The sequence below is a fragment of the Phoenix dactylifera genome, chromosome 2 (genome assembly GCF_009389715.1).
Source record: "Phoenix dactylifera cultivar Barhee BC4 chromosome 2, palm_55x_up_171113_PBpolish2nd_filt_p, whole genome shotgun sequence".
Lineage (NCBI taxonomy): Eukaryota > Viridiplantae > Streptophyta > Magnoliopsida > Arecales > Arecaceae > Phoenix > Phoenix dactylifera.
Window position 1 is genome coordinate 25291731 of NC_052393.1, and position 72089 is coordinate 25363819.

General features: G+C 38.0%; 3 protein-coding genes across 6 annotated transcripts; 1 reads left to right on the top strand and 2 right to left on the bottom strand.

Moving 5' to 3' along the window:
- Positions 1–442: 442 nt before the first annotated feature.
- LOC103712112 (membrane steroid-binding protein 1) lies at positions 443–6490 on the bottom strand. The gene is made up of 2 exons (XM_008798524.4): positions 6068–6490; positions 443–1244 (listed from the first exon to the last, which is right to left on the bottom strand). Exons 1-2 carry the CDS (start codon positions 6373–6375, stop codon positions 725–727), a joined length of 828 nt encoding a protein of 275 aa, XP_008796746.2. The 5' UTR covers positions 6376–6490; the 3' UTR covers positions 443–724.
- A 3548-nt stretch (positions 6491–10038) lies between these two features.
- Positions 10039–28526, bottom strand: LOC103712113 (F-box/LRR-repeat protein At3g48880-like). Of its 4 annotated transcripts, none has more exons than XM_008798527.4 (5): positions 28440–28526; positions 28280–28329; positions 28152–28190; positions 11755–12128; positions 10039–10995 (listed from the first exon to the last, which is right to left on the bottom strand). In XM_008798527.4, exons 4-5 carry the CDS (start codon positions 12108–12110, stop codon positions 10386–10388), a joined length of 966 nt encoding a protein of 321 aa, XP_008796749.1. In that variant the 5' UTR covers positions 12111–12128; positions 28152–28190; positions 28280–28329; positions 28440–28526; the 3' UTR covers positions 10039–10385. The 4 variants fall into 4 exon arrangements, with proteins under 4 accessions (XP_008796749.1, XP_008796747.1, XP_008796748.1 ...); XM_008798525.4 differs by having other exon boundaries at positions 28023–28190; XM_008798526.4 differs by having other exon boundaries at positions 28023–28190; positions 28411–28500.
- Positions 28527–45663: 17137 nt separating this feature from the next.
- Positions 45664–68883, top strand: LOC103712115 (NAD-dependent malic enzyme 59 kDa isoform, mitochondrial). The gene is made up of 19 exons (XM_008798529.3): positions 45664–45923; positions 47802–47898; positions 50772–50890; positions 50992–51159; positions 53907–54035; positions 54355–54415; positions 59000–59103; positions 59186–59269; positions 59383–59489; positions 59630–59735; positions 61480–61593; positions 61842–61907; positions 64508–64580; positions 64687–64773; positions 64863–64917; positions 65000–65071; positions 67352–67414; positions 68337–68451; positions 68580–68883. The coding sequence occupies exons 1-19, from the start codon at positions 45798–45800 to the stop codon at positions 68649–68651; spliced, it is 1818 nt and encodes a 605-aa protein (XP_008796751.2). The 5' UTR covers positions 45664–45797; the 3' UTR covers positions 68652–68883.
- The last annotated feature ends 3206 nt before the right edge of the window (positions 68884–72089 follow it).

Consider the following 72089-nt stretch of genomic DNA (forward strand, 5'->3'; position numbering starts at 1 on the left):
TTTTTTTTTTTCAAGACTACACTCAAGCTTTAAATAGATTGGAGCAAGATATTTTTTTTATTACGAACATAAAAGATATTTTTCCAAATTTTTCAAAAAATTATTTACTTTCAAAAAAATATTTTAATTAAAAAAATTCTCCCGACAAATCAAACAAGCCTAAAATGTTACTGGGGAAACAAGTCCAAAATGTTACTGGGGAAACTCCCTCAACTGATTGCGGATCAATCAAGTATGTGGCTTCTCAGTTCAAAATCCACTATGAAAAAAGCATAGAGATTCCCTGTTTTCATAGATCACGGACCTCTTTTAAAATGTCAACAAATATTTGGCAAACGTTATTATGGTAAAATTCACATCCTAGATTATAGCAGAAATCTATGGAGCAAGATTTCTCCACTAGCTCAACCATTTTCAACTACAACACAGTGAACTCATACGCTGACAACCATCAGGAAGATTACTCCATATAGCAATTCTCTCTGCAATAAAACTGTTAATAAACAGAAATTATAGGACACTACAGGATATCAGAAAAGGCAACAAGATAACTATTTTAAGTCTCACCGGGCTACACTTATCAACCTGTCATACAAACATAAAGGGAAAGAACGCCCCTCCCCTGCCTCTGAGAAGAGAACTTTATTCAAGTTCTTTGTATCATATATGTTTGTGTACAAGCAAAGCCCCTCTCAGCTCTTTTATATATCCAAGGTCTATTGAACTACTCTTTGGTTCCTTCACCTGCACCAACTTCCTTTGGATCTGCACCATGGCCAACAGCATCACCTTCACCATCATGTTCTGCTGGACCATCGACCTTCCATTCTGCCTTACGCTCTCCCTCGCTACCATGACCAGCTGGACCATCATCCTCCTTTGATTCTGCTATATGCTCTGATTTAGCACCAAGGTCTGCTTGACCAGTCTCCTTGGATTCTGCGGCATGGCCTACTTCACTCTCTGTACGGCCGCTGTCAGTGGTATCGGCAGCTCTCTCCGTTGTTTCAGAGGCACTGCCTACGGACGCATCTTCCACAGGCACAGTTTTCGTAATTGTCCCCACCTTCACATATTTGCTCATGAACTTGTATTCCCAGTCCTGCAACGCCTCAAGCTCAAAGGGGCCAAGACCAGAAATATCACCAGTCAAATCCTTTGGTTCAAAGGACATTTTTGCTAATGCCCTACTAGCATCTTTACCAGCAAATAAGGCGTATGGGCCACCAGGTCCATAAAACATCCTGTATAGAGAAACATAAAAATGTGAAGAAGATTTCAAATACTATGGATCTCCAAGTAATAAGGACAACATCATACAAAATTTGAATTCTAGTGCACAGGACAAGACGTTTGCATTTAGTAGCCCAGCAACATGCAAGAAATTTAATTGCTTACATTTAGAAGCCAGTCAAAAGATGGTAGAGAAGAAAGACCGAACAAAATTGACAAGGATCTATATAAAATTGTTAGAACATCCCAAAGTTTGAAAGTTGAATTTACCAAGCCAAGACTGGGTATCAAATGCCTATAAAAGCATATGTATATTATAGTGCATGCCTTGCCAAACCAGGTTTATCAGTTAGACCAAATAAGAATCCATATTATCCCATAGTTTTCTACTTTGCGTAGAGAAGGGTGGAGACCATAACACAAAGTTATTTTAGTACTTAATTGTCCTCAAGAGTCTCAAATTCTTCATACCAACTTCTTTTCCAATTTCATCTGCCTCTACATACGATTGAATGGTTGCAAGTGATCGTTCCTCTCTTCAGCATGTTCAGCAGCTTGTTGTCCATGGCGTGCAGCAGACACATTACGCCCTTATTTACATAAATTTGACTTGTTCATATCCAATCCTATTGTTGATCATTATGTGGTGCATATTAATGCTTCTATATCTACATTGATCACTGTTCTATGCACTTAGTTTGATCATAATTATTCTTGCATGTTGCAATCCAACTGCACTGCATACACCTAATTCTCCACTACTATTGTCAGATCAACAGCTACTAGCAAGTCTGTGCAAGCTGTCTAGTCCTCTCTTTCTAGAGAATCATACTTATCCATAACAGATGGTTTATAAGCACTGTTTTCTCTGCACTTGATCTCATCGATCCATGTTCTTCAATTTAGGATTCAAAAACCCTATGCAAAAATACCTAATATGTTTTTCTGCACTTGAACAAAAACATCTTTGCAAGGCATGTGTCACCCTTACGGACGAGCTATTTAGCACAAGTTCAAAACCAAGCAATCCAAGGCAAGCACTCATCAACCATATATCAAAAATAAGAATCAAGCATCAAACTACCATAGCAAATCTGATACGAAAATTAAGTAAGACTAATGGCGTAAATACACTGACTGAAATATGATTATCCATAGGTCTTGTAACAATTTTCTCAGCATATAATATAACAGCCGCAAAGAGCAAGCACAAAGTCAAAGGCCATAAATTACACATGAGAGAAACTAGAGGAGGACAACAAGAAATAATATCATAGTGTTAATAAAGCTAAACTATTTAACAGACTAGCTGGAGGGGTGTAGGGGAGAAAATGAAAACTAAATATTATGCCAAATGAAAGATAATATTTTGCAAAATAATCCAGGAACTAAACTAGTAAATGAAGAATCAAGAAAATATTTAAGCAAACCACATAAATCACTAAAACCTCAATTGACAACCCAAAAAAAAATTAAATTTATAAAATTGTGTAACATGACTGAGAAAAAAGAGTATGGAGTTGCATTCACACTTTCCTTTCTGTTGGAAAACTCATAATAACACATCATCACGATCAAGATTTTGTCATAAAACTCAAATCATTGAGATCAGAAAAAGATGAATGTTCTAGTGACTGAGAGCCACATGAAGAATTGTTAGATAACCATAACAAAGATCGAGGGATCAAGAGAGAGAGAGAGAGAAGTATGCAAGATACGTTGACCAGCTCCATATAGCTTAGCCATCTCCGGCTCTTAAACAAAAACTCAGAGAAACAAAATCAAATAAACTACAGGTATCTAACAGAATTGGAAAGCCAAAGAGAATGGCTGCACCATCAGCAGCCAATCAACTTGGACAAAGAAGAAAACATACATGGAAATGAAAACAGTTGTTTTCCATCATGTTTGAGCTATTATTTGCATAAATCCATATAGTTGATATGCACCCTTAAACTAAGAAGTGCAATCAACATTCTGGTTTCCATTTAAAAGTACTAGTTAGTGGTGTGTCCCAATGCACATAAACAATGCAGGGAGGATAAAAGATAAATAATACACTTACGGAGGTTTAACCAACTGTTAAGTAGGGCTCGTGCACTTCATGGCCCGATAACAAAAAAGAAAGAAATTACACGTCGCAAGCATTTTTGAGAGACATGATGTGGGCAATGTGGCACTGCTTCCAATGGAGCAGAGAGATATGTTATGATTCCAGATTTCCAACAACATTTCAAGGGTACCTTTGGAATAAAAAAATGGAGACACAAGAGCCTTTCAAATGGAAGCTTCCAACCCAGGAGTTTCAATTTAATCGTAGTATAGATGCAGCTAATTAAAACTACATAAACTTAAGGACTATTAGACAAGTTCCTTTAAAGCAGATTGTTGACCAAGCTAATTAAAACAGAATGAGTACTACATTGAAAATCTTGAAATATTTCCTAACAGAGACAAAGTAGGCATAGAAGGTTTGTTATGCCATAACTTTGACGGATCCTAAATTAAGAAATCTGGATTCTAATCAGCAGGATTAGGCTGCCTAAACCAGTTGGTGCAAACAGTCACAAGTTCAGCAATCAGGAATTAGCAGAGTTAGATATTTGAAATTCGAAAAACAATTGGCAATTTCATCAAAAATAAAAAAAAATCTGGCAATTTCATCAAAAATATGGAAAGAGTTCCAAGAACTAAAAACTAGAAATATTTAAAAAGTTCTATTTGTTTACTTAAAATAGATATAGGAAAAGCAAAATAAGAATTGGCAGCAAAAAACAATACAACAAACAAAAATACATGGTATCAATAGGTTTTAACGCATAGAAATTTCTTAAATTAGTTGTGAATATATCATGAATGAATCAAAGAATCCATGCAGAATTTAAAAATAATTGAAAATTTCTGGATTGTTAGTTGATGGAGAATAAATCATAGAATTAGTTGGCCATGAGAAAATTGAGAATAATTCAAGAATTTTTTTAATAATTCACAGAATAGCATTACTGCAAGTGCAAATTATAAAAGTCATGACTTGAGTAGTTTCATCAAGATAGAAGTAGTTTGCTCAAATCAAACAAGTAAACAAGAGATATATCAGAACATCAATATGCACTAACTTCTAGTACATCTGTTCAAAAAATATAATGAAATGGTATGTTGAAGTCAAGATTCCAAAATGCTGACATATTGGTCATCTTGGTGGGTCACCAAGACTGAGATGGACCAAGATCTCAGTTACTTTCAGTGGACATGGGAGGTGGAAAATTTTGGAAATCCGAGATTTTCTGAGATCCCAGCTGGTAATATCAGAATCGAGAAATTAAAATACCACCAATATGGTAAATCCAGAATCAGCAACTATTTTTAGGTCTCACTTTTGAGATTTATTAATCATAATGTCTATTTAAAGAAGCAACAAAATGTGATTAGAAAATATAGACCGACATATTGTTATCGCATCAATCAATATCTCAGATATATATATTTTATAATAGCCAAGATAAAAAAAGCCCCAGATTTTTTATCTCACATATCAAAGGTTGCTCAGTATCAACACAAACAAAGATCTCAGCCAGATGAGAGCCTTGGTTGAAGGAGATCTGAAGCATATTAAATGAGAATAGTCTTTAAAAATTACAAAAATGAAAGTACAGACACTGCAACACTAAATGATCCAGATACGATAATACTGCATTGCGCAATCCAGCCAATTGCGTGCTATATACATGTCCCAAAAATCAGTGTCCAACCATATGTTCATATTTAATATTATTTGGTCCCATATCATCGGGGAAAAAAACTATAAAGATCTAAAGGATGGAACCCTGTTAGCAAGCAACAATTACTAAAACCATTCACATAACGATTGGACAGCTAGATAGTCAACAAGTGGCAGCAGATATTGAGAGGAAGCATGGGATATAGTAAACAAATGGCTCAGATAAACATCAGCTATCGATCAGATCATCCAATTTTTCAGGACCACTATTGCTAATAAAACCAACAGTAACCAAAGATTCTGGCACTACAGATTATATAAGATAAGCACCACATCCATGAACCCATAACCTAACCCTCTTATCAGTTCCGAGGGGACGGAAACGGAAGCAATAATATAATCTTAAGGGATTCAAATTAAGGACCATCACATGGAAAAATCAAGCCCTCAAAATCATTAACTCCACAGCATAAATAACAGAACAACTAGCAAATCATGCTGTAATGTCACTAATCTTTCGGAATCCACAGGACAGAACAGAAGCATGAAATTCTATTAAATTGTAAGCAGCAACCATGAAGCATCTTACCAAATAGAACTTCTTACAAATTCATAAAAAATCTGAAAAAACATGCATAAAAGCATCATATAATGAGAAACAAAATGGGCAAACACATCGAAACAAATCACCCACGACTACTTAAAAGAAACTCCATGTAGCTCAAGGTAAACATATGGAAACTCATATCTCAACATGACGTGACCGACAGCTATTGCCTGCTATAATCTTCGCGATCCCATAAGACTGAATAGAAGGAGATATAACTTTGCCAATCGAAACCAAACCAAGATGAAGCCATATCTTCAAGAAAGCCAACACGAATTACAGGGCTAGAGGCAACTAGAATTAGAGAGAATTAGTACAAAACCCTAAAACCCCTAAAATCTAAAACCCAAAACGTTACTGAAAAAGATAAAAAAAATTTGTAAGTAAAAAAACACGCATCAGCACCAGATTCCAAACCCTAAAGCAAAAGAGAGCCGATCAAACCATCAAATCGGATAAAAAGAAAAGAACGAAGACGAAAAGAGGGATAAAGAGAGTTGGGGATCGACCTGCTCTGCGTGACGTCGTAGATCTGGCCCTTGATGGCCATGAGTAGGGGCTTCTTAGGATCGGAGCCATCGTAAGCCTTGAGCTCCTCCTCGGTGACCTCGCCAAGCTGGACGGGGGGCGGGAGCGGCTCCACCGCCTCGAACTCGACCTCGCGCTTCATCGGGGCGACAGGAGGCCGCAGGAAGCCGGAGACGACATGGTAGAAGGCGGCAGCCAGGGCCAGCACAGTGAAGAAGGTCGCCGGGGACAGCCCCGTGTAGGCCTCGATCGCATGCTTCAAAGTCTCCCACAGCTCCGCCACCGCCATTCTCCCTCTCTTTCTCTCGCACCCCTTTTTTGGGGGCTCTTCTCCTTTTTCTCCTCTTTCCTTCTCTTTTACGAGATAAGCAGCGAAAAGTATTCAGAGAAGGAGCAGGTGGCCTTTGTCCTTATATTCCACTATGGATTCGTGTGAGGCCTGAATCCGGACGGGTAGGTGGGCCAATAAAATCATACTAAATAGGCGAGCGAGGAAATAAAATACTTGGCACGTGAGAGGGAGAAAAAAAAAAAACCATGGGTTGAGATTTTAATTATGGATTTCATGCCATTAACCAAACCATTTACATACATCCAAAGACGAACAGAATTGTAAACTCAATCACCTTTTTTACTGCTCACATTGGAGAGAGATCTTTTGGACATGTTATGTAGCTGTGCCCTCCGTCTTTACGTAATTTTCTTTCTCTCGATTTTGCTGGTTGTACTCATATTGGCACTGTGTAAGCTATCGTTGTATCAAAAAAATTAATTATTTTTTTATTACTAGTACTCTAAGATAGGGGCACGACTGAATTGCACATGAAAATAAAATACAATTATTGAATTTTTTATTTTAAATATTATCTTGAATATTTTTATTGGTAAATAAAAATAATAGAAAATAAATAAGTAAAATAGATTTGTTCCTTGGCTATGGCAACGCTTGTTTAGGTTTCTTCTATTTTTCTAAATATTATAAAATAATTTTTTATCTTATTTTAATTTAAATATATATAATAAATATAATTGTTTAAATTTAAGAATGGAGACAAGAATCAAGTTGAGACGGTATTACTACTACATATGTTTCTTGTAGCATAGACTTTGAGATATGGTTTCATGCCAAAAAACAAATGTAAAATTAATTATAAAAAAGAAAAAATGAGTAGAATAAAAATAGATAATATAATATCAACTCATCCTCTTTTTTTTCTATAAACATTTAAAGAGAGTGAATAAGAAGATTAAAGTGGAGAAATGGGTGTTAAATAGGAAGGGGAAGGGGGCATTAGAGAATTAAGATGATGAGAGAGGATAAGGTGGGAGACACACACGAGAACTATAGAGAGAGAATAGAAATTTTCATTTCACAGCAGCCAAATTTATAAATACCATATAATAAAATTTTTAAAGCTTTATACATGGACAAACTTGACAAACTTAAGTATCGTACACTTTCTCTTTTGATATGTATAGATTTATATTAACTACTAAAAAATATGCTCTTTTTTATATTTTTATTTATTTATTAAGGAAAAGTAATATATGAATTGAAAAGAATGGCATTAGTATTTGGTAATTAAGGATTTCATCGGTTACTTGAGTAGTAATGCAACTCCTAGTGAGACATATTAATCTCCTTGGTCACATATCGTTTTGTGTGCCTAAAGGAACGTTGTTGACTTTACTCAAAAATCCAACATGTTATTTGACTTGGGTGTAAATTTGAGGGTACCAAAGAACTGAAAATTCTTCATTAGACTTGTATTTGGTTAGAGGTGAAAAGGAAGTGCCAACAACTCCTATACAAGATTTTGAAAAAGTAATCATTAATTTCATTTTAATATTTCTACTCTAAAATTTACAATGGAATTTTTTTTTTAGTCCAGCCTTTGTAAGTGATACACAAGCTGATCTCCTTCGAAGTTAAAAATTACAGTTGAGTTGTTTTTTTAAGTTTAATTTCTTATTTTTGCTCGATAAATTCATGAATGCACTTCTTTTTGCAAGAATATGACATGTCATGTGTCTTTTTTTATTTTTAAAATCAAATAATAATTACTACTAATTACTAAAAAAATATAATTTAGTAATAAAAATATGATGCTATCTAACACAAGATAAATATCTTTGGTTAATTATACTGGTATTTCAGTTTTAATATGTTATTGCCACTAAAACCAACACCAGAAAAGTTATAAAAATATAAATTTTATATGTTACCATATATAAAGCTAAAGGTTGGATGCTGGTACAAAGCTTAGGGCCTCACCTCCCCTCACTATCCCCAAACCAAAATATAAATAATAAACAAATAAATAAAGGTATTCATCTGCCATGGTGTTTTAGTCTATTTTTTCCTCCTCACCTAAAAAAAGAAAATGTATAATTTTTCTTTTTTCTTTTTCTTTTCACAATGAGCTTCATAAGAGATTAGGATTAAAAGATAGGTGCCATCAAAATCATCCTTTGAATATTTAAAAAAAAAATCTGAAAAAAAAGATTCAGAGCATGGAGAAAATTAGGATTAAAAGGATCCAGAAAATTAGAGCATCCTTTTCTAAAATCCCTATGACAATTCTCTAGTCAAGGAAGCTTGGGTTTCCTCCCTCTGGAATTAATTTGCAAAGCTGGCCCTGAGAATATTGAGCACCTTCTGCTTTTGCCCCTTTGCCAAAAACATCTGGAACCTCATCAAATCTGGCAACCAACTAAACTGGAGAAGACAGCAGTCAATCTAAGATTTCCTGTCATCTCCTAAATCCAACAGGCATCTATCATCCATTCTTCAGGCTTGGTTCTTTCCATTCATTGTCATCTACTGGTCTCTCTCACAAAAGCTGTTCATCTCTTGGAAGATTTATTCTTGAGAAATCATCTTCCTCTTTTCATAAATCTGTACTGCTACTAGATAACTGCAACTCCTTTTGACCTCTTCTTCCATTGCTTTGTGGAAGTAGTTGTATCCATACTGTACCTTTCTGCATTTCTTATGAAGCGGGTGGAGTTCATCTCCTCCCTTTCATAAAAAAGAAAGGGGGATAGGAATTTATTTTTTTTGAACTTACAGTGCAAAGATTTGGGAACAACAATGACCTACAGCCACAGTGGTGATTACATTGGAGTCTGCATCCTTTGTGCAGCCAAAACATTATTAGGAGTCCAAGAAATCGCCAACAAATTTTGCCACATTTAAAGAATTCTGGTGCACTGATTTAATGTTAGAAATCATGAAAATAATTTATATAGATAAAAAAAGGAAGATATTAGATCTGTGCACATGGTCATATGTTTCATAGCAATGAGAAACAGATGTTTGTTTCCCTTACATCTCTAATTTGTTCTTAGGCATTTTACCTGTCATCAGGCATTATATATCTTTGACAAATGGTGTGCTTATCTGATTTGTGTTGCATGGAAATCAACATTCTGGAACAAGAATTATTTCTTAAATTCCGTGAGGATCATTAAAGCATAAAAAGACTGACTCAAAAAATAGCAGGATTTATAAGACTGCTTTAAAAAATATGAAATATGTTCGATCAAATTATAAAATTTACTACCTTCCTCCATAAATCTAGTTCATATAAAACAATATATCATATAATAGCAAAATTTTCTCTCTACCAAAAATAAATAAATAACTAAATAAATAAATAAATAAAAGTCCATTTGAGAAACTATGTACAACCCCATCTTGCTTTCCTTATATAATGAATATAAGCCAAAATAAAGAATCTCATATACAAAAAGTATAATTATTCTATGAATTATAAGCTTTGAATCATAAGGTTCCAAAATATGAGACTCAAATAGTAATGGTCAGCATATTTTTCTCGAAAACCAAATAGTACGTGCCATAAAATCATTTTGGACTCCAACCCGTTAGCATTATGATTTACACCGCCACCCGCACAGCAGAAAAAATAAGTTCCAAGTGAGAAGTGTGTAACAGCTCTAATAGTGTCAAATCCTGCAAGATTTGCCACTCCACATTTTCCATTTCATATGTCAGTTAAAAATTTGGTCTTTGCAGAAACAGCGACGCTAATTTGGTATGGTATTTCAGAAATGACGTAAGCAAATAGCATGCAAGCTCTTCGCCCATACCCACTTGCTCAAGTATACCAAACACCATCAAAATCATGCCCCTACTTGAATATAAGAAAGCCCAAAACAACTCGAGATATGAGTTTTAAAGCTGTTATTATTGTATGGTTATTAGGAAAAGTTACATAGAAACTCTCCTAAGGAAGGTTGGCATCCCTAAAATATTTTCTACGTTATCACTGAAAATCAGTCTCGAAACCCTTTGCTGACGTCCTCATCAAACAACCTACCATAATCTCCCAAATCAAGAGAGCTCACCTCATCCTGGCGCCAAAACCAGGTTTCATACTGGTACCACCTCATAAGACCTTCATCCTTGATCATCCTCTGACACGTAGTGCATAAGCTGCTCTGACATTGGAAGAATTCACGTAGCCTTGAAGCTTTTTCAAGGATGGTGTGGTCTAGCTCCCTGAAAACCTGTTTACGTCCTGCAGCTGAAAGGCCCTCCAGAAGAAGGCAGTGCGATATATTGAGCACCTCTAGATTATCCATGAAGTTCAAAATAAGCAGCAGGGCTTCCCTCGTAACTATAGAGCACCGCACGCTCAACACTTTCAGCTTTGGAAGATGGGAAGCAATAGCTGATGCAAAGTGCACATCAAAAGTACCCATGATCTTAAGTTGCGAGAAGTTCTTGCAGCTTCTGCTTATTTCTTCCATGATATAGGGTGGATGAGCGATTGTCGGCATTGTCAGTGATTCCAGCTTTTCCCACCTCTGGATAGCTTGGCAGATTCCAGTTTTAGTGATGCGGTTCCAAGCTGGCATAACTAGCCGTTTGAGATGAGGAGATCTGTTTTGAAGACATAAGTATCAATTTTAGTGATGCACATTCAATATCAATTTTAGTGATGCACATTCAATATCAATTTTAGTGATGCACATTCAATCACAATCAAACCTATGATAACATCATAACAAATAAAGTAAGTTTGTTTCTGGCCGATGTTGATTGCAGTACATCTGACAAGAAAACCACTCAAGCATCTGACAAGAAAAATTTTTACAACTGGTGCAACCGATGCAAGTATTTTCGAACAGAGATTATGTGCTTATCTATAGTATGCGCACTTTCCATTTGATCATAAATTGGTCATAGTTAGGAGCACATAAAACCACTCAAGCATCTTGATGCATGTCCCAGACAAATACTGTTTCTCAATAAGTGTGTTTCCTGAAGTCAAGCTCTTCTTCACAGGTTCAAAAATTGGGGGCAACTTACACCGTTATACATAATCATCTTTCGGACACGATACAAAATTTTGCTAAGAATAATTTAATGAAACAGAGAAATAAAAACTAATTGTTTAAATATGATAATTACACAACATCAAAACTATGTTTCAATGCAGATAAGTCAAAAAGGAAAAGGCTAGCTTCAGATAAGGAAAATTTTGTGGTCATAGTAGCGACATACTCTGCTAGGATGTAATTTAAAAACAATATTTATGCAAAAGCTTATGACCTTATATTGATGTCTCTCTTTTACCAGAGATTATGAACCAAAAAAATGTTCCCTATGGTAAAAATACATCATTATTAGGACCATTACCTCTCAGAAATGTAACTCAGATGCTCATCCTTCATATACAGATTATAGTGGAATATCATGCAAGTCACGTTTCCTCGACTCAGTGCCATTGCAATCCACAGCACTTGTGTCAGCCTTCTGTCAGACCTTTCGTTCACCCAGATGTACGGTGATGCCCTGGTTTGAATAAAATTGGATTTCAAAAGCCCAAGATCAAGAGTATTCCATATCAATGGATCTGAGCAAGCCAAGCGCCATGACCGACAAACTTGAGAAACTGGAGCCAGCTCAATCATGTTTAATTCCTTGAATATCTTTACTAGGACATCAATTTCCATGTCTTCCCATCTCTTACCAATAGATTTAGTGTCTGCCATCCTTGACAACTCAAGATTCTGGGACCAAAGAAAGGAATTAGTATAATTCACAGATCATCAATTCTTGAAGTCAAAAAAAACCAATGCTCAGAGAGAACATAAATTAACAATTCACATCAACAACACAAATTAACAACATGCCGAAGTATAATTCAGCACAATGATTTACATGTAGTCAACATGTGTAAGGCTATTGCAGTGAATACAGTATTAAGTGCATAGGTCATAACTGCAAATTATAAAGAAGAAATGAATGATATGGTCATACCAAACTATAACCATGTTAATCAAAACCAGTTTTAAACAGATCTAGTTAAAATTAAATATACATTAGTTTACATGCTGAAAATATAAACCTAGATCTTAAAATTTTATTCTTATTTATATATGTATTAATGTATTAATGGATAAAAATTAGAATAGTTACTAAGGAGTTATGGTTAGTTTAAAACGCCAAAAGATAAGGAGTTGAGATTTTACTTGTTTGGAAATTTAAATTTATGGGTAAGAAGATTTTAGCGTCGTCTGGAAACTAATTTGGGTAGTTCGGGTCATTATATATAGGCTCGATAAAGCTCCAGGTTTTAACAAGTATAGGAACTACTTAGCAACAGTGGCATGGATATAACTCTCCTGACACCCCCTGCTTCTCCCCTCTATATCCATCCATGTGGTGTATCTATCTATCTAATTGATGTCTTCCATATTCTTTACCTTCTTTTTCCCCTTCTAATTCTTCTCTTTCTAATGCTTCTTATTCACACCATTGTTTTGTCTCCACCATCTAATTTTAAAGAGGTCAATAACCATTACCCAGTTATGTTCTCGATAATCCGAGGTTTTGGGAGGGGCAAATTGGGGACAAACCTAGCATTTGGCCCTTTTTATACACAATTTGCATCCGTCAGCCCAAGCCTTTACCATTGTACCAAGCAACGCCCCCTACTTTTAAAGAGGTCGATGAATGTTCCATATATTACTTTGTTCTTATGAATACAAATAGACGAGCTTTTTCTTCATGTCATATCATGTCTAAATGGAAACACGACACAGAGATATCTATTAGGGCTCCTATGATACCCTTTTTCTTTACTCAAGCACTGATCAGTATACCTTCTAGAATTTTCTTCCTATCAAAAACTATTTATTTTAACCAAAACCAATTTGGTATTAGATGAAGTTCCTAATCAATTAGGAAGAGCTTATGCTAGTGGTGCAAATCATCTACATAAAAATTCATATCAAAACAAATAAGGCTTCAAGTATCTGTACCAATGGGCACTAGCATAGTTAATACCATTGCCATTCTGAAACAAAAACAAAAAAATAAAAAATAAAAAAATCTTTTTTTAACATTAAAATAATGAAAAAGACTTCATAGTGTAGCACCAATTCATGTCGGGTGCTAATACAGACCTGGCATGTTATGTGCTTACCGGCACAACCAGCACTTGCAATCTTGAAAACAAGTATATTTCGGTATTTACTTTAACTAGCCTTTGACTTTGATTTGTTTTAGATTAAAACTATTTTGTTCCACGTTCACCGAACTGGTATCGTGATCTATGCTAGTCAGCTACTGATGCAGTATGATACGAGTCCATATCATGCTGTGCCAGAACATACCAAGACAAGGAGAGGGGGAGAGAGGATAGGGAGGAAGAGAGAGAGGGAGGGGAAGAGGAAGAGAGGGAGTGAAGGAGGGCGGGGAGAGAGAGAGAGAGAGAGGAAAGCTGGAGGCAGAAGCACCATGCCACCATCGCCGCCAGTTGAGGCAAAGGGGGGTCGGTGCAAGAAGAGGGAGAGAGAGAGGAAGTTAGAGGGGTAAACAGGGGATCCGGGAGCTCCCCATGCTTGGCTTAGCCACCGATTAAGCAATGAGATACCGAGGTCTCGATGGAGGGAGGGGGAGAGAGAGAGGGAGGATAGAAGAGAAGGTTACCTATCAGTGAAGGGTGGAGAGGGCAAAATAACCACGACGCTCAAGCAAATAGGAGGGCGAGATGAAAACCCTCGATGAGCGAAGCAACAAAGTGATGAAGACTTGTCCCTGTTTCGATTTTATGTGCTAAACCGTGCCAGTAACTGATTGGTATGGTTCGTCAACATTCAACAATCCACAATTTCATTGGTTTTCCTACTAATAAATACATAAAAAAAATTTGCTTATTGGCAAGGTTAACAAAAGCCAATTTTGATGACCTAGGGTTCAGTGAAGGATTAATTAACATGTAAATTAGTTACAAGGTTTTTGTGTGTTCATGTACTTTGATAGATGTGTTTTGGATGGTGGCAGGAGGGGTGGAGTGGTTTTGTGATTAGAAGCCCGAACTCTAGAGTGGTGTTGGCCGAAGGGAGCCTGATCTTAGACATCTCAGTTCCAAGGGTGAAGCTGAGGGCAACATAGGCTGGTTTTAGTCATGCTCGACGTGTGCTGCGGGCCAATGCTATTTTGCCCGAAGATGACTCGGCCACTGTGATTGGTTGGATCCGAGGATATCCTGGCGACATGATGGAAGCCCCTCTTTTGGTAATATAGAAAAACTAAGTATAATTGGTGGGTTGGGTGGTTGGTGATTCAAGAACTACCTCAAGGCATCACCTAAAATCAGGAGAAAATGATAGGTAGAGCTAGGGCTAACTCGGGTTAGCACTTAAACTCTTTCAAGACAAAGTTTGAGCAAAATGCTCCAAGTTTTTTCAGTGATCTAAAAACATGAATACAAAATACAAAAGGCAAATATTTAAAAGCCCCTAAAGACCTCAACAACTTCCTAAATTAAAGAACAATTCAAATTTCAAAAACAATTCAAATTTCAAATTCAAATTTCCTAAATTAAAGACGAGTGATCCTCCTTAAATCAAGGAGTATACCAAAACCAAACTTCCTAAAAATAAAAGACTCCATAAGCAAGTAAACTTTCTAAACCAATTTCTACACCAACAATCAAAGAATTTCCTTCTAAAGCCCCACTCCTAAAAAATAGGAATGTGCCTCCTTAGTCTTTCCTTCTTCCAGGCACTTTTCTTCTTTTCAGCCACCAAGAATTGCGCCTAGCTCCCATCCATGCGTGCCATGCATGCCACCTTGCTTGTCAACCGTGCCTTGCATGCACTCTTCCCTTCCAACCGAGCCATGCATACAACCAATTGCCCCTTGCCTTGCCTTCCTAGCCTTGGCTCGCCTTGCCCTCCTTGTGGCATTTCTTATAGCCTTCCTCGTGTCTCCATCAGTCCTCCCCCCTTCAAGACCGACCTTGTCCTCAAGGTCTAGCTTGAAAAATTGCTCCTTGAGAACTTGGACACTCTCCCATGTAGCATCCTCAGCTGCAAGTCCTCTCCATTGAACCCAAGCTTCGGTTCTAACTTGGTAACCTTTCCTCACTTGCCCATACTCCAATATCTTCTTTGGTGGAACATCAACCATTCCTTCCTCATCCACCATCGGCAAGTCATTGACAACCTTGCTTGGATCTACAACTTTCCTCCTAAGCCATAAAATATGAAAAACCGGGTGAATGTGAACCCCGGTTGGCAAATCTAACTTGTAAGCAAGTTGTCCACACTTCTCCAAGATTTGATAAGGACCAAAATACTTAGCCCTCAATTTGCTAAGACCCGCCTTTGACAAAGCCTTGTGCTTCCTTAGTAGGTACTTGAGATAGACCCACTCACCCGGTTCAAAGAACTCCATGCTCCTCCCTTTGTCAAAGTGCTTCTTCATTTGCTCTTGAGCCCTCACCAAGTTCTTCCTGACCTCCTTCAAGACTTCATCTCTTTCTCTACGCTCCATGTCCACCAAGTCATTAGGTGAGCTCCCCACTTTATAGGCCACAAGTGTAGGGGGCAGCCTTCCATAGAGAGCCTCAAACGGTGACATATTGATTGAACGGTTATTTGAGGTATTAAACAAAAATTCTGTCCAAGAGAGATGCTCCTCCCACTTCATAGGATATTGGGACACATAACACCTAAGATATTGCTCAAGAGTCCGGTTAGTTACGTCGCTTTGCCCATCGATTTGGGGGTCTTAAGTGGAGCTTCTTCTACTCCATGCCATGCATCTCGAAGAACTCTCTTTGACCGAATGCACACTTAGACAACCTAATGAAGAATGAGTTGTCTAGTAGCACCCGGATCACCTCCTCCAAGTGTCTCAAATGATCACTCCAACTTCTTGAATATACAAGAATGTCATCGAAAAAGACCACAACATACCTCCTCAAGTAGGGCTTGAAGATTTGGTTCATGCATGTTTGAAAGGTTGATGGGGCGTTGCAAAGCCCAAATGGCATGACCAAGTACTCGAAGTGGCCATTGTGAGTACGAAAGGCGGTCTTATGAATGTCCCCCTTGTGCACCCTTATTTGGTGATAGCCGGCTCTAAGATCTAGCTTGGAGAAGAACATAGATCTTTCAAGCTTATCCAACATGTCATCAATCGTTGGGATATGAAACCGATCTTTGATGGTAGCCTCATTTAAGGCCCTATAATCCGTGCAAAAGCACCATGTGCCATCCTTCTTCTTCACAAGTAGGACCGGACTAGAAAATGGGCTAGTGCTTGGCTGAATCAACCCATTGGCCAACATCTCATTTACTTGCTTCTCAATCTCCGCCTTTTGAAAGTATGCATACCGGTATGGGGCTACATTCACCGGTTTGGCTTCCTCCTTTAATGGAATTCAATGATCAAACTCCCTCAAAGATGGCAAAATCTTAGGTTCCTCCATCACCTTAAAATATCTCATCAACACCTCTCTCAAATCCCTCGGTATATCAGCCTCCAACTCCACACCCGTAGCTCCACTCTCAACTCCCTCACCCTCACTCAAAGCCCTTGGTTAAGAGGCAATGGTAATAGCAAAGCATTGCCCCCCATGCCTCATGATCTTCTCTATCTCATTTAGCCCGATAGCTTTCCCTCCACCTCTACCATTCATTCTCAAAATAACCCATTTTCTGCTCAACATAAACCCCATAATCATTTTTTTGTAATCTGACACCACCTTTCCTAGCTCTTCTAACCATTGCACACCCAACACTACATCCAACCCCACAATCGGCAAGAAGTACAAATCCACCACAACCTCAATCCCTTGCATCCTCAAACTCACTCCCTTATACATCTCTTAACATACCAACCTATCTCCACTTGACACCTTGACCTCAAAAGGGTCAATACTAGTCAAGGATAACTTCAAACATTCGGCCACCTTAGAGTTAATGAAGTTCAAAGAAGAACCAGTATCAATAAGAACTGTTACCTCCATCTTACCAATGTGAGCTTGTGTCCTCATGGTTCTTAGACCCGCAACCCCGGCCAAGGCATGTATGGAGATATGAGGCTCACCATGCTCGGCCTCATCATGCTCCTCCTCCTCACAAGCTTCACTGTGGCCCTCCTCCTCTAGGACCGGCTCAATGAGATAAACATGCTTCACCTTGCACTTATGCCTCGGTGTGAACCTCTCATTGCAATTGAAGCAAAGTCCCTTCTTTCTTCTTTTTTGCATCTCCTTCCATATCAACTTCTTTATTTCCTCGATTGGTGGCTTGCCTCCACCAGTTGTACCCCCACTAGGACCTTCCAGAGAGAAGCCCTTGCTAAAATTCTTATTAGCCCCAAATTTTGAAGCAATAGGGGCTGTTTTCTTCACCTCAAACCGGCTGCTCCTCCTCAAGTCTTGAAGTTGATCATCCTTCTTTCTTGCAATCTCCAAGGTTTGCATTAGTGTCTTGGGCTTCTTAAGCTTTACCTCAACAGCCAATTCTCTCTTCAAACCGCCCACAAAAGACCCAATAAAAGCCTTCTCCGACCAGCCATGCGCCCTAGTAGATAGTAGATAGGTGCTCGAATTTCTTTGGATAGTCCCTCAAGAAACTCGATTGCTTGACCTTCGAAAGAGCCTCATGGTAATCAACATAACCGGTTGGACCGAACCTCCTCATGAGCTCTTTGACAAACTTTTTCCATTTCAACTCTTTCCTTTGAGCTCTATAGGTCTTCCTCATCCATTGCCACCATTGATTAGCCTCTCCTTCTAGGAAGTAAGCAGCATAGGATACCCTTGCCTGACCTTTCATGGGATGGTGCTTAAAGTATTGCTCGGCCCTACTCACCCATGTGCTTGGGTCATCTCCATTGAACTTATAAAAGTCCATCTTAAGCTTACCTGTCCCTCCCCTTGGCCTTCTTTCCCATCCTTCTTTTCTCTCTCTTCGATCTTCTTCCTCCTCTTCACTCCCTTTGGTTGAATCATCCTCTTGGCCTGAAGATGCTTCACTAGAAGAACTCGAATCCTCTATCCTCTCGAGGCGCAACTCCCTCTAGAACCAACAGAACCTCTAAGGCTTTGGTCCACTTCGGCCCTTCTTATATTCCCCCTTGGTTCTCCACGTCTTGACCCTCTTCCTCCTTGTTGATTCACGGTCATAACAAGTTGATGCAACACCTCTTCTAACTGGCCAAGTCTCTGGCAGCAGTGTTTTAAGCCTCTAAGGTTGCTTCCAAGGCCTTACTCCGCTCCCTATGAGTTGGTTGTCTTTCAGCCATGATCTCTCCTCCTCGGCTTTCATGGCTTCCTCTTCCACGGGTTGGATGCAATCTCAATGAAAGCACCAATGATGGAAGCCCCTCTTTTGGAATATAGAAAAACTAAGTATAATTGGTGTGTTGAGTGGTTGGTGATTCAAGGACTACCTCAAGGCATCACCTAAAATCAAGAGAAAATGATAGGTAGAGCTAGGACTACCTCGGATTAGTACCTAGACTCTTTCAAGATAAAGTTTGAGCAAAGTGCTCCAAGTTTTTTCATTGATCCACAAACATGAATACAAAATACAAGAGGCAAATATTTAAAGGCCTCTCTAAAGATCTCAACAACTTCCTAAATTAAAGAACAATTCAAATTTCAAAAACAAATCAAATTTCAAATTCAAATTGCCTAAATTAAAGATGAGTGACCCTTCTTAAATCAAGGAGTATACCAAAACCAAACTTCCTAAAATAAAAAACTCCATAAGTAAGTAAACTTTCTAAACCAATTTTCACGCCAACAATCAAGGAATTTCCTTCTAAAGCCCCACTCCTAAAAATAGGAATGCACCTCCTCAGTCTCTCCTTCTTCCAAGCACTTTCCTTCTTTTCAGCCACCAAGAATTGTGCCTAGCTCCCATCCATGCCACCTTGCTTATCAACCGTGCCTTGCATGCACTCTTCCTTTCCAACCGAGCCATGCATGCAACCAATTGATCCTTGCCTTGCCTTCCTAGCTTTGGCTCGCCTTGCCCTTCTTGTGGCATTCCTTATGGCCTTCCTCATGTTTCCATCACAACGCTAGGGGATGCCACCCCTGCTTGAAGACATCTAGGGCATGGCTAGCGATAATATTATCTTCAGGGCAAAGCATGTCTATAGGGAGGCCAATGGATCTACCGATTAAGTGGCTTTCTTTGTGGCAAATCACTCTAGATAGGTTCTTTGGACTAGTGAAGGAGAGCTGACTTTTTTGGATGCATTCATGCTAGATCTGTATGAGTCAAGGAGAAAGAGGAATTGTTGTCTGTGTCTTCTCATTTGTTTGCATGCTATACTAGAATTCTTAGGTGTAATTCTTATGTACCATTTTGAACTTTGAGTGCATGCTTGCCATCTCTGGATTATTGAAGTTGTTTTTCCTATGATGATATCTTTATATGGGTGTTTGCTTGCTCACAAATTTAATTAAGCTTAGTTCCCATCCTGACATTCCTAGGATTGCTTATGTATTTTCATCTACCAGGAGTTGTATGTACTTGCCTAGAATCATAAGAGTGTTGTTTGTCGTGATAATAATTTTAGGGGTTCAGCTTACATTCCCAACAACCTCTCACTCTAACTGCATGCTCAACTCTTTGAATTGGTAATAGTCCTTGACATCTTCCAACTAAGGATTGCTGTCATTCCCCAGGACCAAGTTAGCGAGCCTTCAAGTCAGCAAATGCCACTGAAATTGGAACATGTCTCGGATTACGCCAAACACAAACCAGATTTCGATTGAAAAAACCAGCAAGATGCATCTCTGTGACAGCAAGGCATGCTGCCATATTCCTTCAAATGCATGATCAAATGGATAAGCTTGCTCATATGGTAGCAATGTTGCAGATTGCTATGAGAAAACCATAAAAATAAAAATAAAAAATAGCCTAAAAGGGTCATGAGATGAGCAACCATGGAGTTACACCTTCAGGAAAAGTCAGGAAGACAGGCTATACAGGATTATTGATGAGACTTGAAACCAGGAAATTCAGATAGAATAGGTGATTCTGAGGGGTTTTCAAGTCTATGTCACTTAGACACTTCAATTTTTTTGACAAAGCTAGAGTGCTGACACTTCTCAGATCTTCAATGCAACACAATTGGCATAAGTGGCACTCCAAAAATGGAGTGTAAACTTCTGGAGTGTCCTAAAAAAAAATAATTATACTGCAATTACTGACCTTTGAATTTTAATTATGTTACTACTACAATTACCCAAAAAAAATATGTTACCACTACAGAAAATTTATTAAGGTGTACAGGCTTACTACTACAGAAAATTATGAGGTATGTTCTCGATTTAATTTCACTGCAAGCATGCCACATTCCATAAGTTTAGGGTTGAAGAATACAAAATGATGCAGGGAAAACAGCAGCACCATCTTTAAGGACAATATTCAAATAACTTTGCATCCTCGAAAGAATGAATCCTCTTAATATGAAGATGAAGGAAACTCTTGTACAAAGTAAACTGAAGAAAAAGTCAAAGATTTGAGTAATGGTGATTTTTAAATAAACTCAAGGTAATTGAGCTGGTGTAGCACTTGTATGAAAAGAAGCTAAAAAAGTTTAGCATAGCAAATTCCTGAGGGAGTTAAACATCTGCTTAAAGAATTCGTCACCTTACTCAAGAAGACCATCCATGACAGATATTGATAATTATTTCAAAGTGAATGTAAATTTACCTCATTTGACTCGATTATGAAAATAATTAATAGAGCATAAGCAATTGGAGTCAGAGTTGAATAAAGAACTTATTTTGGCCAAAATTTCTGGTTACAGCCTATTTTGTTAGCAGCAATAAATTTTTCTGTTTGACTCACTTTTCTCTTGATATCTTCTTCTTTCACCAAATCTATTCAACTTTTTTTACTTAACCAACTTCCTTTCTTTCCTATTTGTTTTAACTTCTTGTCAACTTTCAAAGGCATGCATGGTTAGCTACAGCAACAAAGGTGACACCATAGTTATAAAAAGGATCATATTAGGCAAGACTACTTTCAAACACATAAGATGGCCCTGTTTCCTCATTTTCTTTTTCATACATAGAATATACATTGTTCCCCTTGACTTCAATTATGTACCTATTAATTTTACATAAGTCTCAGATCTAACTTTTGCTTTTCAAACAGTAATAAAACTTAACAATGCTTTTCTCCAAAGCCTGTCCAGTCACCAAAGCATGTAATGTTAATGTATAAGCTATGATTTTGGAATAACAATCATATATTGTTTTAAATTAAGTACATTGAAACTCAAAAGAGAAACCTCCATTCCCCAAGAAAAAAAAGGGAATGTATTTATCTCAGCTTAGATTATAAGATATCCCTCACATTCAACCAACCCTATTTAGGTCCCTCAACACACCTAACCACTGGACGTAGGAATGTCAACAAACCAGTTCGCAGGCCTATTTGTCTATCATTTTAGGCTGGATCATTAGGTCAAATCTATTCAAAAGTTCAGATACGTGTGGCCTAGACCTATCCCATTGACACTCGTACTGTAAGATAATGTATCAACAGCCCTTCTCCACCAGCAGCCTGACAACTCACCTAAATGCTCACCAACCACAGACAGCCCTTCTGAACAAGAGCATTTGATTGTTAGAGGAAGGAGGATGAAAATTCAAAGTCAGATATCATGAGAAATATGGTCATAGCTGTGCAGTCTCGTCCAATATGAAATATTCACAAAAGAGGCAGTTGTGGATGAGCATCTTAACATCGGAGGTTAATCAAATTGATTGAGCGGGATTTCACCCCTTTTTTGTAATATACCGTGTGAGACCTACCAATAAGAAACAATATTTTATTGATCCTAAAACAGCAATCTGTTAGTGGTTAATTATAATAAGAACGGCTATGAAGTTAATTTTATTGCAAGGTACAGGGACACAATGGGGCCAGCATGGTGTTTATGAGGAACCTCATGAGAAGCGCTGCTCTCTTTTGACTTGAGTGAGAAAAGGAGGGAGAGACAGGGAGAGAGAGAGGGAGGGAGAAAGAGAGAAAGAGGAGAAGGAGAGAAGAGGAGTGGATGAGAAGATGCAATAGATCAGCAAGGGAGGGCCATCAAAACAAGTGAGACCCTCCTTCCCTTTTTTGCCAAAGGTTGGGAAAAAGAAAAAATTAGGGAATCCATGTCATTTTTATTTTACATAAATTTCAGATATGTTTGAGAGTGGACAACACCCTACAACATAGTGATTATTTTACAAAAAAAAAAATTATAAGTTATTAACATTTTTGGATTAGAATATTGATATAAATAAAATAAATGAACTTGAGTTTGAAAAAGAGTAATGTGCTTGAATTTGTAATGTGCTCATGCTACAATTTTTTTGGCTTGGATTAGATGATCTGGAGGTGCATTTTGGAGCACCAAGCCTAAGCTTGAATTTCTGATCGATATTCAGTTATCCCATGAAAATGGCATCAAACCAACCACTGAAAATATATATAGCACCAACAGGGGTGCGTATGAAAGCCCCAAAAGAAATCTATTATTCAAAATAATTATTATTATTTAATTAATTTTTTCATCAAAATATAAAAATATGGAGATTCTGAAAAATCGAAAAAGATAAGCATATATGTACTAAAATCTAAATCTAATTTATAAACGTTGTTGTTATGCATTTCAGTTGATAACTGATTTTTTTGTGACTTTTAAAGGAGCTCCCAGACAGCAAGCAAAGAGCAGAGCGACAATGCCAGGAGGTAGGTACCTAAATTAAGCTTGTTCCTTTCTAAGGCAGCGCGGCAATGTTGACGCACCACCCTTGGGGCCTTTGTGCCTTTAACCAAAAGTAACAAGTGAAGAGATTCTCTACACTTGTTAGGTTAGGTGGACTCCCGGCTGATTCAACACGAGCAATTAAAGCTACCGACTCTAGAACAGCGGAAACAGGGCCTCAAGTGAGGAAAGCCTGATTTGGAATCCTTTTTCACAGCCTTTTTGCCCAAATGAGAGAAGCGGTTCAGTGTCAAATGAAAGCTAAGCGGGAAGGCTACTTCACTTCAGACAATCAGGCAGAAGCAGCGTGGAGAGTGGGGAGTGAAAACACCAATGCAGCAGAGAACGACCGCATTACAACATGAATTAAGACAAACGACCGAGAAAGAAAGGCGACGCCTTTTCCAAGTGCCCGTGTGAAAGCAAAACCCCTCTCAGTGCGGGTCCTTCGTCTTTCGAGCTCCTGCTTCTTTTGATTGAACCTACCCGGACCTAACACACTCCGTCTTAGTCTTCTTCATGCTTCTCCTCATCGGGAAGGGAAAACCACGGAAAACACGACTTATTTGAATAACCCAGTGACCTACCAAATGTAGAAGTAACTATTTTTAAGGGAGAAAACATTTAAAATAAAAAAATTTATTAAATGAAAAAAATATGGAGCATGCATTGATGACTAATAAGATAAATTTTAAAATGGCTATCTTGTTTTTTTATCAATTGGCATATTTATTGCGACTTCTGAGTTTTTTTTACTGAATTTTATTAAAAATCTTATAAAATCTGATTAAATGTCAAAACATGGAACATCAAAAGTAAATAAGATATAGCATATTGAAATCTGATTATTTATTGTTGAATATGCAAGGAGTGTCGGCTTTTAAATGGTACAACAAATTACATAGCTAAAAACTGATGGTGGTAGGGAAGGCACAGCAACATTCGCCTGTCCAAACTAAAACGAAATTTAAAAACTTGAGGAAAAAAGTTTGGGGAAAAAATTTACCCTAATCATCATTAGTTCATCATCTTTCTTCCAGTCATATCAGAAAAGGGGTTCACATAGAAAGAAGTTATTATACAGCTGAATGCATATAGATGATTGATACATACGAAACATTCCATGTGAAATCTTTAAGTCACATTTAATGTTTCCCACATATCAATCATCTATTTGCATTCAACCACACTTAATAATTTCTTTTTGGGTAAACCTTTTTTCTGATATAATTGGAAGGAGAGGTGGTCAAATTTATGATGATGAGGGCATATTTTGTCTACGAACTCTTTTAAATAAGCCTTTCAATTTCATTCAAGTCTAAACAAGAGAATGCCACTCCGCCTCCTCTACCACCACTCATTTTTAGCATGGACAAATCTAAAATTTTCTATTTTCTTTTTAGAAATTTGAAAGTAACTCATTATTGATAATATTATGACTTTTTGTCATGTTTCGTTTGTCATGCTTCACTTCTAGTTGTTGCTAGTTTCTACACCTTATTGAAAGCAGAAGTGTTGGTAACCATATGGGTACTCTAACATCACATACCCCATTGAAAATCACCAAAACATGGAAAAACATTAAAAAATCAATTACTTTTCATATCGCGCACTAAAAAGTCCAAAAAATTGGAAAAACAAAAAAGAAAAAAAAAATACATCTCAGTACAAAGCCAAGAAGCAGTCCTATACCCTATGTCGGTACAAGATGGACCAGTACCATACCACTCTGATAGATAACCAATACCACTCCCAGCAATGGCATTTAAAACCTTGAATTGTTTCATGTAATTATGCCTTTATAAATTAAATTCGTAAGATAACGACTAAGAATACAATTATATAAAAGGGAATTTGACAATTACACACAAATATATAAATTATAGCTAGGTTCCTTAAGAATCCATTAATTAATGAAGAAATAAAAGAAAAGCATGCTCTTATCTCCATGCACCATTCATTTGGATGAAAAAAACTCTTATGATTCTTAATTGTTTTATCCAAAGAATGTGGAACCATCCTGAACCGCCCGGTTCAGCCATACTGAGCCATGCTAGCAACGAACCGGAATGGTTTCGGCATTCAAAATAGTAAACTGGCAAGTGGGGAGAGAGGGAGAAGGAAAGAGAGAAAAAGAGATAGAAAGAGGGGGGAGGAAGGAAGAGGGAGAGGGAGGGAGGGCCTCTGGAGGGCGCCGGAGCGGCCCCAAAGGGCCGGCTCCCTCTTCCTTCCTCCCCCTCTCTCCCTCTTTTCCTCTCTCCCATTCCCCCTTTTCCACTCTCTTGGCTTCTCTGCTATGTTGATATAGGCCGGCATAGAACAGCACGGCGGCGTGCCGAACTGTGCTGCCGGCCAATCGGTACGAACTCCGGTATCGGCATGGCAAACTTTGGTTTTACTATAGTTGGTTACATCGAGTACTAATCAAAAAATGGACTTTGTTTTACTCCCATCCCATTTGTTCCATTCCCACAGAGTAATGACAAAAAAAGGTAAAAGATTGGCCAAGACTCCAGACTCTTCATGCTTTTCTTGCAAACCCATTATAAACCTTATGCCTATTTATCCAACTCCAAGACAATCTAAGTGGACCCCTTCAATGCATGGACTCCCTACCCCAAGAACCATGTTGTCCTATTGGTTGAATGATGCATCCACCAATAAAAGTTTCTAACAGTCTTTAATCATGCAACATGTTGCCATATGAACTCCAATTGATCTCACTAGGCCCTTAATTCAAGGTAAACCAATCCATTCCACATCTTCCTCACTTTCCATTCCATCTATCTACCTTTAAGTTGAAGAATATTTTATTGAAGTGTTTATCCCATCGAAGATATCTAGTCCATATTTGAGCTTTCCCAAGAAAATTACAAAAAAGTTTAGTTTTCCTTTTAAATATGGAGGTGTAGTTTTTTTCCTTTTCCTGCTTCCGTTAAAAATGTTCCCCATACAAGAAATTAATGCTGGCATTATTGTTGGATATGACGAAATGTTTTTGTGGGGCAGCCCAACTTGAGGCTTTTTCTCTATGTATCGAAGATTTTGGTTGCTTCATAGCCACCACAAACTCTATTATTTGATTTTAAGATATAATTTGACATTATAATTCTAAATGCAACAGGTTGGAAACTAATTTGTTACTTTACACTTCTATGAAAGAAAAAGCAAAAGACTAGTAATTACTGATCGTAAACATAATTCGTCTAACCTACAATCTTTATTCACATGATACCAAGCTAGCCCATCTATGCACTCCACTATAAAGCTAGAAATTCCATCAAAAATCGTATTGGCTTTAAGGTTTCTCAATCAGGAGTATCTAAAGGTACAATCAACTTCAACTGAAATAGCTCTTTGGTGGTCAATCTTATAGGGCAACTATTTCAGGCAACGAAGCATGTGGGCCCCATTCAATATAGTTGAATAGATATACTGAGATCTCGCTATCTTTTATTACAGGAATTTTGCCTATTTAGAGGAGGCCATTAGCTATAATCTTCTTCTACAAATTTATTGGTAACCATATCGAAGTCAAATGGAGACTAGTAAAGTTCTATAAAGTAGCCAGACTTTCTTTGCTTATCAATCATATTGCATAAACTTAATTTGAAGCTCATTAATACTACCTCTAAAAGGAAAAAAATAATTCTTTTACTTTTATCTTGTCCATCTCTATAATGTTCAATTTTCTCATCCTTCCACAAAAAAGATGACTCATGTTAGGAAAACCACAAGTATAGTGGCAATCAAAGTTATTAAAACTAGAAAATCATTGCTTTTGTTAAGGGGATCGTCAAGGTATATGGAGTTCTATTACACATTTACGTAAATGTTTTGCTTGATTTTTTTCGACAAAATTCAGGTGCAACTACGGGTTATTGTTTTGATCAAAATAAATAATCTTTTCTTTGTTCAAGCTTCAAAAATATGATGAAAATTATGAATTTTGCAAATACTATATGTTCAATAAAAGTCATCTCTACATATTTTTTGAGCATTACTTGTCAATCCATCTTAATTACCTATGTGCTGTAGCTTAATATTTAATACTTCATCGATCACGGACTGCAAAAGCCTGATGACAACAATTTATGACTTGTTAACATTACCTTTGATTAAGACTATGCTAGCAATCATGCAAGGGGATAAGACTATACAGGTCATGCAACTCCTAAAGAATTAAAATCAGTAAACCTAAATTCTGGTCCAAATTATATAAGGAGGTTTAGTAACATATGTCAGACACCACCTAAAGGATCATAATCAGTATACCGATTTCTGCAGGTAAATTCTTTATTGTAAAATACGTAGCTTTAAGTGCTAGATATCATGATATTCATCATAACTACATTGCCAAATACATCTCACAATTCTAAGATATCCATGATGTGTGTAACAAGAGTACTAACACACCACCATATATGAATAGTTAAGAACAGAAATGAGAACTGATTCATGGGAAGTTGAGAACATGTTTTGCCGCAAATTTTTGAATGTGGCCTGACACAAGTCTGCTTTACATGCTGATTTATAACTTTTGGTTTGGGGGGGGGGGGGGGGGGGGGGGGTTGTACAACGGGAGAAACATGCATTTATTCTCATGAAATATTCCTTTCATTTGGAATATTCCTTCATTTTGATCATCATGTGACAGCAATAACACCTTTTATTGCAGTATAGATATCGAAACCTTGTCTAATCTACTTGAATTATGCATTCCTACTAATTCTCAAACGTATTACAGCAAAGAAGGCAAATAAAAGGAAAAAAACAATCTCAATCATCAAAAGCACGCATAATTAAGAATGTAAATCTAGAAAGTCACAAATGGAACGATTAGCTAATGCCATAATGCAAGCAAGATTACTCACACATCAAGAAAGGGGTAAAAATCTCCCAGATTATTCACTAAGAAACTTTGCGTCGGATTATTGCAAGATAATTGGGGAAAAATTCCCAATTTCTGCAAAAGATCGACATTTCGGAGGAAAACTATGTACCTTCTCTCCGCCCTTTCCACCTCCAAGAACTCAAATTGCCTGAAACCTCAAACAGAAAAATCTTTTATCATACCCAAAAAAAACGTATTTAAAAAATAAAAACACAATTTTTTCCCAAAAAATGTCACCTTTTCTTCTCCCCTCCTCTCAAATCCTCTTCCCCAACCATCCAATCATTCTAAACCATCACCAAGAACATTAATCAACAATACCATACCACTAAAAACCAAAATTCATCAAAAAAAATAGATTTGTATACACTGAAATTGGAATAAAAACGCAAGAAACCTCTACTCGGTCTTCTTCGGTCTCCTTCGCCGTCCCCTTTCGATGGTTTCCGTTCGGCCGCTCCGACCGGAGAGAGGAAATCCCTCGGATTTTTTTTTATTTTACTTTAAAAAACGTGACTCAGCTGAGTCGTCTCTTTCGCAATTACCGTAATGCCCTTTACTCCACGCCGGTTACGACTTAGGACGCGTCGGTCCGTTCATTTCTATTACCGAAATAACCTTCAGCCGTTAGGCTTCAACCGCGTTAGACGAAAGTGGCAGTCGGCGGTTTGGGGGTATGTTGGTAAATTACGATCTCCGCCGAACGTGACAGTGGATGCTGTCGAGGGTTTTTTGCCGGGCGTTTCGGCTATCCTCCACGTGGCGTGCGAGCCGTACGGACGGATGGGAGTTTGTGGAGGCCGGTCGGGTCATTTTAGGTAGAAAGACTTGGGCCGTCAGATGGACGAAGGGTAGTTCTATATACACCCCCCCTATTGCTCAGGACACCCCCCAAAAACCAAAAAAAAAAACCCAAACTAACCTTTAGTGTAATTACCATATTGCCCTTGAAATTTTCTCATACACCCCCCTTCCTCCTCCTCCGTTTCGTTTTGAAAAGAAAAAAAAAAAAACACCCCTCAAACCCCCCTTAAACCCCTCCTCCCCCATCCCCCTTCTCCCTCTCGTCGCCGGCATTCTCCCGATCTCCGACCACCTCGCCGGCTTCTCCCGGAACCACCTCGCCGGCTTCTCCCGAAATTTTTTTTTTTCACGGTTCGTGCTCCGTTCGGCACTGGATCGCCGAACAAAAGGCTTCTGTTCGGCTGAACAGTGCCGAACAGAAGCCTTCTGTTCGGCAACCCTCAACCGAACAGATCTGTTCGGCTGCACAGTGCCGAACAGAAGGCTTCTGTCCGGCACTGTTCAGCCGAACAGAAGCCTTTTGTTCGGCGATCCAGTGCCGAACGGAGCACGAACCGTGAAAAAAAAAAATTTCGGGAGAAGCCGGCGAGGTGGTTCCGGGAGAAGCCGGCGAGGTGGTCGGAGATCGGGAGAATGCCGGCGACGAGAGGGAGAAGGGGGAACGGGGGGTTTTGGGCGTTGGCGAGGTGTTTTGGAGGGGAAGAGCGGGGTGGGGGGGTTGGGGGGTGTAGAGAGCAATTTAGGTGAGGGGGTGGGGAGGGTGGGGGGTAATTTAGGAATTTTTAATTTTTTAGGGGTGTCCTTAGCAAATGGGGGGGTGTAGAGAGTATTTAATTTTTTTTTAATTTTTGGGGGGTGTCCTGAGCAATAGGGGGGGTGTATATAGAACCACCCATGGACGAATCACTACGGACTTCTCCATCAAAGATTTCCGTTTGCATTCAAATTTTTCATCTCAGCCGATATTATCTTTTTTTTTTTTTTTCTTTTTGCTTAGCAAGAAGGAAAAGAGGGGGAGGGAGGGACAAGCCCACCTCCGCATAGCAGCCTTCACTGGGTCCCCGCCCCACCAAGAGAGTGTTCGATGGGGGCAGAAACGACCGTGTGTTGGGCACCCCGGCCGGTTTTACCCATACCCTCCCCACCCATGGACCCGGCTCGGCTACCCTTCTGGGCTCCGGCTCAAATACCACGTGTGACTACGTCACATCTGGCACCACTCAAGCTACCAGCAGAGCGATACGCCATTCCAGTCCACGTGTCCGAGCAAGAAGCATGATATTATCTCCACCGATATAAACTACTTTATTCCGAAATATCGGCCAATTAGATGTAATTTTAGATTAGTTGGAACTAACTCTGTTGCTGTAATCAGTAATGTTTGATCAGATCTATTAGATCATCTATATTAGGTTAAACTATGAGTTTTAAAATTATAGAATTAATTTAAATTTCAAATGTCCATTTTTTTCGAAATGCTTGTTTACTTCATTCTAAAGTATTTTTACTTGTCATCTCTAATCCATTCAATGAAATTTTTCTAATTAAGAAATCTCTTGCTTGCTCCTAAAATCAATCTATCATCTTCCTAATCTGTTTCAACAACATGTACTTAATAAGAAAATATTTAGGTAAGAGTTCTCTTTCTCACTATTTTATTTTTAATTAAAAGGGCTCCGTATAAAAAAGAGATAGCGCATAAACCTCAAACGCCAGTGAAAGTAGAATCTCATTCCAATTCATGTGGTACAACTATCAAAAAATTTACTAGATTTGCAAGCTAGCTTGGTCTCTCTCTTTCTTACTTTCAACATGAAATTCTGACCTTTCTAATATCTAGCAAAAAGATATATCTAATTAGAAAAGAGTAATATTCTGCCATTGTGGTAAAAGAGGATTTTGCACAACTTGCAATATTTATTGCCGAACACAAGGTTGGCTAATTATGGAGCTATCAAATCCATGGTTGTGGGCTCGATGAGCTTTTCATATGCACATAACAAAGGCCCTAGAGTGTTTTCTTTCTTATCTCTATATCAATCTTATTTTCTTTTGATGTATATTCTCTATCGACAATCTCTTTTAAAAGAAATTTCTTCTAAAAGAGATTGAGAGAAGAAGTCTAGGTTAGGACCTACATGAATTTTATAAGTTTTAGTGGAAGACTGCAAGTCTAGATCAATTAATTAACTAGACTAGAAAAGATAATGAAGATAAGATTAAGAAATTAAATATGAGTTTCAATTAGTAGCTTTCGTATCTTGCTGCCAAGATGGCTCTCATTGAGGGGTTTATTGACTATCATATTTGAAGGCTACTACAAACAAGGATTCCACCAGCTAATGTAATCATCATCTCCATTGCTACCACCAAGATCTGGTCTGACCACGAGGCTCTAATCTATTGCCGCCAAAATCCAACTTGATCATGAGATGTCTTATAACTAGTGTTAATGAGGTCGGCAAAGATTCAAGTCGGACCTGTAAGATCGGTCTAAGATCTCCACCGGTCAAGCTCTGAGCTAAAAGTGAAGTGGTCAGCTATCCCGGTCATGCTCCCTAACCTAAAATAAGAATGAATTTAAAGTTCACTTGCCGGGTTTGTCGGATGGAGGACCCTCCTAAACCTAAGTCTGGTAGGAATTTTGGAAAAACAACAAAAACTTGAAAAAGAGAAATGATAGCATGAGTGTAGAAAATGTTAGAAGAATATACGTGAGGTCCTTCGGGTGCTGGTGCTACTTATATAGGCAAGGGGGGTCAGCATCTATTACTGAGTAAGGCGGTCATGCTCCCTAATCACTTAGTATATACCCATGCATTATAAGCCCATAGTTGTGCCCGCACGTTGCGCTGACACAATGCACAAACGGGGGGTAATTGCATGCGATCGTTGGCCAAGCTGTAACAACGGGCTATTGGAGAGCATTTAAATGGCATCATTATGATTTTTAATGAGGGCCATATGACAAACTTCTATTAGTCAACACGTCTACGTCAATAGAGATCGGTTCCAAAGTATATCATCCAGAATCCAATAGAGTTGCACAAAATCCACTACATAGAAGAGAGATGCATGAAGTGCACTTTGAAAAAAAGAAGAAGCTTTATTCAGTGTTCAATAATCAAAACTGAAAACGTTAGGGATGGGTTCCTAACATCCATAGAAATCATCAATCTAAATGGATATAGTTTTTTCTTCTAAAAAAAGATAATAACATAAATAAATTTTAGGTTCCATAAGACTTTCAAATAAGATAATGAGTGTTTCTAGAATAGAAAAGTAATCAAAAATCAAAATATAATCATCAATTCATCAAACCACACAACGACTTTTTTGTGATCAAGTAGAACTTTGTCAATAACATGTTAACACCATAAGGTTTTAATAAAATAGTCATCATTTCCTTGTCTGGGCTCCGATTAAGATGGTTCAAAATATGTTGGAAAGCTAACTCGATGCTAGACATTCTAGAAGTAGTTTCAACTAGCATCGACTACAATAATATTATTTTTGATCCATCATTAACTCGTCTATAGATTTAAGTTCCCTGGACAAATACATGAAGCCCAAGCTCTTGTAGAACAAGATTTAAAAGCACAAAGCAACAAAATTTTATGAGTGTTTACGAATCACACTTTCCATATTTGTTTATCACACAAGAGTTTTGGCACGGTCAACATCCCCTACAATTTTTAACCCTAGTCAACGCCAAGCTACTTGAGTCATAGGGGTGGCAATCAGGTCGGATCGGATCATAAATGGGTCGGGTCACATGCAGGTCGGGTCAGAAAATCATAAAGCTGAACCCGACCTATTAATTAAACAGGTCAGAAATTACAATCTAAATCTGACATGTTTATTAAACAGGTAACCCGACCCGACCCGTTTTACCTATTTAATAAATATGTAACCTGTTTGCCCAACCCGACCCGACCTATTTAACCTGTTTGTCCAACCCGACCCGTTTAACCTGCCCAACCCAACCTGTTTAACCTGTCCAACCCGACCTGTTTAGACCTGTTTAGATTCGTTTAACCTGTTTAGACATGTTTAACCCGTTTAACCTGTTTAATTTATCTAACAGTTAAACGGGTTAAACGGTTTAAACGAGCCAGACATCTAAAATCCGTATCCGATCCAATTAATAAACAGGTTAAACATGTCGACCTGTTTACGACCCGAACCTATTTAGGCCAAACCCAAACCTGTTTATGGCGGGTCGAACACGGGTCGGGTCGGTGGGTCGGATCATATTTTGCCACCCCTAACTGGAGATAATAAAATGACCAAATTACCCTTCGGTTCAGGTTAGGCAACCACGCCACCCTCGTCTTTTTTTCGCTGTTCTCCCAACCTCGCCAACCTCGCTGGCCGGCAACCCATCCCTGGTCGACCCCCCTGCGTCGGTGCTCCCCCGTCGCCAGCTCTCCTTCCTGGGCGATGGCTCGTCGAGGAGCTTTCAACAATGATCTCTCTTCTTCTCTCTCTCTTCTTTAAAGGTTTGATGTCCTCCCACTTTGATCTTTGTTGGTTTTTTTTTGGTCCTTTTCGATGATCAGGTGGAGATGAGCCCTTGAGATGAGCCCGCCGTGGTTGGTGTTGTTGGTAGGTCAGTCCCTTCCCAGAATCTTATTCTCGGTATAAAACCGACGAATGTGGTCGAGTACTTTTTATGTGTCAACTCATTTTATGAGCTGCACCCCTTACATGGATCTTTTATTAGGCTGGAATATATTGTTCTTTCACCAACATCTACTATGAGACCCTACAGAGTTTCTTCTCAAAAGTATGGTTTTTCTGAAAATTTCTTTGATATTTCCTCTCAAAAAAAAAATAAAAATGATGGGAATATTGGATCCCTTTGCTCACGGAAGTCGCCGAACCGGGTAGATCACGGAAGAAGAAAGGAAAAAGATAAACTCGAATGGAAATAAAACAACAGGAGAAAAACACATCATATACGTGGTTCACCCATTCGGGCTACGTCCACGGGAGAACAGCGAGAAAAATGTTTCATTAAGCAAAGATAAAGATACAAGTATTTTTGGGTAAACCAAAGAACCCCTTTCTCATGAAAAGAAAGCCCTAGTTCTTCTTCTGGTTTTTCGCACACCTTAGGTCTTCTAAAAGAGGCCGATTTATAGGTTCTTTGCCCTCGATAAAAAACCCTTCCATAAAACTTACCCCAAAATCAAGTTTCAGTCAAAACCCGCCATCTAGAGTCGACTCGCACAGCCCTCGAGTCGACTCGCGCAATTCCTCGAGTCGACTCGCGCAGTTCATGAGTCGACTCGAGCTGGCACCGAAAACAACATGCTTCTGTCTTCACTAAGAGAGTCGGCTCTCTCAGTCTGGAGTCGACTCGTATCTTCCATGAGTCGACTCCCAGATCTTAGGGGTCGACTCTTCCATCTGGAACTAAGTTTCTTCACTGAAACATGAGCCAAACTCAACCAAATCAGGGCCAAGAGTTTCTCAGAAGTTTGTTATCACCTCCATACACAACAATCTCCACCTTGATAACAAACTCACATCCATCGCCGTTCTCCAGACCAAATCATCACCTCGTCATGTCGCCTAGAGAAGCTAGAAACCATTCCAACTTCTCTACTTGCATAGGCTTTGTCAAAATGTCTGCGAGATTGTCCTTGGTTCCAATCTTTATCACTCTTACCTTGTCATCCTCGATGACTTCACGTACATAGTGATATTGGACCCCAATGTGTTTGGTCCTCTTGTGATACACAGGATTCTTCGCCAAACAAATAGCACTCATGCTATCGCAAAACAACTCCATGGGCTGAGACTTCAGTCCAATCTCACTCATCAATCCCTGCAACCATACTGCTTCTTTACAAGCCTCCGTCAACGCCATATACTCCGCCTCAGTCGTAGATAAAGCAACTGTCGACTGTAGCTTCGACATCCAACTCACTGGGCCACCAGCATAACAAAATAGATATCCTGTCGTCGATCTCCTCTTATCAAGATCACCCGCAAAATTTGCATCAACATACCCATTCATCACTCTCGGTCCTCGGCCAAAAGTAATAGAGTAGTCGGTAATATTTCTCAGATAACGAAGCACCCACTTTGCTGCTTCCCAGTGTGTCTTTCCAGGATTTGCCATGTACCGACTGAGCACACCAACTGCATAGGCAATGTCCGGCCTAGTGCATATCATGGCAAACATTAGGCTTCCAACTAGACTGGCATAAGGAAACCGCTCCATTTGCTTCCGCTCTTCTTCTGATGTTGGACACTCTTCAGAAGACAACCTCACCTGTACCGCCAATGGAGACTTCACCGGCTTCGATTTGTCCATGCCAAATCTACGGAGCACTTTCTCCACAAAACCCTTCTGTGTGAGTGACAGAGTACCCTTTTTTCGGTCACGCCGAATTTCTATCCCGAGTATCTGACGTGCTGCCCCGAGATCTTTCATTTCGAAAGCCATGCTCAAGTGCCCTTTGAGCTCATCAATCTTTGCCTTGTCTTTTCCGACTACAAGCATGTCATCAACATACAATGCTAAGATTAGATACGACCCATCACCGAAAAACTTCAAGTACACACAGTGATCATACTTGCTTCGGTGATACTCCAAATTCAACATGAAAGTGTCAAATTTTCTATACCACTGTCTCGACGCCTGCTTTAAACCATACAACGACTTCTTCAGCTTGCATACAAGGTCCTCTTTTCCTTTCTTCATAAAACCAGGAGGTTGCTGCATGTATACCTCCTCTTCAAGGTCCCCATGTAAAAATGCAGTTTTTACATCTAACTGCTCAAGCTCCAAATCATGTGTAGCTACAAGACTGAGAATAAAACGAATGGAGACCAACTTGACAACTGGTGCAAAAATTTCAAAGAAATCTGTACCTTCCTTCTGTGAGAAGCCTTTTGCAACTAATCTTGCACGATACCTCTCCACTTTACCATCGGTACTCTTCTTTATTTTGTACACCCACTTGCAGCCCACCGCTTTCCGGCCTTGAGGTAATGTTACCAAGTCCCAAGTTTGATTCTTCCGAAGAGCATCCATCTCCTCTTGCATTGCCTTCCTCCAGTGTGAAGCATCCTCACACACCACGGCCTCACGGTACAAACTTGGTTCTCCATCCTCTGATAATAGTGCCTGCATCGTTGTTGGATCAATATAATCTTTTAAATGAACTGGCAGTACCTTCTCCCGTCTCGGTCGACCCATCGCTTGTGGTGTCAACCGTGGCGCCCCTTGTACATGCTCTTGGCTGCCACTGACATCAGCGTCATCATGATCATGGTGATCCTCCTCACTATCTCCTTCAGTGATTTGATCCACTGGGACATCCACTGGCATATCCAATTCCAGTTCTCTACCAGGAAGCTCCACCTGCTCGAGGACTTTCTCCTGCTCACTACCAGTCTGACCTTCTCTGACAAGCATTCTTGACTCATCAAAATGCACATCCCTGCTGACGACAATTCTCTTGGCAACCGGGTCCCAGAGCCGATACCCCTTTACACCTTCACTGTATCCCACAAAGATGCATCTTCTGGATTTTGGTTCTAATTTGTTCCTCTAACAACTTGGGATTAGCGCATACGCATCACATCCAAAAATTTTGAGATCTGAATAGTTACAAGAAGAACCAGACCATACCTCCTCTGGAGTTTTACCACTCAGTGTAACTGAAGGAGAACAGTTGATAAGGTAACAAGCCATGGCCACTGACTCGGCCCACAGCTCATCTTCCAACCCTGCATTGCTCCTTATACATCGAGCTCGCTCCACCAATGTACGGTTCATCCGCTCAGCCACACCATTCTGCTCCGGTGTGTAGACATTAGTGAAATGTCTCTTGATTCCTTTCTCCTTGCAAAAATACTCAAACTCATTTGAATTGTATTCAGTCCCATTGTCGGATCTCAGATACTTGATGCGCCTTCCAGTGAGATTCTCCACTTCTGCCCTGAAATACTTGAATGCCACAAACACATCCCCTTTTGTCTTTAGAAACTTTACCCAGACTTTTCTAGAGAAATCGTCGATGAAGGTCACAAAGTACCTTGCTCTGCCATAAGATGCGACAGGTGAACACCACACATCTGAATGAATGTAGTCAAGCACTCCTTTGGTAGTATGAGTTCCAGCTTTGAAGCTTCTCTTTGCATGTCTTCCATAAACACAGTGCTTACAGAACTCCCTCTCGCTAAAATCTAACTTGGGAATTAATCCCTTTTTCACCAGAATTTCCATGCCTTTCATGCTCATGTGTCCCAGTTGACGATGCCACAGTCTTAATGGAAAATCATCTCCATTCTCCACCACTATGTCTACATCATCAACGATAGTGTTGCCGAGTAACTTGTATAAGTTCCCGACCCGAACACCTTTCATCACCACCAAAGCTCCCTTTGAAATCCGGATGACTCCACCTTGACCGGTCCATTTATATCCTTCCTCATCCAAAGCAGACAAGGACAATAGACTCTTTTTCAATTCCGGCACATGACGTACTTCATGGAGTTCTCTAACCTCTCCATCAAACATTCTTACCCTGATAGAACCAACTCCAACCAACTTGCAGGTTGAGTTGTTCCCCATCAAAACAGAACCCCCATCTAATGGCTTGTATGCAGTAAACCATGATCGATGAGGACACATATGATGGTGGCTCCACTATCCATGATCCAATTCTGATAGAAATTCTGGTTAGAGCGTACCACATACGCTTCGTCCTCAATAAAACCCGAGGTGGATTCCTCAGCCTGATTTGCTTCCTTGGCTTCAACATGATTCCTGTCTCTGTTGCCTCCATCTGAACTTGATCCTCTATCATAACTAGAGCTTGCTAACCGGGGACATGATTTCTTCAGATGGCCCTTCTCACCGCACTCCCAGCATTTGCCCCTATATCGGCCCTTTGACTTGGAATGCCCTTTGCTCTTGCCTCTGAAAGATCCCTTCGATCCATCGCGATCTGTAGATCTGCCACGAGCCATGAGAGCTTCACTCCCAGACCCTCTCGAAACTCCAAGAGACGCCTTTCTCCTGATCTCATCGGCAAGCAAGGCACTTGTGACCGTATCCATGGTCAGAGTATCGCTGGTACAACTCAAAGTCGTAACCAGATTGTCATATGACTCCGGCAATGTGCAAAGCAGTGTGACTGCAGAGTCCTCATCATCCATCTTCACCCCTATGCTCTTCAGTTGACAGGCAATATCATTAAAAGTGTTTAGATGCTCAGAGATATTAGTACCTTCCTTCATCTTCAATGAATATAGCCTCTTCAGAAAAATCCGATTTGTGATGGATTTGGTCTGATAAAGTGTCTCAAGCTTCATCCATAACCCCGAAGCCATCTTCTCGCCAATGATGTTAAACAACACCTCATCCGCCAAGCACATGCGGATCGTTGCCAACGCCTTCGCATCCATCTTCTCCCCATCAGACTTCGTCATCACCGCAGGCTTATTCTCCTCACCCAACAGTGCATCCTCGTATCCCTGTTGAACCAAAAGATCACGGATCTTGACCTTCCATAACTCAAAATTCTTCTTCCCATCGAACTTCTCCCCCTCAAATCGTGTCATCGACATTAGAGGCACAGATCTACTCCAACCTAATCGGCTCTGATACCACTTGATGGGAATATTGGATCCCTTTGCTCACGGAAGTCGCCGAACCGGGTAGATCACGGAAGAAGAAAGGAAAAAGATAAACTCGAATGGAAATAAAACAACAGGAGAAAAACACATCATATACGTGGTTCACCCATTCGGGCTACGTCCACGGGAGAACAGCAAAAAAAATGTTTCATTAAGCAAAGATAAAGATACAAGTATTTTTGGGTAAACCAAAGAACCCCCTTTCTCATGAAGAAAGCCCTAGTTCTTCTTCTGGTTTTTCGCACACCTTAGGTCTTCTAAAAGAGGCCTATTTATAGGTTCTTTGCCCTCGATAAAAAACCCTTCCATGAAACTTACCCCAAAATCAAGTTTCAGTCAAAACCCGCCATCTAGAGTCGACTCGCACAGCCCTCGAGTCGACTCGCGCAGTTCACGAGTCGACTCGAGCTGGCACCGAAAATAGCATGCTTCTGTCTTCACTGAGAGAGTCGGCTCTCTCAGTCTGGAGTCGACTCGTATCTTCCATGAGTCGACTCCCAGATCTTAGGGGTCGAGTCTTCCATCTGGAACTAAGTTTCTTCACTGAAACATGAGCCAAACTCAACCAAATCAGGGCCAAGAGTTTCTCAGAAGTTTGTTATCACCTCCATACACAACAAAAAATCTTTGCATATACTCCATGCTTTGTCTTTTTATTTTACCTTGGGTGATCTCTAGGACATCTCAACAGGAGAACTGTCTAAAGCAGAGAAGGAAATTAGAGAGGTAAGATGTTTGGAAACTCAAAACATAAGAAACAAGCAGCTAACCCTTGATATGCAGGGTTTCTGTTTGAATCCTCTTCGAAATCCAACCGTAGCTAAAATAATTATTATGTTCTATTAAGGCACTAAAATCTAGAATTCTAGATCCTCATAGATCATCATATAGAATGATAGCTAGACTAATATACAACACATTTCTGATGGCTTTATAACTTGAGCAACTCAAGCTATAAGTAAATTAAAACCTTCTTCCTTGACATACAGTAGGTAAGCACCTAATTATCTGATTTGATAGTGATCCTATATTTACATTTGAATAATATGTGATTTTGTTCTCTTGTGAGTTTAATCCCATGTCACTTATATGTGGCTGTTTCCTTCACATTGTGCATGAAGTAATCAGCAAGGAGCAGCTTGCAAGGGACTGTGACAGGTTGCGATTTTTTTCGATGGATGTGATCTTATACTTGGATGTGGGCTTTGATCCCTTGAAAGTTATGTGAACAATTGGATCTTTTGGCTATGGTACTGTAGCTGGATGCAGGGCTTTGATCTTTCGAAACTCATGTGAACAATTGGTTGTTAAGATAATCTTTTTATCTAAACAGTCAGAGTCATTTGTCCTGTGCAATTTACTAGAGTGTAGTTCGTGGTGTGAACACCTTGTTATGTTGAATGTGCTTGTGAGTGGTTTGGAATTAGTTTGTATTTGTAACTATAATGTCAATGGTTGCGAACAATTTATTACAATGCGAGTGGCTGCGATCGACTCACATTGCACGAGTTTCCGAATAGGTTGGACGTTGCATGAGTTTATTAGAATGTAACCAAAATACATTGCATGAATGGAGGGGCTATTCCTTCTCTTGTTTCGATTGTTCTACTAGCTCCTCTTTGGACAGGCCTCAGAAAGGAACCAGGTAAGCAAGCAACACCTCTTGCCATATGTCACCACTTCCTATTAACAATACCAGATTCAATTGGTTCTATAACAATATTGAAATGGCCGTAACACTCTCTCACCCCGGTATCACTTGATGTGGTCCACTCAGCTAAGGCCTATCTCCAAAAGGTCTCAAGGTGACCTACATCCACATAGCATCAATTGATCGGTTGTCCATGCAAACCAAGCTTTGAAACTGGTTATATTTGAACAATTGGTGATTTAGTTGTACCTGGAAAGGGCTTTGAAACTAGTTGTATTTGAGTTGCTTTGAAGCTATGTTATGCATTGAATTCGAACAGGGTTTGGAACTGGTTGTATTTTAATTACTTCGAAACTCTGTTATAGGCTATGCTTGAACAGGGCTTTGAAATAAGTTGTATTTAAATTGCTTTGAAACTGTGTTACAGATTCTATCCAAAAAGGCTTCTGAAGCTTGCTTGAAATTGGAATGAAGTACACTTTGGACTTACTTTCATATAAGTTGAATGCTGTTTGGTGAATCACCTCCAAACATATGACTTGTTTTGTTATATGTTCCACAAAATAGGTGCTTGGAAGGCATTTTGCTGAATTATTATGCACTCAATAAATGCACCTCTGGATTCAAGTAGCTTGGAAGGCATTTTCTTCAAGCTAGTTAACCACTTGCCACATTTCTAGAAGAAATGCAGTTTTAATTACTCCAGATGAACAATATATGACCAGATTGGAGAACTTAGAGAATGCTCCATTGTCCTTTTTTATCTTTTCATAAAGAATTTACAGCAAATACCCAAATCTCTAGAACAGAAATTTGTACATATGCTCATGGCATGCAGCTTATAATTCGACCTATTTCTTCAGAGCAACTACTGCATTTTTGGCATTCTCTGGCACAGGCAAATTTACTAAAGGAATGTGGATGAGGAGGAGATTCGATTTAACTTCCACAAGCAAACCTCCCTTTCTTGTTCGCAGAGGACAGCAAGTGTAAAGCCAAAGCTTCCAGACTTTAGGCCAGCATCCACTTGACTCTAAAGCATTTGAACTGGGTCATCACAATTTTTATCTCTACTCAGCTACTTGGACTTAATTCAAAAGAGAATGAGAAGAAAATACTTGCTAATACTCAAATCATGATGAATCCAATTGATTCTACCAGAAGATTAATTAACTAAAAGAAGGTAATAAAGAAATCTAGGATTAAAAAAGCAAATAAGAATTTTAAAATCTAAACGAGGGCTGGAATTGAGATATTTAAGGATAACTAGGAGCTTTCTCATCTCACTACTCTTATCATCATCAAGGACTTTATCAAATGTTGCCTTCGAAGTGTACCACAATTAGGAATTCCATCAGTTGACCTTGTCATTGTCTTCAATATCTGCCAGGATTGGACAAAATCCACCATGTAGAAGAGACATAATAAGTGCATGTAGAAAAAAGAAGCTTTATTCAATGGTCAATAATCAAAGCTGAATAAATGGGAGTATTTACAGAGATGGGTTCGAAATACCCATAGAAATCCGAGTTCTATACAGATGTAGTTTTTCTAAAAAGAAAATAAAAGATAATAATAACACAATAATTTCTAGGTCTTGTAGGACTTGTAATTAATTTAATGTGTTTTTAGAATAGGAAAGCAAGAAAAGTTGATCAAAAATCGCAAAAAAAAACCTTTAAATTTGTCAAACCATGGAATGCCATTTTTGCACTTAGGTTCAACTTCATTAGCATAATAGGTCTTCAATAAAATATTCGCAACTTCCTCGTTCAAGCTCCAATTGTGATGATCCAAGATGTGAGAAAACTAACCCGATGCTAGATATTTATAGAAGTGGTATCAACTTGAAATTCAATTCGTATGGACTAAATGATATCATTTCTGACCTATTATTGGTTCATTTATAAACTTAAACTCATTAGACACTTGTGAGTCAAGTGTCATCTTATGTTTTTCTTCATTGAGTCCTAGAGAGAACAGTCTCTTCTCCTTCTTAACACAGTTTTTTTAGAATATGGCGCTTAAATTTTAATCAGTAATATTTCCTCAAAGGGTAGGCAGGTGCACCAAATTATATGATACTGAAGCTAAATAAGGGATTTAATTAAAAAATGTATGTATTCGCATACTTTTAATAGCTTATAAAAGTTATGAATAGAAATGATTTAAGTGGTTAGCCTTCTTGCTGTTTGATATGCAACTCGGATCTATATACAAGCAAAACTTTTCCAAATTTAATCAAAATTTAAGAAGGATGGCCCTATCAGTATTAATCCCTTGATGACCAAAAGTAATGAGGAAGGGTGCAAATTTTTCACTAGCTACTGAAAAGAATGTAAAATCTAGATTTCAGAAGGGGCAATTACCTCCCTCGCTTTGCAAGTGGTAACTTATATGGATATATAGGCAAAGCTTTTTTCAAAAGTTAACAGAAATAATTTAAAATTTAATGAGGATGAGTTATTGGGATTAATCCCCTTGATGACCAAAAAGGAGAAGAGGTAAATCTTTTGCTGACTATTGGAAATATGGTCAAATCTGAAATTTTGTGGGTGCAATTGCCCCCCTCACCCTTATTCGATTCTACTACTATTAGCGGTTAAGATTACTTTAGTGAAATATATTGACAGATTCTTATCAAAAAAAAAAAAAAATACACTTGTAGATTTGAAGATGCTGATATCAAGAAATAAAGTTATTGTTAACTTATATTAGGACATAAAAGCTGTAGAAATTTATACTACATATTATGATGGAAAATAAGCCTCATGATATGGTGCAATTGGAATAGTCCAACTCAAAACCAACGTGACGAACCAAGTCCATCTTGATCGAGCCGAGAAGCAGGACGAGCAGACCAAATGACCTCTGAGGTGACTTGTCATCTAATGAAAAACACCACAACTCGGATAGATATTTTTTAACTTGGCGCCTGCCATTAGCTGATTTGAACCCTCTCACCTTAGCAGCCGGTTTTCCTACTTTGGGCGAAAGGGCTTTTCCTCCATCAAATCGGAAATGAAGATTATCATAATAGCACTCAGTGGTTATGCCAAATCTTTAGGCTATTACAATGCAATTCCAAGCAGTTACTACACAAATTCAGTTTGTTGAGTCGCAATTCATAGAAGATTTGAGATTCTACGGCTATAAATAAACTCGGAGACCCTCTACGAAAGGTTAGAATAATAATCAATCATCCAATTCTTTACAACAACTAAATCCCAATAAAAATGATACTCTACTTTTCTTCTTCCTTATCTCTCACAAAAAAGTTTTATCTAACTCAGCACTAGAAAGCTTAATCGCAGCCAATCTGGTAAGCTCTCCAATCTTATTCGTTGCCTTGCAGATTCACACAAGTACAACCCAAATCATCGATACAGGGAATTGGCGGCAATATTACCCAACTCCTCTAGAGCAAGTTCACTTATACACATAAACAATTCATTTAAAATAGTAAAGGTACTATCATTGATAAATAGTGTTGTGGGTGTGGTACCGAATTTAGTCCCATATCGACTAGGCAGAGAAAAGGTCTGTGCCTTATAAGGAGGGAAAACCTCTTTCCTCACGAGGCGCCTTTTGTGGGGCAAAACCATGCGGGTATCCCCCGTCAGCGCTGGACGCGCGGGCCGGAAAAAATTCCCCCCGTAGCGCTGAACGTGCAGGCCGGAGTCCCAGAGCGGACAATACCTCGTGGGGGACGCGGGCCGTTCTCTGTCGTCAGTTGGTTGGGACTGTGCTGTTGTCGGGTCGGAAGGCCTGCAACAGATGGCGCGCCAGGTAGGGGCCCGCTCGTACATAGAAACTCTTCCTGGGCCTGGGGGGCTGCGTCGGCTCAGGCCGGCCTAAGATCTTTCCGCTGGAGGGGGCTATGTTGTGGGTGTAGTGCCGAATTTAGTTTCATACCGACTAGGCAGCGAAAAGGTCTGTGCCTTATAAGGAGGGAAAATCTCTTTCCTCACGAGGCGATTTTTGTGGGGCAAAACCGTGCAGGTATCCCCCGTCAGCGCTAGATGCACGGGCCGAAAAAAATTTCTCCCGTAGCGCTGGATGCGCGGGCTGGAAAAAATTTTCCCCGTAGCACTGGACGCGCGGGCCGGAGTCCCAGAGCGGACAATACCTCGTGGGGGACGCGGGCCGTTCTCTGTCGTCAGTTGATTGGGACTATACTATTGTCGGGTCGGAAGGCCTACAACAAATAGCAAGTTGATCTCCTAGCATTCTTTGTAAACTCAAACACAAATATCTGAAGGGACCTTGATAGCTCGGGACATTTGGGGTTTCGATTCTGCTTCGGCAGTTTCCCATACGGTGTTTTTCACCTGGGAGCCCCCACCTCCGAGTTTCCTCAAGGTCAACTTTGATGGGTCTGTCCTGGATGATGGCTCTCGGGGAGGCGCGACTTTTGTTATTCGGGACCCGTCTACCAAGGTTGTGGCTGCCGGTGGTAGTCATTTATTTGACACTTCGGTTCCGAGTGCGAAGCTGAGAACAGCCTGAGCGGGCCTTCGCCATGCCCGGTGTGTCTTACAGGCTAGGTCCATCATCCTGGAGGGTGATTCAGCCACCGTCATCAGTTGGATCCAGGGGGTCCAAGGGATGGCGGTAGTGATCATCCTTTGCTCCGTAACATTTGGGCTATGGTGAGGGATGGATGGGCCTTTCAGGCCAAGCATATTTACCGTGAAGGTAATGGGGCCGCGGATTGGGTAGCTGCGTATGTAGCTTGTCACTTCGGAGGCATCTTGTGGAGTGATGATGGGGAGTTGCCCTTAGCACTTCGAGGTATCCTATTTTTTGACTTTATTGGGTGTATCCGTTTCCGTCAGGTATGATACACCCGTATTAGCCAAAAAAAAAAAAAAAAAAAAAAAAAAACATAAATATCACTTTCAAAATTTCTGATAAGAAGATTAATTCGCACATGGAGAAGGTGGAAAGAAACTTCCCCCTGTCGACCTTCCCCAGATATTGGCTGATGCAAAGAGAATCTGGTTCTTCTTTTCCGTGCACGTGCGGTCGGGAGTCCAACGCTCAAAAGCATCATCGTGCACATATCTTGATGGCGTGATGCTCGGAACAGCCAATCCCACCGTCCAATCTGTACACGTTTCATACATCCGTCATGACGTACACGTACTCACCCTCATTATGAGGTCCTGATCAGTATTGCAGTCTTGCACCGCATCAGTTCCCGTAAACGGAAACATACAACCAATGGTATCTCTCCACGTGTCCGTCCCATCCTGACCGCTTCTTCGCGTGCCTGTCTGAAGTCCGCTCAAAATGTTCCGCACTTATTCCGCTCCAAAATTGTCTCGCGTCTCGGCTGAGAGCTCTAATCCGCACCTTCCGATGTCTCGCGCGCGAATCTTGATCTCGCAAACGATCATGATCCATCCAATTAGTCAAGCAACGTGAGGAGCAACTTACCTTACGCCGTTCCGCGAGTCTGTCCACCGATGCTTTTCTTCAAGTTCGGCTCCTCGTCGCCGCTGCCACTACCTCTCAGTCGGTGAGAGAGAAGAAAAGAGAGGGAGAGAGAAAGAAGGCTTCGCTCAATACCTTCTCCTCTTCTCTGATCGGATCTTGGATAGATTGTATATAAAATCCGATCGGAGGATCTAAATGTGGAATCTTGCTCGCGCGGCATGGAATCTGAGGCAGACGCGGCGGCTGTCGGCATCCATCCCCGGCCCCTGTATCGTCCACAAGCGCGGAACTGATATCCTCCACGATCCGTGGTTCAATAAGGTTTGATTCGATTTCTTTTCCCCCTTTTTTAGTGAATTTTACGGTTTTCTTGGGCATTCTTTTTTGTTGGATTTGAGTGGTTTTGTTGGAGTATGCCGATTTTTTCAAAGATCTGTTAAGCTGAGTTTTAAATTTCGAGTTGTTTGTAAAATAATGAAGCTAAATGGGTTTTTATAGGGGCTTATGTAGATTTCATGTGTTTGGGTTTAATAAGAGAAGGTGGGGATTTCACAAGATTGTCGGTTACCCACTATTTTGTTTAATAATGTAGTTTTTGAGCTTATATAATGATGATCATGTTTTTTGCGTGCTAGATTATTAACAAATGGCTGATATGTACCCGGGGAAAATGAAAATTATGTACAGTTCCGACCTAGGAGGCATGAGCTGTGATTGGTTATGGTAAACTTTTCTTGTTAAGGGCGTGTTGGCGTTGCTTCTGTAAAAGAAAAAGACAAGGAGAAGCTGGAAGCTAGGTCTCCTTGCTTCTCCAAGAGCTGTTTTTTTTTCGGATTTTTTTCTCCTTGTAGAAGCACTATTTAGATGATGCTGCAAAATTCAATCTTTTCGAAAAATGTTTTTTACTTCAAATTCACAAAAGAACTTTTTTAAGCAACACCAAAACATAAATGAATTGGCTGGGGGCATGAAAAGGATTTTTTTTTCTCTTTTTCCTCGTATCTTGGTGTAGTTACTGCGAAGCAGCTAGAAAAGTAGTTTGCCTGTGCCAGATGTATGCGTACGGTTTAATTTTTCTGCAACTTACATAAGTCTTTGTCTATTAAGAACCAACATGTTCGTACTGCATTGGTCATCATATCTAAACTCAGAGTCTCTGTGCTGTAAAATATTCAATATCCTCATACTACCCATTCTCTTGAGTATGTTTTTTGTCCAGAGGTCTGCAACATTATGGTATAGATCAGTATTATCAGTGGGTTGTCAAGGTGGCTACATTTTTCCCTTTTTTTTAGAACAAAAATATCTCTGTTCTCTGCTGAAAATTGAAGACTAAATCTTCTGTTTAATGGAAGGAGCCCTTTATTGTATTTGAACCACTGACTTCCACCATAAATGGGAAAATTAGTTTTGTTTTGTGCTTAAGTGTTTTAGTTGATTGTGAGTATAGTGATGGGCTATCATGCTGGGCTTTATCAGCCAGCTACAATCATGATTTCTTGGGTAGTACAATGTCTAATGGAGCTAATTGGTTGCCACATGTATGAACTAGCCTTTTTATGCACTTCTAATAAATTCCTGTATGACAAGAAGAATCTTAAGGAATTTTTAACATGCTGTTAAAGTTGTTTGGTTGCCTAGACTATGCATTAAATGTTTAATACAGCCTATTTTATCATGCATATTAAAGAGAAGATAGAATAATATAGGTCATTGGTAACCTGATCTCAATTTTTCTGAGGGTCTTGATTCTTTTTCTTTTAAAAACAACTTGCAACTACATGCTAGCACTGTTTGTAATGATCATGCCCAATTGTATTCTAACTACTTATCAATAATGAAGGAACTATCGGTCTTTAACTGTTAGGTCATGCTAACACTTGGAGCCACCTTTGCCTCTTAGTATTATACTAAGAATTGATTTTTGTGTGAGAGTAGCTTGAATCTTACTTTATTAGGAAAATGCTTATCTTTTTATTGATAACTATTTCTATCATTATATTTTATTATAATTAAGTAGGTAATTATCGTGAATATTTTCTTAACATTTCATTTTATTGGACACTTGGTTTTAGTAATTTCTATAGAAGACTAGTTTTTAAACTTCATGCTTTATTATAATTGTCAAAGTTGTCTTGTAATTCTATTTGCAAGATCTAATTGTATCAATCTTCTTATTTAAGTTTTTTTTTGATGTAGGATACTGGTTTCCCTTTGACAGAAAGGGACCGGCTTGGACTCCGAGGCCTCCTACCACCTCGTGTTATATCATTCGAGCAGCAATATGAACGTTTTAGTGAGTTTGATGGTTTTTATAGAAGCAGTGTAGTGGCTATTAATGTCCAATTTTGTGCTTTAACTTGTGTCTCGGTTTTTCTTGCGTCCAATAAATGTGTTCAAAACTTGGAAAGAGATTAACTGTCTGCAGGAATTGCTAAGAAACACATGCAATGTTCTTCCTGTTGATCCAGATCCACTCCAAAATCAATTAAAAGAAAAAAAATACTTATAGGTTTCTGTTGTCCGCACAATGTGGATTTTCACATTTAATAGATTTTGTTTATGTTCAGATAGGTGCAAGCTCAGAGTTTGTTTTTAATTTTTATATCCGGACATATGTTTCTTTTGTATGTTACAGAGAGAAATTAAAAAAACATCAGCTGCTTTATGTCAACAATTAAAATACTGGACATTCCGTGTATGGAAACTAAACAAAATATTAGACATTCTAGGTCAACTGAGTAATCAGAGATGTTTATCTTTCAGCCTGGAAAATTTTGTGCGGACACACCTGCAGACGTATTCGTTTATTTTTTGGGATTTAATTCATCAAAATAACCTGAGAAACTGAAGTTATCTAGATTTATTTTGTAACTGAAGTTAAGATTTCATGGTGCATAAATTCTAAGCGCACAAAACTTATTTCTATTTTTGGCTAAACCAAGCTTATAATGAAATGCATTGAATTCTCGATTCATTTCTTCCATCTGGTGGTTTCAGGGTATGTGACAGAATAAAAGTATCTAGATTCTAGACACATAGTTTAATCGTTAGATGAGATTCCTAGTAACTTGCAGATTCTTTTGCTTTTTAATGAAGTGTCATTGAAGACTTATATTTGCTATATGCATTTATGCTGCAAAGGCTGATATTAGAAAGCGTTAGAAAGCCTACACCGACTTTCAGGACTTTTTTGTTAATTACATCTGATGAAGTCAGTTTTCATGTTTTTCTTTTTTCTAAATGGCGCGTAGCAATTCCAGAACTTATTTAAGTAAAAACCATTCTTTAAGACAAGGGAGGGGGACAACCTGCTTGACCTTCTAAGCTTGTACCTAATAAGATATAATAAAGATCCACATAAAATAATAAAGGTCTCGAGAGGGACCAGTAATGGAATCATCTGAGTCAAAAAGGCAGGTTAGCTGAAGCTTATAATATATTTTAGTCTAAAACACAAGTTGCCAACACATAAGTAAGATCAAAGGACCTAGTTGATTCTCCATCTCACCATAATTCTTACATTGCCTGATGCAACCAGGTCCTTTCAGCCAGCATTTTCCATCTTCTTGTTCTTAAGACCTTGTTCATTGCATTAATGAATGCTAATGTATCCCCAAATTTTCAAGGATGTTGATTTTTTGATTCTTTCTATTCCCATTGGCACATGTCAGTCATCAAATCTTGCCAAGTCAACCTTTATGCTAACAGTGTACAAAATGATGATACACTTGCCAATATGCAATTCAGCAAAAGGTGGCCTAATTTCTCTAACATGCTTAGATGTGACATGCAATATGACAATACTTGCCAACAGTCGGGTTATTGCGATTTGTTGGCATGTACCATTATGAACAAGGTTTGTTGTGCCAGTACTGGGCACCGTACTGGTTGTCTGGCGGCATGAGCTGGTACGGGCCCGCGTCGAGCCGGTATCGACACAAGAGACCGTGGGAGAGAGGAAAAGAGAGAGAGCGAGCAGGGGAGGGAGGGAGAGGGAGAGCGAGGAAGGCCGGCGGAGGGACGATGGAGGCCGATGCTGGTGCATATGGCGGAGGCCGCGGTCGGATTCCTGTTTCGTTCGAAAATTTTGCGGTTTTTAAGTGAAGTCGGCAAGCGATTTACTGATTTCACTTAAAAATCGCAAAATTTTTAGCGGCCGGATCCGTATTTCGAACGAAACAGGGGTCCGGCCGCGGCCTCCGCCATCTGCACTAGAGTTGGCCTCCGACGGCCTCCCTTCCTCTCCCCCTCCCTTCCCCTCCCTTCCCCGCTCGCTCTCTCTTTTCTTCTCTTTCCTTCTCCTTCTCCTCCTCCGGCGACGATGTCTCGGTTTCTTTGCCGGAACCATCTCGGTCCATTGTCGATATGGCTCGGGATGCCCCGAACCAGGTTGTTTAGGATGGTTCCGCTGACCTTATTTATAAAAGTATTTCACAATGGTTTAGGCTAATATGAAGTTATAGAAGCCGTTAGGCATACTGTCCTTACAAATGTTGGCATTGCATATCCACTAGTAGAATACAATACAATATGATACTTAGCCTATTTTGAGCTATCCTATGCCATGTGTGTTTCATATTTGATTATACCCTTTGTGCTACTCATGTCTTTTTTCCTTCCATGAAATTAGTTAGACAATGCACCTAGCTCAAAAAGGAGTAAAATTTGCTAACCTGAAAGCCACTAATTCAAGATAGAAGAAGAGTATGGAAAGCTTATTAAACACACATGCTCACTCAAGATCCTGTTTGAATAATGATCCAAATTTGTTCTCTTGCATCTTTAAAAATCTTGACAATGTAAACATTTTTATGCTCTAACAGGCAAAACTGGAATACATTTGGGGCTAGATTTATCTAACAAGATTTATTCCCTGGATGATTTAAATCCCAGTTGTATCTTCTGTGTTTAAAAAAGATATATATGAAGCCAGTAACTTGAGCATAATCACTTTGGTTTCCATTGACAATGTCCTTTTGCTTCCTTTGATGGTTATCTCTTCATTGATATTGCTATTAAATTATCAGCTCATATTGCCAATTTATCCATTACATTTAAAACATGATTTTTTACTATGCTTTTTTCTGGTAAAAGTTTGCTTGATAATTATTGTAGTAAGCATTTCAAAAGTTCAAAATTTTACCATATTGCTTTCTTTTCCATTAGTGAATTCATATCACTCATTGGAGCATAACACTCGAGGTTCACCTCCATCTGCTGTATCTTTAGCAAAGTGGAGGATCCTGAACAGATTGCATGACCGAAATGAAACATTGTACTATAGGGTGAGCTTGTTGCTTTGTAGAGGCAAGTCATTACATAAATTATCGCCATAAGCTGTTGTTTTAAAAAGTTGAAAGGAGTTCTAACTATCTGGTCTCCCCAGGTCCTAATTGATAATATTAAAGATTTTGCTCCAATCATATACACTCCAACCGTGGGTTTAGTGTGTCAGAATTATGGAGGCTTGTTTAGACGTCCGCGTGGAATGTATTTCAGTGCGAAGGATAAAGGAGAGATGATGTCTATGATCTATAATTGGCCATCTCACCAGGTATCTTTAATTATCCTAAAGAGCTTATAATTGGTCATCTAACCAGGTGCCTTGGGATATGCTAAACAAATATTTAAATGGTCAAATAGCTTATACAAATTTTTTTCTTGGTACTAGAGATTGTTTAATATTTTCGGATATTTGTTGAATTATTCTTTGATATTTGATGCAAGTTGCTTTTGCCTTCAAGAAATTTGAGCAAAATCCACATTGAGAAATCAATAGAATGTCTAGACAGCATTAAAGCAGAAGAGTGGTTTTAAAACATAATTTTCTTTTAAGTTTTTGATGCATATACCTTTCTCAGAAACGGAGCCAGGGAAACCATTTCCTTCGAACTTGTGGAGGGACTTTGTGATGGTTGAGAAAAGGAAAAAGAGGAAGGCATTGGGGGAAATTTTAGTTGATAATCCTTCACATGCACAATGACTGCAATATTGACTTTTGTTGGTCATAGGCAAAACATAACTGATAAACCCTTTTGCATCTTCTTTCAGCTATTATAATTTAGAAAAGCACGGGAATTCGTTTATTAGTTTTAGGTTTGTTTAGTCAAGAATAACTGTCTATTTGCATTAATATCTTTTTTAAGATGAGGTTTCTCATAAGTTTCTAGTATCCTCTGCTATGATAGTTGAGGTAAGAGATCAATCAAAGTCTCCTTTCATTGTGCTGGTCCATATTTAAGTTGTAAGCGTCTAGTTAGCTTATTCTAGACAACCACATCAACAGGGAGCCACCTCCTTAATTCCCAGTATAGAATAGAAAGATGTGGGACCTTTATCTGACATAAAATAAGGTGGAAAACAGAAATAGGATAAAACGAGGAAAATATTCAAAAGAGAGAAGAAAGGAGAAAGAGGAAAAGATAAAGAAGAAAGAAAAGGGAAAAATCCTAAAAGAGGAAAAGTTACAGAAAGAAAAGAAAATTAGGTGACCAGCTGTTAATAGGGAGAAGCGAATATGGCCACCAGAGACAGTTCTTTTTTTTTTTGGCTCCTCCTTTCATTCTTTTTTATCTTATTTCTTTTCTTTTTCTTTTATGATTAAAAGATTGTTGGGAATGCAGGAAGTGATACCTAGCCAGGTTCCTAGAGTTTGTTGCCCAACCTACCCCCCTCCCCCCGCTCTTCAGAAAAATAATAATAATAATAAAAAAAATTAATAGTTAAAGGGTAAATTCTAAAAAAGTAATTATAATCCTCAGATAGAAATATAGAAAGTCAATAGGAAGTATCGGCTTAGCGGTATTCAATACTAATTCATAAATTGATTCCATCATTCGTGCTTAAACATGATGCAATATATTAAGTTGGGTGCCCGGATGGTGCTTCTTAGGCACCTGCCGTTTTAAATATTTTTTTCTTCTCTCCCTTCTCCTTTGGTCTCATCTTCTTCTTCCTTTCTCTCTCTCTCTCTCTGTGTCTATCCATCCTCAATTTTTTGTGCCAAATAGAGGTTCTTCATCCCTTTTACTGTCTGCAGATTTGAGAAGAGGTGTGTCTTACAACACTTACAACCTACAATGAACCATTCCCGAAATAGAAAGTAAACTTAAAACCACCTACTGTTTTTAGTTTTCAAATCGTTTCTTAGTTCTGTTTCCTTGGATTAAAATTGAAATGAACTTGAAAATGCTCTCTGTCCACCAAAGGTCCCTAAAATGGCTACGGGCACATAGTTTAGTAACTGACTAGGCCAAAACTAGCAAATAAACTACATGCTCAAAATTTTGTTCTGAATCCTTGCTGAATTTTCTTCTGAAACAGAAACTTTTACAATCTTATAAAATCCTATGTTACAAACCTTGTAGGCATCTCTTTCATCTTGAAGGCCTGGAATTACGTTCATTTGCAGATGTTTTCATAAAGTGGAAAATCTGTAATGTTGGCCAGCATAATACATGGTTTAGTTCTGTGCTTAGGGGTGTGTTGTCTGTCAAAAGAGCCTTAGGAGATGAAAATATAGTGGATGTATCTTGATCATTGAGGTTTTCATTGGCTGCTGGAACTCAGTTTCTCATACATCTCCAACAATGCTAACTGAAAATATCTTATCACTTGACACTCATGTTACTAATATGAACCTTCCCTTTCTTCCACAAGCATTCGGTATCTATGCTGAACCTGCCAATATTGGAAGAGAATTTGCCTGCCTCATGCGATCTGGACAGGAGCAGCTTTCTATACACATTTATTTTGGAACCCTGTCCATCTAACTACTTGAGGCATATTCAATTGCTGTCAGAAAATATCAAGTGGTCAATACATGGGTCCAATGGCGAATAAGGTTATCAACTAATTTCCACAAATCGCTGACTCAGTTGTTTAAGTCACTGGGTTTCGGTACCAGTGATCTGGGTTCAGGCACCAGTGAGCTGGGTTCAAATCCCACCTCACCCAATATTCTCTGGACTTCTTCCTGTTCTAGTTCTCAAAAAAATATATTAAAATTCTCTCTTCTATAATTTCAATGACACCAAGTAAATATGGTCCATATTTTCATGCCACATTAGACAGTTGATCATATTCAGACCACTGTCAGCTTGTGTCAAAGAAACCATTTGTTGCAATCCCTTATTTAGAGAACATTCTCAGAAACCAAGAATTGAAGCAAAAAATTTACTTTTTGACCAATTTTGTTGCTATGGACTTCTTTTTTCCCCTAGTATTTTCCAGTAATGCTTTCCATTTTAGTGTTCAAACTTTTATGTGCCTCCTCATGTGATCATCCTCTATTGACCTCAGGTAGACATGATAGTGCTGACAGATGGGAGCCGTATTCTGGGCCTTGGTGACCTTGGTGTTCAGGGTATAGGAATACCAATTGGAAAACTTGACATGTATGTAGCAGCTGCCGGCATTAATCCACAAAGAGTAAGTTTTCATTGGAAGCTTGCTTCATCTGTCTGAAGGGTCATTGAATCTCCAGATTTTTGTGGCTTTGATTTTGAGCATGCATATGCTGACCAGGACTGAAGTTTCATGGTTCTAATCTGTCTCTCCAAGTAGAAGAATGGAAACCCCTACTAGTTAATTCATTTTGTCCCTATTTCCATGTTGGTCTCGGTGATAAACTAATGCCACTGGTTCTACTTATTGTAATCTAACCTTCGTCATCCATATTGAAATTGTGGGAAATTAGTATTTTCCTTCATTTTTCCTGTTGCCTGATCAATTTTATGATTTCCTGCAGATACTTCCTGTTATGCTTGATGTTGGAACCAACAATCAAAAGCTTCTTGAAGATGATCTTTGTACGTAAGAGTACCAACACTCCTGTTTGAAGATTATAAAACATGAGGATAAAACTATAATTTTTACATCTTGTAGTTAATAACTGCATGTATGAACTTGTAAGGCTTCCTGGAAGAGAGTCCATATATATATAGAGGAATGGAACAAAAAGAAGTGGAAATACAGCAAGATATTACCATATGAGACAGATTACATAATCTAGGTGGTAGATACACAGATAAGCAGGAAAGAATGTTACTTGAGGTGTTGTATAAAATATGTTTGGTGCGAGGTGTAGGTTGGAATGGTTCATGGGTGCTTCCATAGGGATCAACCGAGTCAGTTGGTATGGGCTTGTAGTGAACCCAAAATACTCCCCAACAATATCATAATTTTGGAGAAAAGCCCAAGAAATGACATCTGCTCAGTTTGATTTTTAAATAAATGTTGAGTAGGGGCTGATTAATGACCCTAATAAAAAAATATACTTACAATTGAATTTACAATATTATTTTTGAGCAAATATTATTAAAAATTTTGGAAGAAATAGTTTTCTGGAAAATACATGTGCATGTTCAGAAATTGAAAATTATATGCTAACTCAAATTCACATTTAAAACTTTAGTTTAGGTGAATTTGGGTTCAATGAAAATATACACCTGGGATAGCATAAATTTAGAATCACTCGATTGAAACACATGGGTTCAGGTTAAATTTTGAATTGCGTTTCTCTTGCCAGTCTATAAAAGCTTCTTTAATTGGAAGTTCTATTAGTGTTTTAAAGGAATAACCAATGTTTTAAAAGAGCAGCTGTGGTATATGGGTGGTCCAGGAACTGCATAACGATATGCATTATGTGGGACGCACATGCAGGTCTATATGCAGCTAGTATTATATTAAATACGATAATAATAAAAGAAATATTTTTTTTTAAATTACAGCAATATTAATAACAACACCTTGTAGCAATTAGTGCTTGCTCCTAAGTATTTAGTTCTCATTAGAACTAGTTATAGCATAATTAATTATATTGATATTATCAATATACATGTGCCCAACTCTGCTTGAAATCCGTTTCCAATCTAACCATTAGCTTGGACCTGCCTTGTTTCCACGGGTTTGCCCAGGAGTGGCGACATAAGTTGTAACATAATGCTAGAAGGGCCATATATACAGTCGCACAATAATAAATAGGATGTATATGGCAGCTGCATAATGCTATTCTGCTGCATGATCGTCTTCTTGGCAACCCAATCATCTATAGTTGTTAGGAGACCACATAAGCTTATGCAACTGCATATGGGATCTCATGTATGATATTTTAAAACACTAAGAATTACTCATTATCTAGGATATAATACATTGATATCCAATCATGGCTTGTCTACTTTTCATTTTACTATGTGATTTGCCAACAATTATAGTGTACTTTGGCAATTTAATGTATCTTTCTGTACCAACACATTGCTAGGGTGTAAAACTATGCATAGTTATGTTTAATAGTACATTGCATAGTAATCAACCAGCATATGTGTCTTGATATTTTATTGTATGGTGTTATTTGTTGGTTCTAGTTGTTACTGTTTATTTGCATAAAGCAACACTTAAGGGCCTTATTGGCAGAAGTTTAGAAAAGTTCTAATTGAAAATAAATCCGATGTATGCATATCTATCTGCCCCATCTTACATGTGCTAGATTGCTAGTGAATTTGGCTGCATGCCTGTGGCATGCCAAGTACTTCCATGACCAACAAACCTCACATTATTTGGTCACAAATTTTCACTTTTTCTCTCTGATTGCAGCAAATGGGTGCCACAGAAATTGTTACCTCTTAGTAATCCTATGTGAGATCGATTGTTTCTATTGTAGTTCTGACTCATAGTTTGCGAAGAAATTTTTATGTCATCCCATGTTTGTCGGTTGTTTGTGAAGACTAAGATTTGAAAACCCGGCTGTACCATGGTATATACCACCCATTGCCACTCCGTACCATGGTACATACCGCTGTAGATATTATGCTGTACCATCCTGTATCAGCAAACCATGTATAGATACAGGGGCACACCACTGTACATATCATACCAATCAAGACCAGTACGCACCATCATTTTCCAAACCCCCGGAAGACTTACTATTGTAACCATTATTTCCAATGCAAAATAAGACCAGATTTAGCCCACTAACAAATAAATACAGCAGGCCGTATAATGAATACAGTAAAAACTTGATGCTAATCGACAGGTGAAGCTTTGAACATTTGGCATGCCAAATATGGAGAATTACATACCGCAGAAGACTAAGATTTGAAAATCCGTTTGTGAAGACTAAGATTTGAAAAACCGGCAGTACCATGGTATGTACCACCCATTGCCACTCCGTACCATGGTATGTACCGCTGTAGATATTATGCTGTACCATCCTGTATCAGCAAACCATGTATAGATATAGGGGCACATCACTGTACATATCATACCAATACAAGACCAGTACTTACCATCATTTTCCAAACCTCCTGAAGACTTACTATCGTAACTATTATTTCCAATGCGAAATAAGACCAGATTTAGCCCACTAACAAATAAATACAGCAGGCCGTATAATGAATACAGTAAAAACTTGATGCTAATCAGCAGGTGAAACTTTGAACACTTGGCATGCCAAAAATGGAGAATTACATATATAATTAATGATTTCCAACCAGGCCTTAAATTTATGCCCAAAAATATTTGGAGAGTGAAATAGCTGTAGTAAGGAACTCTTTTATTAATTGAGCACTTATTTCACTCATCATGTGTTATTTGCAGATTGCATAAAATTTATATGTTGATCCCTGTTCAGATCAACTTGATATATGTTGCAAGTCCCGATAGTTTTTTTGATACAGAAAATCCCGATAGTTACTTTCTTAATGTTAAGTGTTTATGTTCTCGGGCAATAGTCCAATTCTGAGTTCTCTTTATACGAATGTTGCCACAGTTGCGATGCATTTGAGCACTAAATTGAAAATTGTAATTACTAGTGTTAGCAGCTGAATCAGGGATAAGTATAACTTCATATCACAGTTATTCTTGTTGCTGTAGTTAGAATTAAGCTTTTTTATCAAGAACCCAAGTATTTATCTATCTTTGAAGAGTCAGGAATTTTGTTGAAGAACAAATGTTGGGAGATTAAAGTTATGACCTGAAAAATTAAGCACATAATGATATTATTAAGAAAATAATCTGACTAAGAGAAAAAGAAAGGAAAACGTAAGCTTGAAGTGTAATCTATGTGGAGCAACTAGAAGACAATTTATGGCTAAGGTATGCCCTAAATGAGAGCTTTGAGACTTCGATACTCCATACTACATTTTAGGAGTGCACATTGACATGTGGATCAATTTCTTTCTATATATCTCAGCACAACAGTGCAGAGCAATTTGCTTCCTAGGCCATGCATGCCTGTCCACCTAGGTGGAGTTCACTGCCATAGGTCAATCCACTATCAGTTGTGCAATTTTTATTTTAAAAAAAACTGGCAACAAATTGCCAAGTAAATTGACAACTTTAAAGGGGAAAAATTGTTTGATAATTACAAATGCAACTTTTTTTTTAAAAAAACTTTTTTGATAATCTCCTTATTATTTTCCCAAGATGTCTGATAATAGTAGGGTCAGGGCTGCAAAAGGATTGGATTGACCTGCTTCTGCTTCTGATCCAAAAATGACTGGAAAATAATCTGGCCCAATCAAAATTGATGTTATTTGGAGGAGGCTTGGATAGAGAATATGACCAGTTTCATAAATGGTTTAAATTTAGATCATTAGGTAATCTGATTGGATCATCTGAATCTGAACTGACCGAAAACTAGAACCCCTATATCACTCACCCTCTTTCAATATAAGAGAATAATTTGCTTTTCATGACTTTAATGTAGTTAGTCACCAATTTGTGTTGTTGATTATATGCTTGTCAATTTAATTTTATGTAATGGGTTGTTGATGATGCTTAGGTGTTACATAATAGTTATATATCTTAAACCTGATCTGACCCAGATTTTGAAATGGGTTGGCTTTGTTTCAATTTTTTTTGTCAGATTCAATTATGAATTGGATTTGGGGTGTGCCATTCTCTGGTCCAACCCTGCCCCCTGGTAGCCCTAAGTAGGATGCTGTAAAAGAACCTATCTGTAATGTAATCATTATGTGTGTATTTATGTTCGCAGCCCTTGTTAGAATGCTCATAGCCCCAAGTAAGATATTGCCATATTACATTCTTTTGCTGGAATAAACTATTCAACTTCTTATTTTCCTAAGAATTTTTCTGAGTCAATAGTAAATCTTATTAGCTAAGATTTATAAGACCAGACACGGATTGGTGCTTCACTCAAGAGAACTTTTTAGAGTTATTTCTGGAGTTCACAAAGTTCCTATTGCCAAGGAAAAAACTTATTCTTCAAAATTGCTGCATCCTATCATCACATAATGTCAACAAGTGTTATCTGACACTAAGTATTGTTGACTCACACTTTTTTATATAAATCTACTGGATGCATTATGTATTATTTATAATAAAATGAGTCTCATATACGAATTTTGATTTCCTGCCCATGATTATCTCCTTAGATTTAGGACTACGACAACCTAGGCTTGAAGGAGATGAATATTTATCCATTGTTGATGAATTCATGGAAGCTGCATTTGCACGTTGGCCAAAGGCAGTTGTGCAGGTACCAGTGCTTATAAAAGGATATATTTTATGTGCCATATTTAATTATGGATTATTGCATGATAAGAATGTAAACCTTTCAGTTTGAAGACTTCCAAATGAAGTGGGCATTTGAAACTCTGCAGCGATATCGTAAAAAATTTTGCATGTTTAATGATGACATACAGGTTATATCTCCATAACTCTCAGTTTGTTATCTTTTGTAATTCTGAAATGTTAGTCTTAAGAGCTTAGGTACATCAATCAAATATTCATTCCAATGCTCTAATTTAATTAACAGGGAACAGCTGGTGTTGCACTAGCTGGATTACTTGGAGCTGTAAGAGCACAAGGTCGACCTTTGAAGGACTTTGTAAAGCAGAAGATTGTAGTAGTTGGAGCTGGAAGGTACCTTAACTAGATTGTATGCTTCTTTATGAAGTATGTAACATGTAATGTGGATTCTAATGTTTGCCTGGAGCTTTTGGAGTTTGCATGTATGACAGGGTTCTTGCTCTGCATTTTCTAATTCTTCTTTCTTTATCCAGTGCAGGGATAGGGGTGCTCAGCATGTTAAAACAGGCTGCTGCAAGAATGCTTGGAAGCAGTGAAAATATGGAGGCAAACAATCAGTTCTGGCTGCTTGATAAAGATGTGTGGTCCTATTCTTGTGGCTATTTCTTTAACTTTGATCTGGTTTTTGATTTAATACTCTGCTTTACAACAGTATTCATCAATATTCAAGATACTTCAAATTCAGTAGGCATTTACCATGTGAAATAGGAATTACTCTTCCAATATGTTTCTTCTGGATGTATCATCATTCCCCACATAAACAAAAGACTAAGCTACTGAGTGCCAGTTACTATGGTTTTATCTCAAAATGGTTTTGTTCCGAGCCACCGGTACGGTTTACCATTGAAAACAGCTCGCTGTCGGAGCTGGAGAAAGAGAAGAGAAAGAGAGAGCGAGCGGGGGAGGGAGGGAGAACAAGCAGCGGCGGACGCGGGGGGTGGGGAGCGGCGGAGGCTGCGGCCGCGTCCCCTATTTTGAACCGACTTCACTTAAAAAATTTCAAATTTTTTAGCCGCGGCCGCGTCCTTGGCCTCCACCGCCCCCCTGCGGTCCTCCGCCGGTGTTTGCCCCCCCCCCCCCCCCAAGGTCTCTGCCGGCCCCCGTAGCCCTTCGCTGGCGTCCGCTGCCACTTGTTGTCCCTCCTCCCTCCCCCGCTCGCTCTCTCTTTCTCTTCTCCTTCTCCGGCTTCGGCATTTTCCTCTCTTGGTATGGGCCTGGCGTGGCCCGTATCAACTCGTTCTGCCGGAAAACTGGTATGGTGCCCGGTATCGGTTCCTCCGACCTTGATATATACTTATAAATCTTTGATTGACTTCGAAAATAGAGAGTAATTTATTCATATCCAACTGCTAGGTGTGCTGAATGTTTAATTCTTGCATTATTTGATGTATTGTTTTTTGATCTAACTATTGCAAAATCCACAATGACACGTATAAACCTACAACCGCACCTAACCTTATTCTGTTTTTGTACTATGTGCTCATCTTCCTCTGCTTCTTTGTTATACTGCAAAGAAAAGTTTTCCTAGTTAGAAATGCTTGACATTCAGGAATTTCATAGCACATCTTTATCTTCTTTATACTGTCCTTTCTCCTTCAGTCATGAACTCTGGGATGATAGCCATGTTTCTCCAAAGGATTTTGAATATAATAAATGCCTACTATTTTACCTGGCATATAAAATTGTGCATATGACAGTTTATGATCATATAATTGGCATTTGAGCAATATGACTTATCCAAATCTCTTTATATTGTATTCGAGGAGGTTATCAGGTACATCTATACTATAGTATAACACAAACTCTCTCGGATGTCTGTTGGATGCCCAAGAATAAGAGTCAAAGGGAAGAAAAAATTCAAAAAGGAAAGAAAGGTGTTTTGGACTTTTACTAGGAAACCAGTAATTAGAAGAGTCCAAGAGAAGAAAAAAATCGAAAAGAAAAAAAAAGGTGTACTGGACTTTAAGTAGCAGTCCAATCATCGTGAGTATCATGAGTTACCTGAATCTCATTACAAATACACTCGTTTAGTAAATATGTCCTCCACATACAATCTCAATAGATAAATATCCAAGAGTACCTAAACTAAAATGGGGAGTATGTTTATCGTAATTACAATTTATCTTGATTGATGGATTATGGATCAAATGCTCCTGATTAAGTAAACCATGTGCATTGCTTGTGTGATGATCTAATTATGTTAAATATCTAATGTTCTGTGATGTCAAAATTGACTCCTTTAGTTATGGCTACATTCCTTGTAAGATATGGTAAGGGCAGGCATAAGAAAATATAGCTTTAACATATGCCTTGGCCACTGTAGGGTCTTATCACGAAAGATAGAAAGGACATTGATCCTGCAGCTGCTCCGTTTGCTCGAGGCTTTGGTCCAGGAGAGGTTGAGGGCCTTCGAGAGGGGGCTACTCTCCTAGAAGTGGTAAGTGCTTGATTTTTTTTTTTCCTTTTAAACTTCGTTTAACTTGATCTTGCCAAGTCTTGTCATCTTTAAATGTATAATAATGACCAAAAAAATTCACTACCTGTCAACAGCTAAAATAGAGACTTCACTGTTGTATAAAATCTCCTTACATACATTAATTATGATATCATGCCAAAGTATGCATCTAATGCTCTTATTTGCATTGCAAGAATAAGTTATAATGGTCATATATCAATATTCATCAGGTTGAAAAAGTGAAGCCGCAAGTAATTTTAGGATTGTCTGGAGTTGGAGGTATCTTTAATGAGGAGGTAAGTTGAGCATATCATTACTATTCACAATGAGGAGGTAAGTAGGAGGTATCTTTATTTCGCATGTTTTGCTACAAAAAATGGAAACTAAATTTCAGAATGCTGTACGACAACCTTAGCTTTTCTTGATTCATTGGGTGCTTATTAAAATCTAAGAGAAGCTGGTTACCTTAGAGCTCATAGTAACTTACTTTACCATGAGTTTGCTTTGGATTGTTTTCTGTTACAAGGGCAGTTTACTACAACACTAGTGGTGAAGAGATAGAGCTTTGAGATGAGTCTTGGGCTCCTTCACATATCATAAGGATCTGTTTTCTTGGGGGTTTGAGGATTGGGTTGGAGGCAGTATGCATATGCACAAATGCACAGACAGATAAAGACTCATCACAGCATAAAATTAATAAAATAATATTTTAAAGATAAGCAATAATTGTAATGATAGTTGGTTGCTGTTATGATGAAAGATCTAGAAAATAAAGCTACTTATCCAAATCACAATTTGTTAATTAAAACATTATTTCCAATTATTATGGAATAAAACATATTTTGTATCTAGAAATATTTGAATAGAAGGGTAAAGTTGGCATTTTCTCTAAGAAAGGCGCATGCTGGTGTAATCAGTGTACCATGTCCAAGTAGATCTTTTCACAAACATCCCTTGCCTTTTAATCATGCTTTCAAGTTTCAGTTATATTAATTCAATGCTACTTCAGCCAGTTTCCTATCTTACCTATATAGCCCAAATTTTAGTTTGGCCCATTATCAATTCCATGTTTTCGAGAGTGATGTGCTCCATTGATTTGAAACCCTAAGTTTGACAATAAGGTACTCCAAAGGTGGTTTGATCTTGATGTTCTTATCAAACATAGGCAACCTAGATTTTTCCTTTCAGACTGCTAATAATTGTGAAATATGATTCAACTTTATGAGATGTAAGGTTCGCCGTACTGGTACTAGACCCTATACTGATGCCGCACTAGATAGGCGTACCGACTGTTGGTACGGTACAGTATTGTACGTGATACGCTAAGTGTACCGACATTAGCGTACCAGTATCGATACCCACCGATATCAGTACAGGACGTCCGGTACCGACCGGTACAGCATGCCATGATGGGATGCATGAATTCATGAAGTTTTTTAATAGGGCTACAGATGGTCCAAGCTGCGCTTGGGCTCGGCCGACTGCATCTTGGTTTGGGCTTGTTGAAATCAAAAAATGAGCTGAAATATAATAGTTTGTCAAGCTTGCCTTATAAACGAGCATGCCGAGCCTGAAGAGGGGTGGATGACAAAAACTAAACGAAGCTCATATATTAGCCGAGCCTGAATATGATATGTCAAGCTCAGCTCAAGCTCAATCCAAGTTCGAGGAGCTTCCTTGTGTGCCTAACCGGGCTCGAGCAGCCTGAATACTTGGCTTGGACAGATTGTTTGTACCCCTATCTTTTAGCAAGATATTGCAAAATAACATTCTAAAAACCAATCAATGACAACAGATGTGAAGTTATTCTTCCTAGCAGCCCCAGGTAATCCAAATGTAGAAAGAATTATGAAATTTTCATAGGGCTTACCCAGAGTTAACAAAGGATTCCATGCATTCCAAGAGTGCCCCCTGAATGATGTCATTACCTACATTGACCCACATTGAATACAATGTGACTCTTTTAGATGTAGATTCATGTATCACGAAATAGGAACTTAATATGGATAAATAAAAAATGTTCTGGAATGGCAACAATCACATGATATCCACTCCCAAATATGAGAGATATGGATGAAATAAGATATTGGTCTGTGATATGCGCCTAGGATTAAATTTACTCTTTTAACAATGTGAACCACTTAGCATCATGTTTTCTCAGAATTTCAATAAGAATTAAGGTAACAAATTCCTCATCACTACAATTTGGCATGTTTGCTCTGGGATTACTTCATGAGAGTCATCACATTTACCTACAGACCCACGTAAAACTCAGCAATATTAGAATAGAAGCACTTAAGTTGAATCTTCCTTCAGCTCCGAGAATCAAGTTAAATGGACTTTTCTTCATCTGCTTAATGCTTTTGAAACTGAAATTGCTAAAATGATGATACAAGTCTATGGAACCATCACATCCACCTAATGTTTTGTTTGCTCACAAGGCCTTCAATGCTGGTTGACAACGTGACATACTTGACTCAGCTGAAGCTGTAACTCCTGATGTCATCAAAATAAACATCCTCATCATGGATAAAGGATTCTAGGACTTAATTTATGATCTGTAAGTTCTGAGGACTTGACAAACAAAATTGCATGAGTGGTCACTCAGTATCGAGAAAATTAGTCTTATGATCTTTCCCAGTCGATATTTTTACTTTTAAATCTGAAAGCATATTTTCTATTATCAATCTTTCAGAATGTACTGCACCATTCAACCTATAGGCTTGTTATCAACTCTTGGCCCGCACATTATCCATGTAATGTTGTTAGACTGCACATTGCACAGATACTATGCGGCCAACATTGTAGTCAATTCATGATGGAGTTTCCTTGCGAATCAATTGATGCAGTTAATAAAATGATTAATAAATATCTTATTTAAATACTTTTCTGCCAGGTGCTTAAGGCTATGAGAGAATCTGATTCCTCACGCCCTGCAATATTTGCTATGTCAAATCCTACAATGAATGGTTGTCTTTCTCAAGTCTGACTACTTCGTTAAGAAGCACTGTGATAATAAATTCTTTTTATGTTATGAGTCTGAAGACTTACCTTCTCTGTCTTTTTGTGTAACAGCTGAATGCACTGCTGAGGATGCATTCAACTATGCTGGAGAAAATGTAATATTTGCTAGTGGAAGCCCTTTTGAAAATGTTACTTTGGGTTAGCACTTCACTTTTTTCTTCATCTTCAGACTGCATGACTGTGCGGATAATGTTTAAATGCTTATTTTTTCGTGTATCTGTAATCAGGAAATGGGAAGATAGGATATGCCAACCAAGCAAATAACATGTATTTATTTCCTGGGTATGTATTGGTCTTTCTTGTATAATTAACTGTCATAAAAATTGTCAATATGGTTCTACTGATGCAAGTTTTACATGTTTAGAATTGGTTTAGGAGCTCTTCTTTCAGGTGCTCGCCATATTTCAGATGGCATGCTTCAAGCTGCAGCTGAATGGTATGCTGTGATTGATCAGAAAGTTTAAGACTAATCTTCTTTCCAAATTTGATAGAAAGCTCAAAATCTTCACTTGTCCACTGGTAAGACACCCTAGTCCAGTGGTGAGGGGGGCTAGGTTTGAATCCTTGCTGGGGCAGCTAGTATCACAGAAATAGTTGTATACTACAATAGAGGCAGTGCGCATGCTAGAAACAAGATGAAATGTTGGGATATGTGATTTAACTTAAACTCTGTTGGAACTCTGGAAAAGGAAATGCTACAACTAAGATGAAAATCTGCAATATCCAAAATAATCCTTGCTAGCCAACTAATGACTAACTCCTTTAACATCTTATATTATATGATATTATAATCTTACTTTATTGCTATAATATCAAATAAAGAGTTGAGACATGTTTCATCCTCCTGAGAATTTGTTTATCATAGCATAAGAAATATTAATAATGTGATAGATGGATGACAGACTTGGTCTTGGGTCGAACAACAAGAATTGTTTTGTCCAGTTTAGCAAGACTCATGTCTTCCGTCTTTTTAAAGGAAAAAGGGACTGTTTTGAGATTGGGCTTGAAAAGAGGGACTGATATGTCAAAATCCCTATCTCAAATAATGAATTCTGTTGAGGATGAGAAACAGATAGGATGAAACAATTTGAAAAGAATGAGCTCCAAATTATCCACTCATATAAGGCCTATTATAAAAAAGTCAATCAGGTTTCATCAAGTTTTCATTGTCAATTAGGTTTAGTGATTCAAAATTGTTTCTTTACTCTCAGTACTGAGCAAGTTATCGATTGGGTGCAGTTATTGGTGGCAATTGAGAGCTACCTAATTTATCTATGGTGGCAATCCACAATTGTGCCACCGCTGCTCCCCTCCCCCTCTGTTGTATATCCTCTTCATCCCTATATTATTTACTCCTTTATTAATGAATGAAAATTTCATTGGAGAAGAAAAAGAAAAATAAAAGACAGGTTAAGTGGTGTGAGAAAGAAATCATGTAGGGATGATATAGCATAATAGTAAGATCATGTAGAAATCATCTGTATGATATCGCATAATTCCCAAACAACTTGATGAGTCACTATGAGGGATGACAAATAAGACTAACTTTACAAATAAAGATTTGGGAGAGAGCATGGAGGAAAGATGGAAAAGAGGTAGGAAAAGAGAGGTTGAATATCAAATCAGATTGTCCTTTGTTGGTCCCGTGGTAGGACATGGCTGGAATACAAAGTTTAAGTGGAATTCATTCACCAGCTGGATTGGTGCTGTCTGAAATGAGATCACCAGAACATTGTATGATGCCCTTGATATGAGAAATCAAACTCTTCCTCATTTGTTCTAGAATGCATGAATGCTTCAAACTGCATGCTGTGTCCATATCTAATAAATATTGGAAACTAACATTTGCTGATATGGCTAGGGTAAGTTCTGGGTACTTGTTTTTAGAAATGTATTTTTTAAAGTTAAAAACAGCTTTGAATATTACCTGGTACATTCAGGAGACTGTGAATAGCCCAGCAATAAGGAGGGCTTTCCTTTTTCTTTCTTTGATTAAAGTTGACCTTTTGATGATGGATAATTAAATTTAGGGTCTATCATTTTCTTGTTAGTAATTGCAGCATGAATTGTTGTCTATCTATTTGAATGATGACAAAATAAAGTTTGTGGATGTTGACGTCATTGCTTGGAGCATGAACTATGTTATTATAATAACTACTGATGCCTTATGGATATGCTGTATCTGCATCCCATATCTGTGCCCAAAGTCGAATGTCTTGTTCAACTTTGACAAATTTTCGAGCAAATAACTACTTTTTGCATTTTGACATTGCTCTGTTGACTGTGTCTGGTAAAGATATTGACGTGAGGAGGGGATGGGAACTTAAGTATAGAAATTAGCAGTAGATGAGCATCTTAAGCAATCGTTTTGATTGCTCCCCCTTCTTTGGGAAATTTTTTAAAGAAATAAATGAAATTAAGCAGTAAGGTAAAAATGACCCATTCTCCACTTGTAAAAGACAGTATTCCTTACAATAAACACCAACTGAATAAACGAGGTTGATATGCAATCATGTGATTTATATATTTTGCACATCTAATATCTTCAAGGTTATTATTTGGTTTGATGCATACTCATACTTAAATCGTGCAATTTACCATAAAAGTTTTTGAGTTCTGGCATTTATATTATTTACCCCAATTTATATCTAGAATTCAGTTTACTTATTCTGCTCTGGCATTTTCTGAAGTTTCTAACGTAAATGTTGTTGGGCAGTCTTGCATCATACATCACGGATGAAGATATCCAAAAAGGAATCCTCTTCCCTTCTATATCTAGGTAATTCTCTTAATGTCATGAGAAGCTTTGCTGTCACAACTACTACTGTTGTGGTTTTTTTTTTCCTTTTTCCAATCCATTTTCTTTCTTTCTATTTTATTTAGTTGACACAGAAAATCTTTGAACTTTTATGATTAGATAATGTTGTTATGTATCATGTAAATAGCAACCTGGAATACATTACCTGCAGACCGTCCATTTGAAATTATATATATATAATAGGAACATTCTTTTATTAGCTTGACAAAACAGAACTACATAACCTATATTTTTTGGTTAGATAAAATACCAACAAAAGCAAAAAAATCAACTGATATACGCATTCCATTTAGTAGGATAAAAAGCCGCTGTATATTAAAATCAACTGATACATGTATGTGTAACATACAATGATAGCTTGGATGGATCACCGGTTTCAAAAGGGAACTTTATTGATAGAGGTTTTGGTTGTTAAGCATTTAGTTTGAGCAAGAGCTCCAACTTCATCTTCATTCATGATATGAAAATCTTGAGCAAGTTGATTGGCAGTATCCCAATTTCTTAAAGATTGTACAATTTTTTCCCTCTTCTGATCTTCAAGAATTCTTCCTTTTGGCTCCCTTTTATCAGCCCATTAACTTTTACTCAGCTTTCTGGTTACGCTGCATGCTATCCATGTGTTGCATGCCTGTGCATTAATCATGGAGCTGAATAAGGAATTCTGCTTGAAATCAGATGTCAAATGACATAACTGAGCCTAAATTATCACACTTTAAGCTGTACAAAGCAATATATTTTCTTTTTTTTAATAGATAAAAGGCCAATATTGTAGTTTATTCCAGCAGAGAAATACGTGTCTGCAATAAATTATCACACCTTTAATTTGTAAAGAGTAACATATAAAAGCCAGTGTAGAAGTTTAAAAATTGAGCACACCATGCAGGATAAGGCATATCACAACACAAGTTGGAGCTGCTGTTGTTCATGCAGCTGTTGCTGAAGATCTTGCTGAAGGACATGGTGATGTAGGTCTTAAAGAGCTGGCACACATGTCAAAGGTATTACAAAAATATGCTTTTTCTATTTTAATATTTTTATTTAGTTGATTACAAGAACAAGACTGACCAGAAAATTTTGACTCTCACTCAAGATGGTCAAGTAAATTTCCCTTTCTAATTTGTTTCAGGAGGAGATAGCGAAGTTTGTATCTCGCAACATGTGGTACCCTATCTATAGCCCTCTTGTTCAAGAGAAATGAAGCGGGCATTTTTATGAGATTTGACAATCCCTATTCAAATGATTTTTTCTCTTTTTTGGTTTCTGCCTCTCATTTTTCTTAGTATACCTTGAATAGGGCTTTGGGAGGCAAGTTCTGAAAGATGCTATGATCTAAATAAATTTTGTTACTTGTTATCTTATAACATGATCTGGAGTTTGTCAATTATGTTACATTAGACACATCTTATGGAACTCGTTCTGTTTATGAGAAATTATGCAGGTTCCGACTTGTTCTTGCAATCAAACTGGTATGCTGATGCCCAGATAAAACAATTGTAGAAAGGAACAATTCCTAGACCCCACTGAGAGGGATCGCAGATCAGCAATCACACCACTGAACCTCCAGTTTGTTTTAGTTTGCTTGAGGAATGCTGTCAAATGATTATCTTAATGATTATCTTTCAATAAACTGAAGATGCACATGACCTATTCTAGTGTTTTTAAAGGTTATACTGTAACAATTCAGGATCTCACCTAAAATGGCTAGCTGGAAGGTATTATTTGGATTTTTTGATCTTGCATAAATACACAAGATCTACATAGTAAATAACCGATGTGGAACTAAATACACGTCCGTATAGATCCTCACATACTCCTTCCGTTTAAATCCTGATGTTCTCATCAGGCTAAGAATTCAAATTCATTTAAATCTAATTACAAACACCATAATTAGTCTGTGGTTAGTCCCAATGATCCGTGTTGCAGTATCTTCTAGTCTACATAGGTTATGAGCTGGGTCTGCTCTGATACTAGTTATAACAATTTAGGAACTTCTCAAAATGGCTAGCCGGAAGTTATTATCTGAGTTTTTTTGATCGTGTATAAGTATTTAAGATTTATCCAGTGAATAATTGATGTGAGACTAAACACAAGTCTGTATGGGTCCTCATAATAGCAGCTTCAAGGAAGTGCAGATGATCAAGAAGATCTTTTAAGAAAAAAAACTGAAATTGGCAGGGGCTGCACCAAACTACTCATTCTCAATTAATTTTCCAAGAGTACTCTATGGAAGCTTGTGTTGTAATACATGATAACATGATACGATTTGAATCCATCCTCCTCAACCCCTCCACAGGTAAAATAATTGATGATGCAAATAATACTCATCGAATTGATTTTTCATGCATCTTGAATCACTCAAAAACAATGACAGCTGAGAAAGGTATGGCTGACGGTAGAACAAGCTTGTGTTGTTGAAGAAGTTCCAGCTATTTACTTCTAAACCATTGTATGGCCGTTAAATTTAGAGAGATATAATTTTCTAATAATTTTAGTCAATTTTTCAATTTAGAGAGATTAGAATTTTCTAATAATTTTAGTCAAGTTTTCTAATACTTTTTCTTCCTTCTAAAAATCCTCCAAATATTGTTCCCGCTTGGATCCAAGTAATTCAGGTGGCTGAAGACCGAGCAAATGTGGATCTTCTTACCACTGGAGATCTTAAACCAGAAAAGCTCTAGCTTGACAACATGCCCTCTCCTGTTTTTATCCCATCCGCAGGCAACTCCCAAGAGAAGAACATATATTCTGCTTGGTTGAATCCTCTTACAAAGCCAAGAAGAGCTTCCCTCTCGGACTTTGGGTGATGGATACTAGCATAGTTCCATCATCCTCATCGAGTTTGATGAGCCGGAGAAATATAAAAGATAGCAGCAGCAGCATGGGCATGAAAGATTTTGAAGCCACATCCAATTTTGTTATTTCCCCCCCCTTCTACTACTGAATCACACAAGACATCTATTCTTGTTTCTGTTTTATAGAGCAATTTAGGCATTCAGCTGGGGTCGGTCAGTGCAAAGTGGGACTGATGTTTGATGAGCCAATTGCTTAGATGGACCACTTCATGTCGCTAGAGAATTTCAATCTTGTGAGGTAGCTGGTGATGATTTCATAAAGTTGTGGAGAGCTGAAGAAATGTGTTTATGCAAGATTTGTCTTAGGCCCTGTTTGGGGGAGCTGTTGGCAGTAGAGCTGTTAGAAGTAGAGCTGTTGGAGGTAGAGCTGTCTGAAGTAGAGCTGTTATAAAAAGCTGTTTGCTGTTTGGTAACTACATTCGTAAAGTGTTGTGGTACTTTGTTTTGTGTTTGGTAAACAAACTGAGAAAGTACTTTTGTATAACAAAATTACCATAAAGGATATTGCATAGTATTATACAACAGAACATAATAAAACATAACATAAATTAATACATAAATATACGATATAGTATAATATTATTGCAATATAAAATAATATTATGTTAATATAGCATAATAGTAATATAATTATTAGAGTAAATTAATATTTGGTAATATAACATAATGTTAAATTATTTAACATAACATATTAATGTATTATGATATAATGTAATATATATTATATTTATAGTATAATACAATAATAAAAGTATAAAATATTATAATTATTAGTATAAATTAATTTCTCATAATATAACATAATATTAAATTATTTAAAATAACATATTATTGTATTATAATGTAATGTAATATAATATAATATTTATATTATAATACAATAATAAAGGTATAAAATATTATAATTATTAGTATCAATTATTTTTTCATAATATAACATAATATTAAATTATTTAACATAACATATTAATGTATTATGATATAATATAATATGATATTATATTTATAGTATAATACAAAAATAAAGGTATAAAATATTATAATTATTAGTATAAAATAATTTTTCATAATATAACATAATATTAAATTATTTAACATAACATATTAATGTATTATGATATAATATAATATGATATTATATTTATAGTATAATACAAAAATAAAGGTATAAAATATTATAATTATTAGTATAAAATAATTTTTCATAATATAACATAATATTAAATTATTTAACATAACATATTAATGTATTATGATATTATATTTATAGTATAATACAAAAATAAAGGTATAAAATATTATAATTATTAGTATAAAATAATTTCCCATAATAATTTTCCATAATTTTTTATAAAATAATTTTTCGCGGTCCAGAGGCTCTTCTTCGTGGTCCACGCTCGAGGAGGACCTCAGCGTGGGCCGCGAGGTTGATAATAAAAAAAACAATAGATTGATTTTGGAAGGTATGGAAAAGGATTAAAAATTTTTTCTTCTAAAATGTGGTTCAAGAGATGCATACAAAAATTGAAAAGAAAAATACCTTTTTTCTTACGGAAGGGAGTCTGACGGCTAAGGTTCTTGGCTCCAGCAGATTTTTAGGTTTATAAAGGGACAAACTATGTAATTATGTTATTTTAATATGGGTATTTTTGTCAAAAATATAGCTTTCCGAAAAAGCTGAAACAGCTTCCTCCCAAAAGCTCCAAATTGGAGCTTCCTCCCAAAAGCTGTTTTCAGCTTCCCCCAAAAGCTAAAACAGCTTTTTGAAAAATTTACCAAACACA

What these genes read in the sequence shown, in the direction of transcription:
- LOC103712113 (XM_008798527.4), bottom strand. Translation starts at nt 12,110, where the DNA reads ATGGCAGACACTAAATCTATTGGTAAGAGATGGGAAGACATGGAAATT. An exon ending in CTGAGTTACATTTCTGAGAG is followed by an intron (nt 10,996 to 11,754) that starts GTAATGGTCCTA and finishes TCTTCAAAACAG; the next exon opens with ATCTCCTCATCTCAAACGGC.
- LOC103712112 (XM_008798524.4), bottom strand. Translation starts at nt 6,375, where the DNA reads ATGGCGGTGGCGGAGCTGTGGGAGACTTTGAAGCATGCGATCGAGGCC. An exon ending in TACGACGTCACGCAGAGCAG is followed by an intron (nt 1,245 to 6,067) that starts GTCGATCCCCAA and finishes TTCTCTATACAG; the next exon opens with GATGTTTTATGGACCTGGTG.
- LOC103712115 (XM_008798529.3), top strand. Translation starts at nt 45,798, where the DNA reads ATGTGGAATCTTGCTCGCGCGGCATGGAATCTGAGGCAGACGCGGCGG. An exon ending in ATGAAACATTGTACTATAGG is followed by an intron (nt 50,891 to 50,991) that starts GTGAGCTTGTTG and finishes TGGTCTCCCCAG; the next exon opens with GTCCTAATTGATAATATTAA. An exon ending in AACATGTATTTATTTCCTGG is followed by an intron (nt 64,918 to 64,999) that starts GTATGTATTGGT and finishes TTACATGTTTAG; the next exon opens with AATTGGTTTAGGAGCTCTTC.